Here is a 71,857-nt window from a genome sequence, read left to right on the forward strand (position 1 = left end):
CTTAAGTAATACAGTAACAGAGAAAAAAAACCCAGCCCTCACCTGTTTTTATTAATAGTTTTGCTGGTTGTTTTAGTTTTAATAGTAATGGATTTTGGTTTTTTAAAATTATTAATTTCTTTTAATAAAAAAGAAGGGATTTATTTATTTATTTATTTATTTATTTATTTATTTATTTATTTATTTATTTGTTTGTTTGCCGCCCAGTCCCAAGTTTTTCCTTATTTCCAGATTGCATTTCTTCTTGGTGAGGTTCCACCCATTGCTTCTTGCACTACCTTCAGGTGGCATGGAGAATAAATAGATGCCATCTGCTCTGTGGCAGCCCTTTAAGGATTGGGAAACTACTATTCTATTTCCCCTAGGTTTCCATTTGTTGAGCTAAACATACTCGTTCTCTTAGCCCTTGGTCATAGGATTTAGCCTCTAGGCCAGGAGTGTCCAACTCAATTTCATTGAGGGCCACATCAGGGCTGTGTTTGACCTCAGAGGGCCGGGGAAGGGCTTACCCATCGTGTGTGGCCATGGTGGCATGGCACGGGATTTGGGGGGGCAGTAGTTTTAAAATGGCAGGGGGGGCAGACACTTAGGCTGTAATAGGGAAGTGAACACAAGAACAAGGGGACACAATCTGAAGTTAGTTGGGGGAAAGATCAAAAGCAACATGAGAAAATATTATTTGACTGAAAGAGTAGTAGATCCTTGGAACAAACTTCCAGCAGACGTGGTTGGGAAATCCAGAGTAACTGAATTTAAACATGCCTGGGATAAACATATATCCATCCTAAGATAAAATACAAAAAATAGTATAAGGGCAGACTAGATGGATCATGAGGCCTTTTTCTGCCATCAGTCTTCTATGTATTTGCCAGATATTGAATCAACCATAATAATGGAAAGATTGCATGAGGAAGTCCTTAGGGAACTCAGGGCCTGATTGACGCTGTGTTGAGAATGTTTGCAAGGATCAAAAATGTATAAATGTTTGAAAACGTGCAAATTTGATTTCACAGAAATGCCCAGGTGGGGAGGCTCAGAGATTTGTTAATAACTGTACTTAGGTTTTTGTTAAAACAATTCATTCTCAGATATGGATTGGTGCAGAGAATTGATTCAAATGGGAAAATAATTTAAATTGAAACAAGGAATTAGGAGGACATTTGGGAATTTATTGGGACTTTCACAACCCTTGATATCTTGCCAGTTCTGGGAAAAATTGAAATGATGGACAACAAAATAAAACATTGATTAACTAAGATATACATGGAGACGTGAATAAAATGGATTAAAAGATAACCTATAGCTGAGTGGGGAATTAGAACTTCACAAAAACACTAGGGGTGGGCATCTAGGAGCAAAATAAAAATATAAGCATTAAATTTTTCATTTCAATTTTACTTTCATCGTGTTCAGAAAAGTTCAAATTAGTATTCCAGTGAAAAATGTTTTCAAAAAGGACCAAATATAAGTACCTAAAATAAACCTTTTTTGGTCTGGGTCGTATATGTACAAATGTGACTTTTTATGAACAGAACAGCCGGGTTTTAAGTATTTGCAGTTAATGTCTAAATCTTTTGAGTTTTACACATCCAGTCGCTTGACACTGCGAATACCTTTATTGAGTTTTTAAGGTATATCATATTGAAGTTGGAGGTTGGATTCTGATAAAGAGGTGGGAAATTGAGAAGCTGCAACCTGTTTGTGAAAGCCCGTGTCATTACTAATACCATTGCTGACTGAGGCTGGACCCATCACACCCATGTGAAGAGAAGCTATGCTCCCGATACGTGGATAAGCCAACCTGTCGGACCCTTGAAGCTGCGGATAACCAGGAAATAAAATGCTTGTTTGATAGAATAGAATAGAACAGGACAGAGCAGAACAGGCCAAGTGTGATTGGACACACAAGGAATTTGTCTTGGTGCAGATGCTCTCAACGTACATAAAAGAAAAAGATACATTTGTCAAGAGTCATGTGGTACAACACTAAATGATTGTCATGGGGTCAAAAAAGCAATGAAGACACAATCAATATTAATAAAAAAAATCTTAGCATACAAGCAACAAGTTACAGTCATAGAGTCCTAAGTGGGAGGAAAAGGATGATAGGAGTGATGAGAAAAACCCCCATCTCTTTATCCTCATAATAATCAGAGAGGATAAATAATAGCCAAGACAGGAGAAAATTTCTTAATATTCAGTCCACATAACATTCCCAAAGGGTTTTTTTTCAAGAGGCAAGTGGACTTTCTTCTTTCTCCAACTAGTGTCCATTCCAGAGCCAAAAGAGGTGACTCCAATTCTACCACACAATTATCCAGACCCTTTACGCTAGCAAGAGGCACCTTAAGAAGGTACAATGATGTCCGGCATTGACTATTGAAATGGAATTATGAGATGTTCCACCTGGCTTCAGAAGTGGCCGTGCACACCTGACCATATTGCAAATCTAAGCTCATTGGAAAATCTCAAGAATATCAGAAGAATATTCACATCTGCAGGAAAGAATTCAATTGCGATGATCATGAAATGTGGTGGAGATCTCTAGAAGGCCAGGACATGCTAAAATATTTGGTCAGCTTGTTGCAGTTCTGTACACAAATTGGGAAGCCGTTGCGAAAATACCACTGTAAGGACCTGCCCCAGTTGGTCCATCTGGAAAGCAAAACTCTTAACTCCATTGAATCAAAATAACTTTTACTTATAGAAAGTGGGTGTAGTAAAATAAGGTGGAATCTGAGTCCTGCACAAACAATAATAAATAATAATAATAACAACAACAGAGTTGGAAGGGACCTTTGAGGTCTTCTAGGCCACCCCCTGCTTAGGCAGGAAACCCTACACTACTTCAGACAAATGGTGATCCAACATCTGCTTAATAAATTCCAGCGTTGGGGCATTCACAACTTCTGGAGGCAAGCTGTTCCATTGACTGTCAGAAAGTTTCTCCTTAGTTCTAAGTTACTTCTCTCCTTGTTTAGTTTCCACCCATTGCTTCTTCTCATACCCTCAAGTACTTTGGAGAATAGGTTGACTCCTGTTTCTTTGTGGTAACACCTGAGATATTGGAATACTGCTATCATGTCTCCCCTGGTCCTTCTTTTCATTAAACTAGCCATGCCTTGTTCCTCCAACCGTTCTTCATATGTTTTAGACTCCAGTCCCCTAATCATCTTTGTACCTCTACTCTGCACTTTTTCTAAAGTTTCAACATCCTTTCTGCATTGTAGCGACCAAAATTGAATGCAGTATTCCAAGTGTGGTTTTACCAAGGCCTTATAAAATGGTATTAACACCTCACATGATCTTGATTCTATCACTCTGTTAATGTAAACTAGAACTGTGTTGGCTTCTTTGACAGCTGCTGCACACTGCTGCCTCATGTTTATTATTATTATTATTTATTATTATTCATTGGATTTGTATGCCACCCCTCTCCACAGACTCGGAGTTTAAATGATTGTCTACTAGGATTCCAAAATCCGTCTCACAGTTACTACTGTTGAGCTATGTATCACATATAATGTACTTGCGTGTTTTCTTTTTCTTGCCTAAATGTAGAACTTTACTTTTTTCGCCATTGAATTTCATTTTGTTTGATACCGTCTACTGTTCAGGTTTGTCAAAATCCTGCTGTATTTTGCACCTATCTTCTGGAGTGTTTGCTATTCCTGCCAGTTTGGTGTCATCTGAAAATTTGAAAATTCCCCATCTGTCCCCTCATCCCAGTCATTGATTAAGTTGTTGAAGAGGACTGGGCCTGAAACAGAGCTTTGGGGTACTCCACTGCATACATCCCTCCATGTAGATGTAGTTCCATTGAGCACTACACGTTGTATGCGGTTAGTTATCCAGTTTTGAATCCACCTGGAGGTGTTGCTTTCTATCCCACAGTTTTCTACTTTATTTAGTAATAGCTTGTAGTCTACTTTGTCAAAAGCCTTACTGAAGTCCAAGTAAACCACATCTATAGCATTGCCCTACTAATTTTGTCACGGTGATAAATAATAAGATTAGTCTGGCATGATCTGTTTTTGACAACCCACGTTTGGTTATTACTTTGTTTGCTTCTAAGTGTTTGTTGACCCGTTGCCTGATTATCTTTTCCAAAATCTTCTCTTCTATTGAGGTCAATACAAAGCACAAATCAAAACCTTCATTCACCCCCCACCCCGATCAGTCCAAAGGTTTGTGTTGATGACACAAAGATAGTGAAGGGAATATGGCAAGGTTGTATTCCTATTTTATGTTGAAGTTAGTATGTAAGGTGAACCCGTATTTCAAAGTGATCATGAGAAAGTTGGAAACTGAAGAATCAAAAATCAAAGTGAAGACTGAAGGAGGGAACATTAATAATTTTTGATATGCTGATGACACACATCTATAAGCATAGTTAAAACAGTGAACTCAACCCAAAACATTATTAAGTTTATTTTGATTAAAACAAGTAAAGGGGGAAATGTTTTGTTAGATATTATTATCCACGTCATTAATTTTCAGATTCATCATGGGGCCTCAACTGGGATTCTTGTGCCTCATTATATTTTCTCGACAATTAAGATTGGGCCTCAGCAAGATAATGTAGCACTTGGGGAAGAAGATACAAGCCAAGAGACCAGCCCCAGAGGCCAAAATAGAGAAGATCTCCACAGCCACCATGAACTTCCCTTTGGTGCTCAGGTAGGTGGGGAGGAAAGTGATCCAAACACTGCAAAAGACCAGCATGCTGAAAGTAATGAACTTGGCTTCATTAAAACTGTCAGGCAATTTCCTAGCCAGAAAGGCCACAGTGAAACTGAGAAGGGCCAGAAAACCCAGGTAAGCAAGGACAGAGTAAAACATAGAAGCTGAGCCTTCATTACATTCCAAGATGGCTTCTTCTACTAGTGAGCGGAAGTCGATGTTTGGATATGGAGGAGACGTTGCCAGCCAGGCAGCACAAAGGACCCCTTGGATCAGGGGACATGCTATGACAATGGAGTTTGTCAGTGGTTTTCCTAAGAGTTTCCTTGTTCTGTTTCCTGGTTTAGTAGCCATGAAAGCCAGAACCACCATGACAGTTTTTGCCAACACAGAGGAAACTGCAAGAGAAAAGAGAATGGCAAAGGCAGTTTGTCGTAACAGACAGATGAGTTTCCTAGGTTGACCAATGAAGAGGAAGGAGCAGAGGAAACAGAGAAGGAGGGAGACGAGGAGGATGTAGGTAAGATCTCGGTTGTTGGCTTTGACAATGGGTGTGTCACTATACTTAAGGAAAATCGCCAGGACTGAAGATGTGATCAGAGAAAGTAAAAGTACTATACAAGCTAGAGTGTATCCCATAGTCTCTTGATAGGAAAGGAATTGGATCTTCTTGGCAATGCAGTGGTCCTTGTCCTTGTTAGGATATTGGTCTTCTGAGCATGGATCACAGTGGGCTGCATCTGAAATCAAGGATGTTTGTTTATTGGTTACAGTGGCATTACCTACCAAAAGCCTGTGTAAACAAGGGTTTATGAACTCTACTGATCAGATTATGGAGGCTGACGCCAGATTCCCAGATTCACTGGACATTATTTTGGATGGTTTAAACAAGGAAATTTAAGGAAAGAGCTACTAAAATAATTTCAGCATAATCAATTGTCCCACTAGAGGCAAGAATACTGTAGACCAAGGTCTCAAACTTGTGTCCCGCATGCCAATTGCGGCCCTCGGGACAATAGTTTGCAGACCCCACCTCAGTATTATTATTATTATTATTATTATTATTATTATTATTATTATTATTATTTAGATTTGTATGTCGCCCCTCTCCACGGACTCGGGGCGGCTCACAAGGCATAAACAAATCGTAACAAATCCAAATAAATTTAAATATTTAAAAAAGTTTTAAAAGAACCCCAATATACTAACAAGCACACACACAAACATACCATACATAAATTATACATGCCCGGGGGAGATGTTTCAGTTCCCCCATGCCTGACGACAGAGGTGGGTTTTAAGAACTTTACGGAAGGCAGGGAGAGTAGGGGCAGTTGGGAGTTGGTTCCAGAGAGTCAGGGCCACCACAAAGAAGGCTCTTCCCCTGGGGCCCGCCAACCGACATTGTTTAGTTGACGGGACCTAGAGAAGGCCCACTCTGTGGGACCTAATCGGTCGCTGGGATTCGTACGGCAGGAGGCGGTCTCGGAGGTATTCTGGTCCAATGCCATGAAGGGTTTTAAAGGTCATAACCAACACTTTGAATTGTGACTGGAAATTGATCGGCAACCAATGCAGACTGCGGAGTGATGGCAAAACATGGGCATACCTAGGTAAGCCCATGACTGCTCTCGCAGCTGCATTCTGCACGATCTGAAGTTTCCGAACTCTTTTCAAAGGTAGCCCCATGTAGAGAGCATTACAGTAGTCGAACCTCGAGGTGATGAGGGCATGAGTGACTGTGAGCAATGAGTCCCGGTCCAGATAGGGCCGCAACTGGTGCACCAGGCGAACCTGGGCAAATGCCCCCCTCGCCACAGCTGAAAGATGGTTCTCTAATGTGAGCTGTGGATCGAGGAGGACGCCCAAGTTGCGGACCCTCTCCGAGGGGGTCAATAATCCCCCCCCCAGGGTAATGGATGGACAGATGGAATTGTCCTTGGGAGGCAAGACCCACAGCCACCCCGTCTTATCCGGGTTGAGTTTGAATCTGTTGACACCCATCCAGGCCCCAACAGCCTCCTGGCACCGGCACATCACTTCCGCTGCTTCGTTGACTGGACATGGGGTGGAGATGTAAAGCTGGGTATCATCAGCGTACTGATGATACCTCACCCCATGCCCTCGGATGATCTCACCCAGCGGTTTCATGTAGATATTAAATAGCAGGGGGTAGAGGACCGACCTCTGAGGCACCCCACAAGGGAGAGACCTCGGAGTTGACCTCTGACCCCCCCACTAACACCGACTGCGACCGGCCAGAGAGGTAGAAGGAGAACCACAGTGCCCCCCACTCCCAACCTCTCCAGCTGGTGCAGAAGGATACCATGGTCGATGGTATCGAAAGCCGCTGAGAGGTCAAGGAGCACCAGGACAGAGGATAAACCCCTGTCCTGGGCCCACCAGAGATCATCCATCAACGCGACCAAAGCAGTTTCCGTGCTGTAACCAGGTCTGAAACCCGACTGCTGGGGACCTAAATAATCGGCTTCTTCCAAGGACCGTTGGAGCTGGAGCACCACCACCTTCTCAACAACCTTCCCCATAAAGGGAAGGTTGGAGACTGGGCAATAGTTCTTAAGTATTGCTGGGTCCAGGGAGGGCTTCTTGAGGAGGGGGCGCACAAGCGCTTCTTTATAGAGAGTGGGAAAAACTCCCCTCCCCAAGGAAACATTGGTAATCTCCTGGACACAGCTCTGTGTCACCTCCCTGCTGGCCGAGACCAACCAGGAGGGACACGGATCCAGTAAGCAGGTGGCGGAACTCACAGATCGAATGGCCTTGTCCACTTCATCAGGTTCCCCCATTGCATTAAATATTCCCCCATTGCATTAAAATTTGTTTTTCTGAAATCCAATACTTTGGTTCCATTATAGGATTGCTCACAATGAGTTTTTACATCAAACCACAAACATAGATGGTCACTGCAACCTAAATTTTCTCCCACCTTGACATCTGAAACCCAATTCCCATTCGTAAAAACTAAATCTAGAATATTCTCCCCTCTAGTTGGTGTCTTAACCAGCTGTGCCAGTGCTGCTCCTGTAAAGGCCTCTACTATATTCTTACTTTTGCATGTAAGGGCACTGGGGATATTCCAGTCAACATCAGGCATGTTGAAATCACCCATTACCACAATATCTCCCTTTACTGCCATTTGGGTAATTTCATCCACCATCTTGTTGTCATATTCCTCAGATTGCCCTGGAGGCCTATAGATCACCCCAATTCTAATGACAGAACCTTCTTTATTTTGCATGCAAATTCAGAGAGTCCCTAGATCTTGACATGTATTTTGAATTAGTGTTGTTTTTAGACTTTGCAGCAAATGCCTGGAGTCTGAAAATGTGATGTCTTTTGTTGTGAAATACATCTACCAAATCAGATCCAGGGGCTTAATGCACAGAAGGTTTCGTGCTTTTTTAGAGGAAATGGAGTCAGAATAAGGGGATGTTCTCTACTTCACCGAGGTACGTTGGCTCACCAGGGGAAAAATATTGAAGAGATTTTTTGAGTTAAGAGCAGAAGTGAAAGTCATCATGGAGAAAGATGGGGTGGCTGTTTCTATGCTAAGTGAGCCAAAATGGCTTATGGACTTAGATTTTTTTGTTGATATCACACATGAGCTTAATATACTGAACATGAAGTTACAAGGCCAGGGGCAACTTGTCAGTGCTGCCTATGACAATGTGATAGCATTCTCTACAAAACGTATGTTATGGAAAGCCCAGATTTCTCAGAGAAACCTTTGCCATTTCCCAGCATGCAAGGCACTCATGGATGCAGGCACACCATTCAGTGGTGCGGAGTATGTGGATGCCATTTTGAAGCTACAGACATATAGACACTTGATAACATTGGGATGTTTTTGTAAGAGCTTTTCTTGTGGAAAACCTGATGTGACTCTACCTCCAGTGCCCCCTGGGTAAATTGAGTTTGAGACCCCTGCTGTAGACCATTGCTGCACAACACTAAAAGATGCACCTAGGTCCTTTCCACAACAGCTGTGGGACACGCTGATCGTTGCATGATTCACCTTGTACCTGCTTAGAGGCAAAGATTTAAAAGCACAAAACCAACAATTAAATCAGTTAAGACTTGGACTGAGGAAGCAAAGTTAGGGGGACCTTTGCATATATTTGCCTACTACACCAATTGTGACCCTACTTGCATCAGGAGGCTCTTTCCAGGGTCACTCCTGCCCTTTTCACCTCACAGATTACTGCAATGCTCTCTACATGGGGCTACCCCCAAAGAGCATTCAGAGACTACATCTGGTCCAAGGTCACCTTTTCTTCTGCATCAGCTGAAGAAAAGAGGAAGTTGGGGAAATCCCTGCACTCGGACTGGTTCTCGTGATAAACTTGTGGGTGGAGGGATGTAGGATGAACCTTAACCTGGGTGGGGTATTGGGAAGACTTTAGTATTGGATTGAAGATGGAGTGACCAACATGGCTATGTTAATCAATCAATCCTTGAGTGAGAGAATTGGACTGGAACTTGATTTATTTCTTAGATGCTATTTGAGGCGCTGACACATAGATAAATATCTCGAAACACAACCCTCAGTTCTTTAGGAAAAGACTTGAATTTGATTTTTCCAATTGGATTTGGCAATGGGAGCAGAAAAATTAGTAGGGAAACCAAAAATTGTGCCCTAAAACTACTTTGCAGTAATTTGTATGGGATGGGAAAGATGGGATGGGAAGCATGACTTCTGGAATAAAGACCGTTTAGATCCATAAAGTGAAACGTTTTTTTTGAAAACTATGAACACTTTGAAACATATCAATCTTACCAAAAGTAATAACAACTAATATTTGATCTTATGAATAACTTCCTTAATCTGGGATTATCAACATTTCAAGTGTGATCTACCTGTCTGATTCGAAATGGTGCCTTCTGGACAAAGGGCACATTGGTAGCAGCAAACCTGCTCACCCTCTGGAACTCTTCTCCTCTCTCCTGTATGGCACCTCTTCAGGCCACATCTGGCAAAGGGCACTTTCTAAAAAGGAAAAGACAAATGCTTGATATGGGACAAGATAGCAAGGAGGTGGAAGCAGGGAAAAGTAGAACTGCTGCATTCAGTTTTTGCATCTATCATTATGCAAAGGGGAAAAATAGTCCAGCAGCTTAAGACCAGAGCCATAAAAGACAGAATAGGAATGCAAGATAAAATTTGGCAGTAAGTGGTAAAAAAAACAGCTACCTAGCCTAGACAGGTTCAATCCATCCATCCATCCATCCATCCATCCATCCATCCATCCATCAGAATAGAACTGGAAGGGACCATGAAGGTCTTCTGTTTAAGCAGGAGACCCTATACCAGTGATGGCAAACCTATGACATGGGTGCCACAGGTGGGACACGGAGGCATATTTGCTGGCATGTGAGCTGTTGCCCTAGCTCACCTCCAATGTGCATGTGTGCTGGCCAGCTGATCTTTGGTTTGCACAGACACTCTGGGAGGGCATTTTTGGCTTCCTGAGAGCTTCTGGGGGGGATGGGGGAGGTCGTTTTTACCACCCCTGGCTCTAGGGAAGCCTTTGGAGCCTGGGGTGGGTGAGACATGAGCCTTCTGGACCCACCAGAAGTTGGGAAACAGGCTGTTTCTGGCCTCCAAAGGGCTTTCAGGGGGTGGGGGAAGCTGCTGTTGCCCTCCCAAGGCATTGAATTAAGGATGTGGACACTCATACATACGCCGAGGAAAAAATGGTTCGCCATCACTGCTCTATATTATTTCAGATAAAGTAGATGGCTTTGTGGTCTTTTCATTTAAACCTCAAGTAGTGCAGCACCAACAACCTCTGAAGGTCATTCAAATCGTAAGGACTATATAGGTGGGTATGGGATAACTTACCACAGCCATCTTGCTGCAGCCAACTCACCACAGCCAACTCACCAAGGTTAACTTCATGCAGGACAGCTCACTAACCATGGGACAACTCACTGCCGGACAATTTAACAATTCTATTTAATTATTTTAAATAAATAAGATATATTTTAATTTTTGCCATTTAGCAAGGTATGTGACAACATAGACCATAGCCTGTTTCTTGGTAAGATAGAAAAATGTGGGATAGACAGCATCACTATGAGATACAGTCGTACCTCTACTTATGAACGCCTTTACCTATGAACTTTTCGAGATACAAACCAGTTGCGGCCCTATTTGGACAGGGAGTCATTGCTCACAGTCGCTCATGCCCTTATCACCTCGAGGTTCGATTACTGCAATGCTATCTACATGGGGCTACCATTGAAAGGTGTTCAGAAACTTCAGATCGTGCAGAATGCGGCCGCGAGAGCTATCGTGGGGCTTCCCAGATTTGCCCATGTTTCTGCAACATTCCGTGGCCTGCACTGGCTGCCAATCAGTTTCCGGTCACAATTCAAAGTGTTGGTAATGACCTTTAAAGCTTTTCATGGCATTGGACCAGAATACCTCCGGAACCGCCTTCTACCACAAGAATCCCAGCGGCTGATAAGGTCCCACAGAGTTGGCCTTCTCTGGGTCTTGTTGGCCAAACAATGTCATCTGGCGGGCCCCAGGGGAAGAGCCTTCTCTGTGGCGGCCCCAGCCCTCTGGAATCAACTCCCCCCGGAGATTAGAACGGCCCCCACCCTTCTTGTCTTTCACAAATTACTCAAGACCCACCTATATTGCCAGGCATGGGGGAACTGAGACACCTCCCCCAGGCTCTTATATTTCATGTTTGGTATGTATGTGTTGTATGGTTTTTTAATTGTTGGGGTTTTATGTTGTTGTGAGCCTCCCCGAGTCTTCGGAGACGGGCGGCATACAAATCTAATGAATTATTATTATTATTTTTATTACTACTACTACTACTACTACTACTACTACTACTACTACTATTATTATTATTATTATTATTATTATTATTATTATTATTATTATTATTATTATTACATCTGCATTAAGGGAAGTATGCAGTGGGTACCCCAAGGATCTGTCTTAGTTCCAATACTCTTCAGGATTTATATTTATTTATTTGTTTGTTTGTTTTTGTTTGTTTGATGGTTCATTTATTTATTTATTTATTTATTTGTCAAATTTTTATAGTCTCTACAAACAGGTATAAACATAACATAAGTAAAAATAATGATAAAAGAGGACAGTAGGGGAGGTACGGTAGGTACCAGGGTGTGCTTATGGATGCCCCTTAGAGACATCTTAGAAACGAGGAGACGTCGAATATAGACAATTTCAGGTTAACGTTTTTGGAGTTTGGGGAAGAAACCACAGAGTCAGGTAGTGCATTCCAGGCATTGATCACTCTATTGCTGAAGTCATATTTTCTGCAGTGGAATTTAGAGTGGTTTACATTTAGTTTGAATCTATAACGTGCTTGTGTATTGCTGTGGTTGAAGGTGAAGTAGTCATTAACAGGAGGGACATTTTGGTATATGATTTTATGAACTACATTTAGATCAGATTGGAGGCCACAGTTGTAAATTGTCTAATCCCAATATTTCAAGACTGGTGGAATAATGTATTTTGTTGCAAGGGGAGGAGTGAAGGACTCTTCTTGTGGATTATTTCTGGTCTCTCTCGATTGTATTAATGTCTGATATGCAATGTGGGTTCCTGACAGGTGAGCTGTGTTCCAGAATTGGTCTAACAAATGTTTTGAAAGCTCTGGTTAGCAGATCAATATTGCCAGAGAAGAAGCTATGTAAAATGAAATTAACAACTCTTAGTGCTTCTTTGCACTAAGTGTCTTTGGAGATGAGTACTCTAAGGTCTTTGACAGAGGGAGGATCAGCTACAAGTTCATTCCCTTCAAGGCCACTGAAGCTGACTACTAGATCTGTAGGTCAGCAGTTCAAATCTCATCACCAGCTCAAGGTTGACTCAGCCTTCCATCCTTCCAAGGTGGATAAAATGAGGACCCGGATTGTGGGGGCAATATGCTGGCTCTGTTAAAAGTGCTATTGCTAACATGTTGTAAGCTGCCTTGAGTCTAAGGAGAAGGGTGGTATGTATGTATGTATGTATGTATGTATGTATGTATGTATGTAGGTAGGTAGGTAGGTATGTATGTATGTATGTATGTATGTATAAATACATAAATAAATAAATAAATAAATAATATTGTAAAGGGTTGAGTATATGGTTTTGGTTGTACATTCATCTAAGGTCCAGTTTATTGTTGTAGGTTTAGGCCACAAAAGAAATAAAAGAGGATGTGGGTAGGAGGTTTCCTATGTTAGTTGTGAGGTTAGCTTATTTGCATGTGTGATATCGTAATCAGGGGCTCTATAACATAATAGGAAGCAAAGTGTGGTATTTAAGGTCAGTTCACAGACAATGGTTTCTGGAAAATTAAGTTTGTGTTTAACTTACACCTTCTTTATTCAATGATTTTTTAAATAGAAGATTGCAATTCCACCTCCTCTAAGGATTTCATCAGATCAGTAAACATACACCCCTTCACGCAGGGTGGAGCTGGGGGGAACGGGATAGAAATAGGCATATTAGAAAATAGGGTCAAGATCACCAAGCCTCTTGGCAGCTTGAAGACTGGGTCCCATCCACAAAATGCAATTCAGTGATAAGTAAAGTAAGATCTTAAGCTTAAGGAAGAAACATTGAATGGAAAGATATAGAAGGGTTTGCACATGTTTCAACTGTAGCAATTTTCAGATGGATCTAGGTGTCTGATTGGACAATCACTTAAGTATGAGCTAGCAGTGAGTTGTTGCTGCCAAAAAGGACCATGCTGTTCTAGGTTTCACCTATAGATGGATAGTATCAACATCACATCACATCACATCACATCACAACGAAGCAGTGGAAGTGATGTGCCGGTGCCTGGAGGCTCTTGGGGCCTGGATGAGTGTCAACAAACTCAAACTCAACCCAGACAAGACGGAGTGGCTGTGGGTCTTGCCTCCCAAGGACAATTCCATCTGTCCGTCCATTACCCTGGGAGGGGGGGACTACTGATCCCCTCAGAGAGGCTTCGCAACTTGGGCGTCCTCCTCGATCCACAGCTGACATTAGAGCACCATCTTTCAGCTGTGGCGAGGAGGGCGTTTGCCCAGGTTCGCCTGGTGCACCAGTTGCAGCCCTATTTGGACAGGGAGTCATTGCTCACAGTCACTCATGCCCTCATCACCTTGAGGTTCGATTACTGCAACACTCTCTACATGGGGCTACCTCTGAAAAGTGTTCAGAAACTTCAGATCGTGCAGAATGCAGCCGCAAGAGCCGTCGTTGGGCTTCCAAGATTCGCCCACGTTTCTTCAACACTCCGTGGCTTGCATTGGCTACCGATCAGTTTCTGGTCACAATTCAAAGTGTTGGTCATGACCTTTAAAGCCCTACATGGCATTGGACCAGATTACCTGCGGAACCGCCTACTACCGCACGAATCCCAGCGACCGATAAGGTCCCACAGAGTTGGCCTTCTCCGGGTCCCGTCAACTAAACAATGTTGTTTGGCGTGCCCCAGGGGAAGAGCCTTCTCTGTGGCGGCCCTGGCCCTCTGGAACCAACTCCCCCCGGAGATTAGAACTGCCCCCACCCTCCCTGTCTTTCGTAAACTACTCAAGAGTCACTTATGCTGCCAGCCATGGGGGAGTTGAGATATTTCTTCCCCCTAGGCCATTATAAGTTATACATGGTATGTTTGTGTGTATGTTTGGTTTTATAATAAGGGTTTTTAGTTGTTTTATTAATTGGATTGTTACATGCTGTTTTTTATCATTGTTGTTAGCCGCCCCGAGTCTATGGAGAGGGGCGGAATACAAATCCAATATATAAACAAACAAACAAACAAACAAACAAATAAATGTTAGTACCACTTTGTCCCGCACTAGTGAAATCCCATTTTTAAATGTTGCATCCTATGATGGTCTATCTAATACAATAAAGGTGTTGAGATTATAGAAAGACTGCGGAAAAGAGCAAGAAAGATGATTAATGGGCTTGAGGTGAAAGCATACAATGAAGAGTTATGAGAACAGGGTGTGTCTGGTCTGAGAAAGAGGAGGACTGGGGGTGACATGATAGTTGTCTTCCAATATTTGAGGGGCTCACACAGAGAACAGGGGGAATCAACCTATTGTCCAAAGAATCTGAGGATAGGACAAGAACTGATGGATGGAACCATTTCAATGAGCATTCCACCTAGCTTGAAGGAGAAATTTCCTGACATTGAAAACAATGAATCAATGGGACTGATTGTCTTCAGAAATTATGGGTGCTCCATCAGGGTTAATGAGGACCAGAATCTGGGGAATTCAGGTCAGAGCCACTCCTGGCCCACAAAGGGAAGCTGGAGATTGGAACTGGAACCTTAATATACAAAGGAATGCTTGTGTCATTGAGCTACAAATGTTCTATAACAAAACTCAAGAGAGTCCAACTGAATGGGAATAGTTCCTTGAAATCACTGTACTGCAATGGTATCCTGGATTTCAAGCAATTTTTCCCAACCCCAAACATTGGTGGATCTGCCACGACTCAGACTTTTAATGTGTTACATGGAAATGAGGCTTTTCATAAAATGGCTGCCCTGTGTCCTGATTCAACAGATCCATTTTCCAGTTAGAAGGAAGTTTGGTGTTCTCAGGAGAGAACAAACCTCTGCCTACATTTAGGACATTTCCTTCCAGCTCACCTTGGAGGCCCAGACGATTGCATCAGAGTTAATGGTGAAATCCTGGCCTGGGGGAGCTCTGGGATCTATTTTGCCAACTTTCATGGGGACTAAAGACCGATTAGGGAAGAGAAGCCAGTTGATAAGATCATAACGAGGAGATCCCAGTCCATTTCCCGAGAAGAAGACTTCTTCTCCAGCACTGTTGTTGAAGTGGACATTCCTCAAATAGGGAAGAATCTGAAAGAAAAGAGGCGTCCAGGAATGGGAAAAGTTCACTGAGAACCACAAATGTCACATCATGGCTTCTCTCATTCTGAGATGGACACCAACCGCCCTTCCTCAATGGAGACCTAAGCAATTAGAAGTAACACCAAATATTTGTCCCCTTTCCAAACACTACAAAAGATTTTCCTTCTCATTGAAGATTTGTAGTATGGCATTTCAACTCCATTTATAATAGAATTACAGTTACCTATCTACAAATACTTAAAACCACATCCCAAAGATTCTTGTTCCTGAGATATTTGGCTGTATATGTTTTTAAAAGTTTACTTTGGCCCAACCTGTACACAACAATTGAATTTTTGAGTGGTTAAATAACTGACATCAGAATAATGAACAATTCTGCTGACTTTCCTCTAGCTGTTTCTTAAAGAGAAAATAATGCAGGTCTGGTCAAACAGACGGAGGTGCCTTCCCAGGGTTGTCTCTTCATTATCCAGAGAGGTCCAATGTTTAGCCTTTGAGGCAGAATGTTTTGAGGGACACATTAGGACCAGTTTGATTCTGACTTTTTGTGCTGAAAGTGAGATAGGGTGCTATCACACACAAGCAGATTAATTGGCAAATTGAACAAGATGGGATCACTCAGGATGCTGAGCCATAGAACCATAGACAAGGTTAAAAAGTATATTTTTAGATGTTGAGTTCAAACTACAACCCATCAAAAACAGCACCACCAAAAAATATTTTAGGAACCCAAGTTAAAATAGGGAAGAAAATGGCAAGGGGAAACCCGTCCACCCTAGATGAATTCAAATCACCAGGACATCCCAAGGTTCTGAAGGAACTGGCAGATAAGATCTCAGAACCACTGAACTATATCCTTCAAAGGTCCTGCAGCACCGGGGAATTGCCAGAGGACTGGAAAAGAGCTAATGTAGTTCCCATCTCCCTATAATGATCACTCTTTGAAACTCCGTTAACCAATGAAATCCTTTTAGGATACATACATTGATACATAGAAACATAGAAACATAGAAGACTGACGGCAGAAAAAGACCTCATGGTCCATCAAATCTGCCCTTATACTATTTCCTGTATTTTATCTTAGGATGGATATATGTTTCTCCCAGGCATGTTTAAATTCAGTTACTGTGGATTTACCAACCACATCTGCTGGAAGTTTGTTGCAAGGATCTACTACTCTTTCAGTAAAATAATATTTTCTCACGTTGCTTTTGAGCTTTCCCCCAACTAACTTCAGATTGTGTCCCCTTGCTCTTGTGTTCACTTTCCTATGTGAAAAGTCCTTCCTCTGTAGAATACATGGACAAGAGATTTTTTTTGAACTTCTCTTTCCCTTTCCCCTCCTCTACCTCTTTTTGAATAAAACGTTATACTTTATTCATGTTAATGTTTTTTAAATAATTGATGATTTACAGCATAATTGAATAGAACCTCCTGTGATGAAGCACCCATAATTTCTGGAGGCAAGTTGTTCCAGTGGTCAATTGTCTGCACTGATAGGAAGCTTCTCTCTTTGATTAGTTTCCATATACTTAATTTGTTCTGAGACAGAAAGCTTCATCTCTAATGATCGTGGACCAGTGACTGAGATTACCTGCCATATCTGGTTATACGATCTCTTCTTTCCAATCCTCCACATGGCTGGTTGGGTTCCTGATCCATGCATTCCATGTAGTGCATGTGCCACAGCATAAACGGCATTGTAGATGTTGTAACTTTCACCTGTCATGCTTGTTTCAAAAGTGAAAGCTGGGATATTCTGGAAATTTTCCTTGCCTGTACAAGGCTTCTTTCTTTTTGGGAGGATTTTCCCTTTTTTAGGGATATTGCAGTTAAACATCCGTTCCCACCATAGCGGGAGAAAGGCATTCCCTTGTGGGTTCAAAGGGTCTAAAGAACGGAGGAAATGTCTGAATCCTGAGACATCCCCAGTGTGGTCCCTAAATTGCAATGCCCTATTCAAGACCTTCATCGCTTTGAGAGAATTTCCTATTGCGATAAATTTCCATTGTGAAGTTAGGATCCAAACAATCTGAAGTGGCTTAAAATGTTTTTCATAAATATGCAGCATCGGCAACAAAAGTGCAATAGTAGCAGGGTTTCCAAACAGTATAATCACTTCAACCTCTACCCAATTTTCCACAGAAGAAAACATTTGCTCTTTTAATTTGTTTTGATCATCCGATACCAGCATTTCAGAGAAGGCCAGGCAGATCTCCTTCTCCTTGAGCATCGGCATCAGAGTTGAGATAAAATATTCTCCGCTCTCACTCTCGGAGGCCAGAAGCCCAACCCAGTTCCACTGGAAATGCAGGAATAGCTGGACTAAACCCACACACTGAGCAAATTCCTTGGGATTAATCCTGAAGAAGGAAGGATAAACTCTTCTGTCCTCCTGAGGGAGGTCAAAGCCAACACCTAGCTGGAGAAAGTGAGAATCTTCATTCAAGGAATAAGCAAAGTTTTTATTCAGGCTGACTCACAGGCTTCCTCTTCCTCCTTTTTAGGAAGAGCCATCGGTTACTTATTTAGCTTGCTTGTTACATGACAGAAGGGAGGAAATCATCAATCCGATACAGGAATGAAATGTACTGAAAAGGTAGCTACACTTTTATGGAGAATAAATTATAACAAGATTGCTTTACAGTATTTCAGCATTTTCTCATTGTCTCTTTGGGGTAATATAAAATGTATCCTCACACATAGAAAATAAAAATAAATTCAACTACAGGAGATGCTGTCTAAATCACATACTTCCAAGCTGTTCCCACCGGCAATATCTTTAGTTTCTGTGTGTGCTTCCATTGCTTGCCTACTCCATACTGTATCCAAAGGAGCCCACTTACCTGTGGGACCTTGAAGATACTGAAGATGGAGGCCATCTGTCTTGAGGATTTGGGGTTGTCCCCTCCCATGACAGAGAGCAAGGTATCCTGCCTGTCACATTTGTAACCTGGAACCATTTGGCCTCGAGTGGACAGCAGGGAGAGGATGAAGAAGAAAAACTTCTTTTGATTCTGGCTATTTTCATAGATGTTGTAACCAAATGTGATGTTGGGGAGGAGAGACAGATCCTTGTTGACTTCTGTAACTGCAAACATCAAAGCCAGGAAATACTGGTAATTCTTGTATATGGGTCTAGTAGTGAGAGAACATAGAACATAGAATAACAGAGCTGGAAGGGTCTTGAAGATCTTCTATCCAATCCCCTGACCAACCAGGAGACCCTGAATCATTTCAGAGAAGAGGATGTCCAGTCTCTTTTTCAAAGCCTCCAGTGATGGGCATGAACATTAAAAGGAAACTAGTGTCTGCTAGTGGAGTTTGCCTTGCTGTATTTTTGGTTTTGTTTGCAAGAGCAAATCCCAAATTTCATTGAAGTTTTAAAATCAAAATGCCTTGATTAAACATCTATGGCTTCAGAGAAACAAGAAAAAAATTCTCTCCATATCTCTGACCATTTTATATCCTTGTATCATCTCTCTCTCTCTTTCACTTTGCCTTAGTGTCCTTTATCCTGCAATATTACTCCTCTTCCACCCTATTCATTGTGGAGCAGCTTTTATTATTATTATTATTATTATTATTATTATTATTATTATTATTATTATTATTATTAATACTCACAAACAAACAAGACAAACACAACATATAACATTTAATGGAGCTACAATCGCTCTGCTTAAAATAGAAGTCATCATTGTATAAAAAGAAGAAAGATCTTATTGTTGTTTAACATCATCTAAAAATATGTAAAAAATATCTATTATAACTCACTACATAAAGGCACATCTAAAAATATATAAGAATATATATAGGAATTCTTAATTTGTAGATTAATTCAAACAGAAATAAAGAAGATAAGAGAAAAAGAGATTACATTTATGTTATAGGTAATCACAATCTAATAATTTTTTTTCTATTAATTTTAAGATTTGTTTAAAAATAATGTAACAGCAAATTTATATCTTTTTCTTTTTATCCCACCAAGTATATACCTTCTGCCAAATATCGTAAAATTCTGAATCTTCTTGGTTGTTTAACTGCCTTGTCATCATATCAAGCTCAGCACATTCTAAAACTTTCTTAGGTATTTATGCTTCTTTTGGAATCTCCGTTTCTTTCCATTTTTGAGCAAAAACTATCCTGGTGGCTACTAATAAATGAACTATTAAGTAATATATATCTTTTTCATATTTGTTATTTGATATACCTAATAAAAAATATTCTGGTGTTTTCTTAATTTCTTGCTGTGTTATTTCTCTTAACCATTTTTCTATTAAATTCCAGTATTCTTTTGCTTTTGAACATGTCCACCTAGTATGATAATAAGTACCTATTTCCGTTTTGCATTTCCAACAATTAGGTGACTTAGTTTGAAACATTTTTGAGGTTCTATTTGGTGGCAAATGCCAACTATAAAACATCTTAATTTGGTTTTCTTTAAAAGAGGTTGACTTTGTTATTTTCAAGTTATATGTCCATACCCTTTCCCAAGTATTTAAATCTATCCCTTTATTAAAGTTTCTGCACCAGCTAATCATATTGTCTTTTAATATCCAATCTATATTTTTACAGTTAATTAAAAATTTATAGAAACATAGAAGACTGACGGCAGAAAAAGACCTCATGGTTCATCTAGTCTGCCCTTATACTATTTCCTGTATTTGATCTGACAATGGATATATGTTTATCCCAGGCATGTTTAAATTCAGTTACTGTGGATTTACCAACCACGTCTGCTGGAAGTTTGTTGAAGGATCTACTAGTCTTTCAGTAAAATAATATTTTCTCACGTTGCTTTTGATCTTTCCCACAAGTAACTTCAGATTGGGTCCCCTTGTTCTTGTGTTCACTTTCCTATTAAAAACACTTCCCTCCTGAACCTTATTTAACCCTTTAACATATTTAAATGTTTTAATCATGTCCCCCCTTTCCCTTCTGTCCTCCAGATTCTACAGATTGAGTTCATGAAGTCTTTCCTGATAAGTTTGATGCTTAAGACCTTCCACCATTCTTGTAGCCTGTCTTTGGACCCATTCAATTTTGTCAATATCTTTTTGTAGGTGATATTGACAAAATTGAATGGGTCCAAAGACGGGCTACAAGAATGGTGGAAGGTTTTAAGCATAAAATGTATCAGGAAAGACTTGAGGTTTTCCCAATCAATTTTCCTTGGTTTGTTGTTAATAGTTTACCTAAAATATTGTTATCTTTTCTAAGTATATACAGTGGTCCCCCGATTATCGCGAGGGTTCCGTTCCAGGACCCCTCGCAATGATCGGTTTTTCGCGAAGTAGCAGTGCGGAAGTAAAAACACCATCTGCGCATGCGCAGATGGTGTTTTTACTTCCGCCGCAGCAGCGAGGAGCCGAAGATTGGGGTTTCCCCGCCGCCCATGCAAACTCCTCGCTGCTGCCGCGCCTGCCGCTTGTCCGCCCGCCGCTTGTCCGCCGCCTGCCTGCCCGCGCGCCCACCCTTCGCCCGCCCACGCCGTTCGCTTCGCGCCGCTTCCCAGCTGAGTCCTGAAGCGAACTTCCGCGTTTGGCTTCAGGACTCAGCTGGGAAGCGGCGCTGGGGTTTCCCCGCCGCCCACGCAAACTCCTCGCTGATGCCCGCCGCTCGCCCTCCCGCCAGCAAGAGGGGGAAGACCCAGGGAAGCCGCCCAGCAGCTGATCTGCCCGGTGCCATCTACGCATGCGTGGCCATAGAAAAAAGGGCGTGCATGCGCAGATGGTGTTTTTACTTCCGGGTTGAAAAATCGCTATATAGCGTTTCGCAATGCTCGAGATCGCGAAACGCGGGGGACCACTGTATATATATTTATCTTTGTGGAACCCAGAGTTAATATGTGCCTATTGCCACCAGTCTATATCGATACCTACCTCCAATATTCAATGCAATAGCTACCTACCTCCAATATATAATGGAGCAGCTTTTTTAGGACAAGTAACCATTACTCAGCAGAAAACACTTAGGGATTTGGTGGGATAGAAGTAGAACACCACTTTATGAGCAATGCTCTTTCCATAACTGAGCTTTTTTTTTCTTTTACAACACTACACTATGGAGAAGGGCTCAGCTTGTATTTGAGATTTCCATCATGACTTTCTAAACAACACTAGCAACACCATCAGTCTCTAAAGTGTTCTCCCTCCCCACTTTTTATGGTTCATAATAATCCTTATGTAACCTATTTCTAGAGTTTTCCTCTTTAATAAGCAAAGAATAAACATCTGAACATGACTAGAAGAAGCATTTCTGAAAAGTGGCTCTGAATCTAAAACAATAAATGCAATCATCTACATCTTTCCTTTCCAGGTGAGACTTACAAAAGATTAGTAGGAAGTCTGTCCGGATTGAATCGAAAGTTTGGAACTCTAGATGCAATAAGAGCTACAAGGTGAAAATTCCCACCAATTATGAGATCGCCAGGTCTGTAATGTTCCCATTTATCCTGAATCTGTAAAGAGTCTGTGAACATACATATAGATCGCGTTTCCTTAGCAGTAATTGTAGGTAGGACGCTGAAGAGCAGCAGCAGGTAAGGAAGCCCAGACATGGTCACTTTCCCTTCTGGATGAGAAATCAAGGATTTGTGCAGAAGCTTGTAGGTAGCAAGTGGATTCCTTAGCAGAACAGAAATTGGTCACGCCACATGGAAGATCTCAGAGAAAATTGATCTGGTTCACTTATCTGATTCCCATTTATCTCATTCGGAAATGAGATCAACAGTCAATTGATAAACCATTATATCTGTTATGCTTTCTTTTACCTCTGTTTGGGTTTTGACACAAAGAGTTGAGTCTCACCAAATCTCAGAGTTAGCTCTTTGGAAAACATGTGCAGGTACCCCTCCCCCCATCCCCACCACTGGGAGAACTCAGAACATATTTTTTTTAAAGCAGGTTTTACCTTGGAAGATTTCTCTGGGTTGAAATTCACAGGGAATACAATGAGAATTACTGTTCCTCCGATAATTGCATAGGAAAGTAATTGTCCTATCCACTGAGCAATAGATGTTGTTAACACATTTTTGTGCCTCTTCTTGCTAATCCACTGAGCAGATGGATTTGGGAGTTGAGGCTTTGATCTACATGGAATTGAACACCTGGGCACAAGATGGAGTTTGGCCTGTGACATAGCATGGAAGCAGTACAGAGCATACAGAGCGGGCAGAAAAGTATAGTGTCTGATAACAAACAAACAAACAAACAAACAAATAAATAAATAAATAAATGAATGAATAAATGAAAAATAAATAAACAAATAAGAAAAAAAAATCTTAATATTCAGTCCACATAACATTCCCAAAGAGGTTTTTTTCAAGAGGCAAGTGGACTATCAGAAGACTATTCACATCTGCAGGACAGACTTCAATTGTGATGATCATGACATGTGGTGGAGATCCCTAGAAGGCCAGGATGTGCTAAAATATTTGGTCAACTTGGTGCAATTCTGTACACAAATTGGGAAGACGCTTTGTGAATACCACTGTAAGGATCTGTCCCAGTTGGTCCATCTGGAAAGCAAAATTCTTAACTCTGTTGAATCAAAATAACTTTTACTTATAGAAAGTGGGTGTAGTAAAATAAGATGGAATCTGAAAGTCCTGCACAAACAATAATAATAAATATTAATAATAACAACAACAGAGTTGGGAGGGACCTTTGAGGTCTTCTAGTCCATCCCCCTGCTTAGGCAGGAAACCCTACACTAATTCAGACAAATGGTGTGACAACATCTGCTTAATAACTTCCAGTGTTGGGTCATTCACAACTTCTAGAGGCAAGCTGTTCCACTGATCAGCCGTTCTGACTGTCAGGAAGTTTCTTCTTGGTTCTAACTTACTTCTCTCCTTGTTTAGTTTCCACCTATTGCTTCTTCTTCTACCCTCAAGTACTTTGGAGAAATGCACGACCAGCAGCTTAAAACTGCCGGCTGAAATTGCCTCGGAGCAGGGCGACACTGCGGGCGGCTCTATAGAGCCCCGTACTTCTGGGTTGCTGAAAACCCCGAAGTTCGGCTTTTGGCAGCGCGCCAGGTCAGCGCGCCGCCTGCTGGTCGCTGGGGGAGGTCCTAGATTGCCCTATTTATGGGCGATCCGAAGAGGACCTCCTCTTTGCTTTATGGCTTTTGAAGCGAACAGAGGTTTTTCTGTTCGCTTCGAAGACTGGGACACGTGGCGGGGCCTATCAGGTCTCGCCCAGGTTTAATTTCGCTGAACCAGAGGCTGGCTGGCCTCTGATTCATTTTTTACTTAATTTAATTTTGTTAATTAATTTTATTTTGATAAGCACGTTGGGGAGTAGGCTTCGCTTGCTCCCCTTTGTAGTGGGGAGGGGGCCTTAAGCCACCACCCCTGGGACACCCCGCTGTGACTTTTCATTTTTAATTAATTTAATTAATTTGCTGAATTAATTTAATTTAATTGTTTAATTAATTAATTTTAATTAGGCACCGTGGGGAGTAGTATTGGCTTACTCCCCATTGTAGGGGGGAGGGAGCGTTAAGCGCCCCCCCCCCGGACTTTTAATTGATTAAATTAATTTGTTTTATTAATTTAATTTAATTACCTATTTAATTTATTTATTTAATTAGGTTGTGGGGAGTAGGCTTGGCTTACTCCCCACTGTAAGGGGGAAGGAGCATTAAGCCCACCCCGGGCTTTTTAATTTTAATTGATTAAATTAATTAAATTAATTTGTTTAATCAATTTAATTTTATTATTTCTTTAATTAATTTATTTAATTAGGCGCTGTGGGGAGTAGGCTTGGCTTACTCCCCATTGTAAGAGGGAGGGAGCATTAGCCCCCCCCCGGACTTTTAAATTTAAGTGATTAAATTAATTTGTTAATTAATTTAATTATCTATTTGATTAATTTATTTAATTAGGCTGTGGGGAGTAGGCTTGGCTTACTTCCCATTGTAAGGGGGAGGGAGCATTAAGCCCCCCCAGGCTTTTCTATTTTAATTGATTAAATTAATTTGTTTAATCAATTTAATTTTATTATTTATTTAATTGATTTATTTAATTGGACGCTGTGGGGAGTGGGCTTGGCTTACTCCCCATTGTAAGGGGGAGGGAGCATTAGACCCCCCTGCCCCTCCCAACTTCAGGGCTGGGACAGGGTGGGCTAGTAGGGGCAACCACCGAGGGTGAGGGCCTTTATACCCCCCCTCCATTACCCCCCCTTTCTCCCACTTTGGGTGGTGGTTTTTTCAGGAAGGGCAGTGAAGGTGGTGGGCCACCTAAGGCTATTTCCCTTAAGGGGATAGGACCTTGGGGGTATGTTTAAATAGTCAGGCTGCAAGCAGCCTTTAGGGTTTTCACTGTGGGGGTTTTTATTTAGTGAGCTTTTTCATTGAATTTAGCTCATTTTCGCCCTTTGTTAGGGCCCCCAAGACCCCCACCCGGGAGGCTGGGGGTGATTTGGGCCTACTTTTTCAGGCCAATTAGCTCCATTTTGATTCCAAATTTTGGGGTTTTTTCTTCTTTTAGGGACCTGCTGTAGGATGGCCCCCAAGAGGCGGGCCTCCACCCAAGGACCCCTGGGTTCTCACCCTAGCAGGGCACGGGCTCCTTCGGTGCGGGCTAGGGAGGCCAGAGCGGCATCTCCTACCCCCGGGCGCAGGCCCCTCCTGAACACCGGGCCACGGTAGGCATATCTGCCCAGTCATTTTTTGCTTTGTTGGATCATCTAGATCAAATGTACGCGCGCTGGGAAGCCGCCTTTGGAACACGCAGCGGATCAGGACCCTCAGCTTCGCTGGGAGTCCCCTCGGGCCCCGAAGGATCCCAAGATCCGGCTCCGGACCAGAGTGGCCTAGCAGCATAGGATCACGGTTCAACCGCTGCGGCCCTTGGGCCCCCATTGGATGGCAGGGGTGAGTCAGTTACCAACACACCCACACCGGGGCTACAGGGGTTAGCCACCAGTTTGGGCCCCTCTTTGGGGTACAACAACCCTGCGGTGTGCCCACAATTTTGGGGAGCCTCCGCCCAACCGGCTCTGGTCCCGGCTGGGGTGTCACAGGTGAACACGGTGCCAATGGTAGGGGGGAGTGAGGGTACTGGCTTCCCCGCTCAGAGGCTTCAGCCAATGCCCGGATCTTCATTGCCATTTATACCATTAGCGAGCACATCAGGTAGTGCAGGGACCCAGGCAGCTCCCGCAGCGGCAGGTGGGTCTCTAACTGTACAGGGAAAGGCCACCCTAGCTGCCGCTTTCACAGCGGCGGGGACAGCTCGCACCTGCGTAGCTACCTCAACTGACCCCCTAGCGGCGGCAGTGGGGGTGATCCCCTGTGGCCTCCCTTCTACTCCCTTGGGATATCATTTGCACCCCTCCATTAGGGAGAAAATCTGGCGAGGGGAATACATTGATCTGTATACCCTGCTTAATAGGGAGGTCCCCAAAAAGGAAAGGGATGAGGAGGCCCGAACTGATCGGGCCAAAAAAGTTAAGGTTCCGCGATGCTTCAGGTCCTGGCTTTATGCCTTCTTAACTAGTGCCACCATAGTTATGCAGAAGGAACCAAGCAGGGCCACGGCATTGCTCAAATACATTGACCTCATCGCTATGGCGCATTTTGAGGTTGAGGGAGATGCCTGGCAGAGGTACGACGAGTCGTTCAGGATGAGGGTGGCTTTTGATAACACCCTGCCTTGGGACCGGGAGGTTCCTGACCTCTGGTTTCAAGCTCAGAAAAGCGGTACTGGACAGAGGACCGACAGCGGTCATTTGATGGAAGAGGAGGAGCCGGCCGCCCCCCGCACAGGTGTGGAGCAGGGTGTTCAACCCACCCAAATTTGTTTTGAGTTTAGCGCCAAGGGCTCACGCCAAGCCGCCCCGAGTTTTCGGAGAGGGGCGGCATACAAATCCAAATAATAAATAAATAAATAAATGTGCACGCTCCTCCTGCAAATTCTGACATGCTTGTGGCAGATGTGGTGGTCCCCACGCCACACATACATGTACACGCCCCAATAGGAACAGGAGCAACGGGACAGGGATAAGCAAGCCTTCCCTGCGACTGAGGGACCCCAGCCCAGCCAAGCTTGACCGCTTGGACAGTCTCCTGGGGGATATCGACCGCCCAAGAGTGCGGCCGCTATCCTTCAGGGCATTTGGAGGGTATTAGGATTCATTACCAGGGTCCAAGCAAGACTTCTTCTCACGGGTTTAGGTCAGTAACTGGGGATGAGGACCTAGTTGGGGCTAAATTAGGAGGCTGATGAAGGAAGGGGCCAAGCCCCCCCCCTCTTCCCTCCTCCCCCCATACCAACTTGAGGGTATTCCCCCCTGGGTGTAGTACCCAAGATAGCGCAGGGGAATATGCCATGCCTTTATGGCAACATGCAAGGGCTTGGGATCGCCACACCATCTGTCCGGCTCAATGCAGGGACTAGGGAAGAATTGCAAGTTGGCAGACAGTACTGGCCCACTTTAACAGGGTCCCCTTTAGGGCAATATTTGCTTTTCCAAGCAGACTTGCATTTGCACTCTGAGGGGCCCCCTGGGCTTCAGAGTGATACTGGGAGATAGGTGGTGCCTTATGGCCGGCTGCCTGGGCAGCGGCCGGTAGTCACAGGGAACTTACATCCGAGAATTCTTTCCGCTGTAGCAGCAATGGGACATGCAGGATAGGTGAGGTTCGGGCCACCCCTAATAGGGATGTTAGTTTGCGCGCGCTCCAAGGGAGCGACGTGCATTACCAGGGGATAGGTCTCCGTCTGCCTACGCCAGTCCAAAGGGACCAGATGGTTGCGCTATGGAGATCGCATTAGCACCAACAACAAACAAGCCAATGTACCCGGGGCAGCGTTTTTGCCTTCCGCGCAGTCATGGTGGAGGCCAGGGAAACCTGGACGGCACTTCCAGGGCCTACGAGCTGATAGGTTCAGATCCCTAAGTAGGCACCCGTCCATCCCGTATAAGCGCCGCCTATGCGGCCGCAGTAGTGGTGGGTAGACCACCACATCATGACCAGTGGCCGCTGGAGGTCCACGGCCATTTTGTATATAGGCCCCCTCAATAGGGTCCCCGTTAGCGGCTGGTTTTTAATTGTTGCTTGTTTTTTCAGCCGTTTCTGGTTCCCGGCTCGGGTTGGCTCTGTGGCCAGTTGTTTTGGGCTGGAAGGTAACTGGAAGTCTCCCGTTGGATCGCAGCTTTCCCTGGGCCTGAGGACAGATGTCGTTGGTTGGGCCACAGGTGCTGCATTGGGAAAGGCTTCTCCCCCTGTTTGTTGGCCTGTGCCATTCTGAGAGAACCCCCCGGGTCGTTGGTGAACCACCTCGGGGGCAATGCCTCAGTGTTTTCTGAGTGGCTTGGCAGGAGCACCCAAACCTGCGACGACCTGGGCCATCGCTGCTGTGTTTTTCAGACACACGCGTCGTGTGGTCTGTTTTTTCCCCAGACTGGCTGGCAGAACTCTGTATCAAAGGGTTGAGGGTCAACCGAACCATGGGGAAGGTGTTAGGGAGTTGGGGGAAGCATAGTGGAACATCCCCTGATTAAATTTTGAAAGCCCCGGCTCTACCAGGCCGACGGAGTTCACCTCTCAGATGAGGGGAACGCCATTCTCCTGTTGGACCTGCAGAGGTGCCTCCAGGAATTGTTTTAGGAGGCTGGGTGGGGGTCGGGGGGCCAAGATTGAGATCTGACCCCCCTCCGTGGCAGGTTTGGGGCGGAAATGGGCAATTAGAAGCAACTGCGCATGCTCTTTTGGGCATCCTTGAAAGGGTGATGGACCGCCTCTCTCCAGGAACTAGAGGTTGGAACATCGTCGGGGATTGGAGAGAGGATGTCCATGGGAATCACCGGATCCAATCTCCCTCGCAGATTGGAGGGTGAACTCCTCCCACACGACGAAGGGGCATGGCTTGGATCCAGGTGAAGGTGGCTACCTTCACCTGGTTCAGCAAGGAGTTTTTGCCCAATGTTGCCAAGGAAGTTTATGGTAGAAATTTCCGCCTCGTTAGTTTTGGCCTCTGCAGGTCCTTAGTTATTTGAATTTAAATATTTAAATTTACGTATTTAAAGTTACATTATTTAAATTTATGTTAATTTAATAAAATGACCCTTATTTAATCCACAATATGTCTCAGCATCTTTACTCCGCTTCTGGGGCAATAGATTGACTCCTGTTTCTTTGTGGTAACACCTGAGATATTGGAATACTGCTATCATGTCTCCCCTGGTCCTTCTTTTCATTCAACTAGCCATGCCTTGTTCCTCCAACTGTTCTTCATATATTTTAGCCTCCCATCCCCTAATCATCTTTGTCACTCTTCTCTGCACTTTTTCTAAAGTTTCAACATCCTTTTTGCATTGTGGCGACCAAAAGTGAATGCAGTATTCCAAGTGTGGCCTTACCAAGGCCTTATAAAATGGTATTAACACCTCACAAGATCTTGATTCTATCTCTCTGTTAATGTAAACTAGAACTGTGATGGCTTCTTTGGCAGCTGCTGCACACTGCTGGTTCATGTTTAAATAATTGTCCATTAGGACTCCAAGATCCCTCTCACAGTTACTACTGGTGAGCAATGTACCACATATACTGTACCTGCCTGTTTTCTTTTTCTTGCCTAAATGTAGAACCTTGCTTTTTTCGCCATTGAATTTCATTTTGTTTGATACCGCCTACTGTTCAGGTTTGTCAAGGTCCTGCTGTATTTTGCACTTATCTTCTGGAGTGTTTGCTATTCCTGCCAGTTTGGTGTCATCTGAAAATTTGGAAATTTCCCATCTATCCCCTCATCCCATTCATTGATGAAGATGTTGAAGAGTCCTGGGCCTAAAACAGAGTCTTGGGGTAACCCACTGCATACATCCCTCCATGAAGATATAGTTCCATTGAGCACTATATGTTGAGTGCAGTTAGGTCATCCGTTTTGAATCCATCTGGAGGTGTTGCTGTCTATCCTACAGTTTTCTACTTTATTTAGTAGTAGCTTATGGTCTACTTTGTCAAAAGCCTTACTAAAGTCCAAGTAAACCACATTGACAGCATACACATACTCCACTAATTTTCTTCATTTTGTCAAAAATTGCTATAAGATTATTCGGGTATGATCTGTTTCTGAGAAACCCATGTTGGCTTTTGGTTATTACTTTGTTTGCTTCTAGGTGCTTTTTGATTATCTTTTCCAAAATCTTCTCTCCTACTGAGGTCAATACAAAGCATAAATCAAAACCTTCATCCCCCCCCCACCCGATCAGTCCAAAGGTTTGTGTTGATGACACAAAGACAGAGAAGGGAATATGGCAAGACTATTCCTATTTTATGTTGAAGTGAATATGTAAGGTGAACCTGTATTTCAAAGTAATCATGAGAAAGTTGGAAACTGAAGAATCAAAAATCAGAGTAAACACTGAAGGAAGGAACATTAATAATTTTTGATATGCTGATGACAAACCTCTAAAAGCATAGTTAAAAACACTGACAGTGAACTCAACCCAAAACATTATTAAGTTTATTTTGATTAAAACATGTAAAGGGGAAAATGTTTCATTAGATATTATTATCCACATCTTTGATATCCAAGTTAATTTTCAGATAGATCATGGGGCCTCAACTGGGGACAACAGGCATTAATGAAAAATGAAAGTGGGTGATTATTGATTATTAACAGGAATCTTGTGATTAATCACATCACCTGATTTCCAAATAAAAAGGGAAAAAGTTCCTCACTGATTCTTCTATTTTTAAAACCATCACACCAAATACAAAAAAGTCCCAAATTCACTCCTTGCATGTCAGAGATTCTTTTGCCTCATTATATTTTCTCGACAATTAAGATTGGGCCTCAGTAAGATAATGTAGCACTTGGGGAAGAAGATACAAGCCAAGAGACCAGCCCCAGAGGCCAAAATAGAGAAGATCTCCACAGCCACCATAAACTTCCCTTTGGTGCTCAGGTAGGTGGGGAGGAAAGTGATCCAAACACTGCAAAAGACCAACATGCTGAAAGTAATGAACTTGGCTTCATTAAAACTGTCAGGCAATTTCCTAGCCAGAAAGGCCACAGTGAAACTGAGAAGGGCCAGGAAACCCAGGTAGGCAAGGACAGAATAAAACATAGAAGCTGAGCCTTCATTACATTCCAAGATGGCTTCTTCTACTAGTGAGCGGAAGTCCAAGTTTGGAAATGGAGGAGACGTTGCCAGCCAGATGATACAAAGGACTCCTTGGATCAGGGGACATGCTATGACAATAGAGTTTGTCAGTGGTTTTCCTAAGAGTTTCCTTGTTCTGTTTCCTGGTTTAGTAGCCATGAAAGCCAGAACCACCATGACAGTTTTTGCCAACACAGAGGAAACCGCAAGAGATAAGAAAATGGCAAAGGCAGTTTGTCGTAACAGACAGATGAGTTTCCCAGGTTGACCAATGAAGAGGAAGGAGCAGAGGAAACAGAGAAGGAGGGAGACGAGGAGGATGTAGGTAAGATCTCGGTTGTTGGCTTTGACAATGGGTGTGTCACGATACTTAAGGAAAATCGCCAGGACTGAAGATGTGATCAGAGAAAGTAAAAGTACTATACAAGCTAAAGTGTATCCCAGAGTCTCTTGATAGGAAAGGAAGTGGATCTTCTTGGCAATGCAGTGGTCCTTGTCCTTGTTGGGATATCGGTCTTCTGAGCATGGATCACAGTAGGCTGCATCTGAAACCAAGGATGTTTATTTAATGATTACAGTGGCATTACCTACCACAAGCCTGCGTAAACAAGGCTTTATGAACTCTACTGATCAGATTATGGAGGCTGTAGCCAAATACCCAGATTCACTGGACATTATTTTGGAAGGTTTGAACAAGACAAACTTAAGGAAAGAGCTACTAAAATAATTTCAGCATAATCAATTGTCCCACTAGAGCAGAGGTCCCCAACCGCCGGTCCGCGGACCGGGACCGGGCCGTTGGAGCTTTTCAGCCGGTCCGCGGCGCCAGGGCCCCCTCGGCCTTTCCGCATCACCAGCGGCGCTCCCCCCGCCAGCCAGCCAAGCCCCGCGCCCGCCGGAACCGGCTCCTCGCTCTCCGCCCGCCGCGTTTGCAGGAGGTGGGGAGGGTTGGGCGGCCCGCCAAGGCCAGGAGGGACGCCGCTGCCCCCCCCTCCTTCCCTCTCTCCGCCCGCCGCTGCGCCTCCTTGACAACGAGAGGAAATGCCGGCAAAGGCTTTCCTCAGCGGAGGCCGGCGAAGGTGATATTGAATGTCGGGGGAGAACGGGTATTTGCACGCGCTCCCTATCTCCCTGCTAGCCCACTCGGAATATTCAAAATAAGAAAAACCTTTGCCGGCGAAGGCTTTTCTTATTTTGAATATTCCGAGTGGGCTAGCAGGGGGATAGGGAGCGCTTGCAGCCGCCCGTTCTCCCCCGACATTCAATATCACCTTCGCCGGCCCCGCCTCTCCTCCAAACCCCCTTGCTGAGAGCCCGGGGCGAAAGTGCTCTCGCAAAGGTGAGGCGGGCAGGGCGTGCGCGCGTCATCGCTGAGAAGAATGGAGAGAGAACGAGAGTGAGTGAGAGCAACAGACAGCAAGATAGAGAGAAAGTGAGAAAGAGAGAGTGAGAAAGGGGGGGGAGAGAAAGAGATAGCAAGAGAGAGAACAAGAGAGAGAAAGAGCGTGAGAAAGAAAACAAGAAAGAGTGAGAGAGAGAGAAAGCAAAAGAGACAGAAAGAAAACAAGAGAGAGAAAGTGAGAAGAAGAGAGAGAAAGAGGGGGAGAGAGAGAGAAAGAGAGAGGGGGGAGAGAGAGAAAGAGAGGGAGAGGGAGAAAGAGAGAGGGAGAGGGGGGAGAGATAGCAAGAGAGGGAGAGAGGGAAAGGGGGAGAGAGGGGGAGAGAAAGAGAGAGGGAGAGAGAGAGGAGATAAAGGAAGAGGAGAGAGAGAAAGGAAGAGAAAGAAAGAAAGAGGGATAGAAAGAGAGAGAGAGTGAGAGATGCTCAGTGAGCCTTTCTTTGAAGTTGCCTTTCTTTCTTTCTCTTTCTTGCTTTCTTTCTTGCTCTTTTTCTTTCTCTCTTTTACCTTCCCTTCCTCTATTTCTTCTTTTCTTTCTCCTTCCTACCTTCTTCCCTTACTCTCCCCTTTCATAAGTTTCCTTGCTTCCTTCCTCTGTTCCTGTCCCTTCCCCCTTTCTTTCTTTCTTTCTTTCTTTCTTTCCTTCCTTTCCTCCCTCCATTTCTTGCTTTCCTTTTCCTTCCTCCCTTCCTTCCTCCCTCATTCCCTTCTTTCACTCCTTCCTCTCTTACTCTCCCCTTTCACACCTTTCCTTGCTTCCTTTGCACCCTTCTTTTGTTCCTGTCCCTTCCCTCTTTCCTTCCTTCCTTCCCACCCTCCGTCCATTCATTCACCCATTCCTCTCTTGATCGCCCCTTTTACGGCGCCGCTGACAGCTAGCTCCCCCCCCCCCACCGGGCCATGGAAAACTGGTCTAGCTTAAAGCCGGTCCCTGGTGCAAAAAAGGTTGGGGACCTCTGCACTAGAGGCAAAAATACTGTAGGCCATTGCTACACAACACTAAAAGTTGCTTATAGGTCCTTACCAGGAGCAGCTGTTGGAGCCATTGATCATTGCATGATTCACCTTGTACCTGCTTTGAGGCAAACACTTAAAAGCACAAAACCAACAATGAAATCAGTGAAGACTTGGCCTGAGTAGGCAAAGTTAATGCTCCAGTCATGTTTGACTACACTGATTGGAATATTTTTGAAGATACCTCTGCAGAGCTGGATGAACTCCCAGATATTGTAGCATCATTTGTCAGCTTCTGTAAAGACCTATGTGTACTGACTTAGAGCTTGCGAATATACAGCAAAAACAGACCTTGATTCAGAGCTAAACCTAAGCAGTTACATTGCTTCAAACCGGAAGCCTACAGAAAAGATGATAAAATGCTGTACAATCAGGTCAAAAATGTATTAACAACGGAGATCAAAAGAAGCTACTCTGAAAAAGTAAAGAATCAGTTCTCAGTAAACATGTGGTAACTCTAAAAAACATCACCGGGGGTTGGCATGCATTTATATGGTATGACAAATTAAAAACACATTCATATTTTAAAAATAATATTATTAGAAAAGCATTGATAGAAGTATGGAATGAAATAAAGAAAAATCATTTTTTAGTAATGCCAGAATGGGTTTCACCCATTGAAGCTATCACACATCCGAATCTTAAAGAAAAAGGTAAGATTTGGAAATATAGAGATTTGCTAGATAATCAATTAAAATTAAAAACAAAACAAGAGTTACAAGATTTAGGTATTGACTTAGATTTGTGGCAATACATGGAGATCAGTTCTAGACATCAAATGGACGTAAAGATTTATATTTTTAAAAAAGAAAATAATGTATTAAGTAAATTATTACTTCAAAATCAAACAAAGATAATTGGAAATGTGTATAAATATTTATTAAATTATAGAACGATAGGTTGGATATTGAAAGATAACATGATCAGTTGGTGCAAAAATTTTGGCAAAGAGATAAATTTAGATACACGGGAAAAGATATGGGTGTATAACTGGAAAATAACAAAATCAATTTCTTTTAAAGAAAACCAAATTAAGATGTTTTATAGATGGCACCTTCCACCATATAGAATTTCTAAAATGTTTCCGTCTGTGTCACCTATTTGTTGGAAATGTAAAAAAGAAATTGGCACATAGTATCATATATGGTGGACATGTCCTGAGACTAAAATATTCTGGAATAAAGTGGAGAATTGGATAAATGAAATAACAAAGGAAAAGATTAAAAAATCTCTGGTGATCACAGAAAAGGTAGGGCAAGTCCTTTTTAATAGACAGAAGCCAGGAAAAGCAGTAGCGAAGTCTTTGCTGACCATTTGACCTCCATCTTCATTCAAATATTCAACAAATCACTAGAGATATGCCTTGTTCCTGCTTGCTTCAAATGTTCCACTATCATCTGAACACACTTGTAAGTGAATCGCAACCTTCCTAACAGACAGGAAGCAGTAAGTGAAGCCTGGCAAAATCACATCAGATACCTATACAATTAGCACAGCCCCCCTCACCAAGGCTGTGTTCCCTCACCACTTCTCTTCTCTGTGTATACCAATGACTGCAACTCAAATGATCCATCTGTTAAACTACTGAAGTTTGCAGATGATATAACAGTGATTAGTTTCATTCAAGACAACGACGAAACCACATACAGATGGGAGGTTGAACAACTAGCCTCATGGTGCGACCAGAACAATTTGAAACTGAACACACTCAAAACTGTAGAAATGGAGGTTGACTTTAGGAGAAATCCTCCCATTCTACCACCTGTTACAATTCTAGACAACAGGAGATTAGCAATAAAGATCTTCAAATTTCTAGGTGCTATGATATTTCAAGACCTAAAACGGTCACCTAGCATCAAAAATGCCATCAAAAAAACACAACAAAGAATGTTCTTTCTGCACTGACTCAGCAAGCTCAAACTGTCCAAGAAGCTGCTGATACAGTTCTACAGAGGAATTACTGAGTCTGTCAACTGCACCTCTATCACTGTTTGGTTCGGTTCTGCAACCCAATTTTAGGCAGAGGCCAAGGTGGCATTTTAAGTTTGCTTTGGAAAGAAAATCGCTCTGTCCAGTCACTGGGAATTAATATACCTCTCAGTTTGAAAAAGATTCAACTGGGTTTCTCCCCCCCTCCCTTGCCTGCACCTTATAGTGGAACCACAAGATGTCAGATATACCTGTCAGCAATAAACCTTTTTGAAAATGTACATTATCTATTGGTTATCTCTTGATCAACCTCCCTTCTTTATACTTCACCTCTGCTATTTGTTTATTTGTTTGTTTATACATACAGAACATAGTTTGATGGCTATGAATAAATTATAACTGCCTTGAAGTGGCCCTGGGTTTGGCCTAGAGGCAAAAAAGGAGCTGTGATGTTCCTTCAATATACCAGGGTGATCCAACAGAAAGAACATATAGCCCCTCCCTGGTACAAAGCTGAAGGGATCAGATCTGGCAGCCTAGAGGTTAATTCTCTGCCTTACAAGGCAGAAGCTGCTGGATCAAATCCCAGTAAGGGTATGGCTAGCTGATATATATATTGGATACTGTAGCCTAGAGGTTAATTCTCTGCCTTACAATACAAGGATCCCCCACTTTTGACCAAAGATGAGACCAGACTCTGTGTGCATCGTTCAAACTTTTCAACATTACAAGGCAAAGGTTACAGGTTCAAGCCCCATTGAGGGTATGGCTAGCTGATGAGGCCAAAATAAGGCTGAAATAGATCTATCCTAGTCTCCCTTAATTTTCAAATTCAGCAAAAACATGTGACATATTTATTTATTTATTCATTTATTTATTTACATTACTATGCCACCCTTCTCAACTGACTCAGGGTTACAACAGTATGAATACAGGTACAAAGCATGTGAGAAATCTAAGACAAAAATACTACAAATCCTAAAACATTGTTATCCTAAAAAACACAATCATCCAGATTCATTCAATTGAATTTAACCATTCATAACACTGGCCGGAGTTGGTTCTTAACAAACGCCTGCTAACAAAGATGGGTCTTCAGGGACTTGCAAAAGGCCAGGAGGATGGGACTGGTATGGATCAATGGAGGGAGTTGGTTTGAAAGGGCCAGATCCACCACAGAGAAGACTCTTCCCCTAGGCCTCGCCAGACAACATTGCCTGATCGACATGACCTGACCAGTCACTGGGATACACGAGACTTTCTTTGCAAGGAAAAGTTAGAAGACATTGATAGACAAAAATCCTCTTTCTTATATAGGTCGATCCATTTCCTGGGAGTTAAATAGGCTGACAGAAAAAGCATAGATAAATATCTTGAAGCACAAGCCTCAGTTCTTTAGAAAAGGACTTGAATTTGGTTTTTCCCATTGGATTTGGCAATGGGAGCAAAAAAGCTAGTAGGGAAATGGAAAATTGTGCCCTAAAACTACACTGCAGTGATTTATAAGGAACAGGGAAGGTGGGATGGGAAGAGGGACCTCTGGGAGAAAGACAGCTTAGATCCATAAACTGAAAGGTTCTTTTGAAAACTATGAACACTTTGAAGCATATCAATCTTACCAAAAATAATAACAATAAATATTTTGATTTTATGAATAGCTTCCTTAATCCAGGACTATCAACTTTTCCAGTTTGATCTACCTGTCTGATTAGAAATGGTCCCTTCTGGACAAAGAGCACATTGGTAGCAGCAAACCTGTTCGCCCTCTGGGACTCTTCTCCTCTCTCCTGCATGACACCTCTTCAGGCCACATCTGGCAAAGGGCACTTTCTAAAAAGGAAAAGACAAATGTTTGGTATGGGACAAGATAGCAAGAAGGTGACAGCAAGAAAAAGCAGAAGTGCTGCATTCATTGTTTGCATCTATCCTTATACAAATGGGGAAAAATAGTCCAGCAGGTCAAGGTCAGTAAAAGACAGAATAGGAATGCAAGATAAAATTTGCCAGAAAGTTGTAAAAGAACCCCTATCCATCTAGACATGTTCAGTCCGTCCGTCCATCCATCCATCCATCCATCCATCCATCCATCCATCCATCCCTTAATCAGAATAGAGCTGCAAGGGACCATGGAGGTCTTCTAGTCCAACCCCTTGTTTAAGCAGGAGACCTTATACCATTTCAGATACAGTAGGTGGCTGTCTGGTCTTTTCATAAAAACCTCCAGGAGCGCAGCACCCACAACTTCTGAAGGGCATTCAAATCACCAGGACTAGATAGGTGGGTATCAGACAATTTGCCACAGTCAACGTGCTGTAGCCAACTCACCACAGCCAACTCACCAAGGTTAACTTACAAAGCTTCCAAAGGATCTCAGCGGACATTTGAAAACCATCAGAATTGACAAAATCTCCCTCTATCAATTGCAAAAGGCCGCTTTAGAATAGAATAGAATAGAATTTTATTGGCCAAGTATGATTGGACACACAAGGAATTTGTCTTGGTGCATATGCTCTCAGCATACATAAAATAAAATATACATTTGTCAAGAATAATGTGGTACGACACTTAATGATTGTCATAGGGGTCAAATAAGCAATGAAGAAGCAATATTAATAAAAATCTTATAATATAAGCCACAAGTTACAGTCATACAGTCAACATGGGAGGAAATGGGTGATAGGAATGATGAGAAAAACTAGTAGAATAGAAGTGCAGATTTAGTAGAAAGTTTGACAGTGTTGAAGGAATTATTTGTTTAGTAGAGTGATGGTGTTCGGAAAAAACTGTTCTTGTGTCTAGTTGTCTTGGTGTGCAGTGCTCTGTAGCGACGTTTTGAGGGTAGGAGTTGAAACAGTTTGTGTCCAGGATGTGAGGGGTCAGTAAATATTTTCCCCGCCCTCAATGGAAGGCAGGTTGGCAGCAATTGCTTTTTTTGCAGTTCTGATTGTCCTCTGAAGTCTGTGTCGGTCCTGTTGGGTTGCAGCACCAAACCAGACAGTTATAGAGGTGCAGATGACAGACTTAATGATTCCTCTGTAGAACTGTACCAGCAGTTTACTGGGATCAGTAAACATAATTCGCCACTACATCACAAGACAAAGGTTGCAGGTTCAAGTCCCAGTGAGGGTATGGCTAGCTGATGAGCCCAAAATAAGGCCAAAATAGATCTATCCTAGTCTTCCTTAATTTTCAAATTCAGCAAAAAAAATGTGACATATATGTTGTAAAAGAACATTTAAGAGATGAGTCTTCAGGGAGGGGATCTCTATAGATGTAGCACCTTTAGGGAGGTAAAGGTTGAGGTTAAAGAGAAAGAGATTCCTACTACTATTAACATTTTGCTGAAGAGAAAAAGTAGTAGAGGAAGGGGGAACCCTAAGTTTAAGTTTGGCAGTGTGTTATAAGAAATGACTCAATGTTAATTGCTGGAAATGTTGCTGGAAATGCTTTGGAGTTTATATATTGACAACTCAAAGGGGAGAATATTAGGTCTAGGTACATAACTGGTTGGGTTTGGCAATATATAAATAAACTATCAATGTATATTTCAATGAGTTATAACTCTATAGCTTTAAGAATTAGCGTTGCAGTTAGCCATAAGAGGGAGCCAGAAGATTACGCTACTATTTCTGGTTTGGTTTCTATATGACCATGCTGTTGAACCAGTGAAGGGCTACCAAACCTTTTACTACCACACTGTGGGTGTGGCTTATGCAGGACGTCCTGCATTTTCTTTCAACATCTTTGCACCATTTCAGTGCAAATTTGGTGCTCTGGGGTGAAGCTCAATTTTTGCTACCCCACTGCATTCCTCCCCCGTTCAGGCAGTAGCCCATCCCTGTGTTGAACTGTGTTCAAACAATGATTTAATACATTTGTAAGTAAGGCTTATAGTCAGGGGTGGGCCACCATTCTCGGAACTACTAGATTGGGCTGGCAGCACCATTCCATGTGCAGAAGCCGAATCTCGTGTGAGGATGTGTGCATGTGAGATTTCTGGGTTTTCCCGCTTCTGCGCATATGCAGAAAGAAAAAGACCTGGAAATAGGAGAAAATAAGCAAAGTGACTACACCTCCCGCTTACCCCTCTCGCCGCCATTTTCCCCTCTCAATGCCACTTCCCCCGCTCCCTGCCGCTTTACCACCCACTCTCCGACAATTCCCCTTTCTCACCACTGCTCCCCCCTCTTGCCACCACTTCCCCCTCTCTCTGTTGATTCCCCCACTCACTGCCCGCTCTGCCACCCACTTGGCCCTTACCTTGCTCCGGTGCATGACTTCCTGCAGAAGGTGTGCCAGGGCGTGGGGAGCAGGCTGGGTGGCCCCAAGCTCTGGCTGAACGGTCTCTCTGTGCTCTCCTGTGCTTCAGGCATCTCTCTCCTGTGGCGCAGGAGATTAGAGAGCAGGCCATGCTGCCAGAGCTCAGGCAGGCTGCTTTTGCCGCTGGCCCCAGCTGCCACTCTGAGTGCCTGCCGGGCGTTCTCCCGGCAGCAAAAATTGCCAGTTTCTTTGCTTCTGCACATGCATTCCCACTCTTCTGTCCCATGGCCCATCCCTTCTTATAGTATTATACAGTGATACCTCTACCTAAGAATGCCTCTACTTACAAACTTTTCTAGATAATGGTTCATCCCCCCCCATCTTCACAAATCGCAGCTCAAACTCTCTCAACGACCTAACCCAAGTAGACTTCACTATAGACTGTGTTAAGCAATCCAAGACCTTAAACCTTCTCTATCAGTCGGACCAGATGGTCTTTGCGCATACTTCCTTAAAAAACTTTCAGCTTTAGCCGAACCACTAAGCATCATCTTTCAAAATTCCTTCAGGACCAGCACACTCCCCAAGCTATGGTCAAAAGCAGTAGTCATCCCCATCTTCAAAAAAGGAGACCCTTCTCTCGTTGACAACTAGAGACCAATTTCACTATGCTGCATCTCAAGTAAAGTCATGGAATCAATTATAAATCAATCAATCACCCTTTACTTAGAATCTAATAACCTACTCTCTAACAAACAATTTGGATTAAGAAATAAATTATCCTGCAACCTTCAACTATTTCACTGCAAAAACATATGGACTACCCACCTAGGTCAAGGAAAATCCATTGATGCAATTTATATTGACTTTTGCAAAGCCTTCGATTCAGTGGTCCATGAAAAACTACTCATAAAACTCAAATCCTATGGCATCTCTGGATTCCTCCACAGCTGGATTACTGCATTCCTGTCAAACAGGCAACAAGTTGTCAAAATTGGAAGCACCATTTCCACCCCTGTCCCGGTTAAAAGTGGCGTTCCCCAAGGCAGCGTACTAGCACCTACTCTATTCTCTACATCAACGACCTATGCGATCATATCACAAGCAACTGTGTTCTTTTCGCCGACGGTGTAAAACTTTTCAACACCATGGACAACACATCTACTCTCCAAAAAGACCTCGACTTTGTCTCACATTGATCTAGCACATGGCAACTTCAAATATCAACCAGCAAATGTTCTACCCTCCACATCGGCAAAAAGAATCTGAACCTCATATATAAACTGAATAAACAAAATCTCACAGCCAACCCCCACTCAGTAAAAGACCTTGGAATACTAATATCAAATGATCTAAGTGCTAAAGCCCACTGCAACAATATCACCAAAAAGGCTTCTAGAGTTGTTAACCTGATCCTACGCAGCTTCTGCTTTGGCAATCTCATGCTACTCACCAGAGCCTACAAAAGTTTTGCCAGAACCATCCTTGAATACAGTTCATCTGTCTGGAACCCATACCACATCTCGGACATCAACACCCTTGAAAATGTCCAAAGATACTTCACCAGAAGAGCCCTTCACTCCTCCACTCGAAACAGAATACCCTACGAAAGCAGACTATCAATCCTAGGTCTAGAAAACTTAGAACTACGTCGCCTAAAACACGATCTAAGTATTGTCCACAAGATCATATGCTGCAACGTTCTACCTGTCAATGACTATTTCAGCTTCAATCGCAACAACACAAGAGCGCACAACAGATTCAAACTTAATATTAACCGCTCCAAACTTGACTGTAAAAAATATGACTTCAGCAACTGAGTTGTCGAAATGTGGAACTCATTACCTGACTCAGTAGTGTCAACCCCTAACCCCCAACATTTTCCCCTTAGACTATCCACGATTGACCTCTCCAGGTTCCTTAGAGGTCAGTAAGGGGCGTGCATACGTGCACCAGTGTGCCTTCCGTCCCCTGTCCAATTGTCTCTCCTTATCTCATTTATCTTTTCTTCATTTCAAATATGTTCACCTATACTTTTATATCTTTTCTTCTATTCTTTTCTTTACTTATATTATTACATATCTTTCTCTTCAATGTGTATTATGTATTGGACAAAATAAATAAATAAATAAAATAAATAAATAAAAACCAGGTGTTCAAGATTTTTTTGCCTCTTCTCAAGAACCATTTTCTAGTTACAAACCCGATCCTGGGAAGAAACAGGGCCTCCACCCTCCCTGTGATTTTCCCAGTTGCACATTTTATTTGCTTTTACATTGATTCCTATGGGAAAAATTGCTTCTTCTTACAAACTTTTCTATTTAAGAACTTGGTCACAGAACGAATTAAGTTCACAAGTAGAGGTACCACTGTGTATGTAATAATAATAATAATAATAATAATAATAATAATAATAATAATAATAATAAATAACAACAACAACAACAACAACAACAACAACAGTATTGAGATAGCCTTATGGGAAATCCGGATCATGATACCATGGTCTTTCGAGACCGAAGGATGACAATGCAATTGTGAATATTGACTGATGTAATTGTGCATGACTAGGATTGTTCTTGACTAAGCTATTTGCCAAAGTAAATAATATTTATACACTCAATGCATCTGGTTATCTGAATTACTACTTGTATCTCTGGGCTATCAGCTGAATATCTGCCACCTCTGCATTTCCTCGGTGCATCCTTGGTATCTCATGCTCACTCCTTAAGAAAGATTATATGAAGTGTTAGTACCACTCTACCCTGCACTGGTGAGACCACATTTAAAATGCTGCATACAGTTATGGTCTCCCTGATATAATAACGTTGAGGTTATAGAAAGAGTGCGTAGAAGAGCAACAAAGATTATTAGTGGGATGGAGGTGAAAGCATACATTGAACATTTGTGGGAACAGGGTGTGTCTGGTGTGAGAAAGAGAAAAACTAGGGGTGACATGATAGTTGTCTTCCAGTATTTGAGGGGCTCTCACAGAGAATGGGGAGGGGGGAATGAACCTATTCTCCAAAGAATCTGAGGATAGGACAAGAACTAATGGATGGAACCTTTTCAATGAGCATTCAAACTAGAATGAAGGAAAATATTCCTGACATTGAAAACAACGAATCAATGGAACTGTTTGTCTTCAGAAGTTATGGGTGCTCCATCTCGTTTTAAAAAGGTGATTAGACCCCCAGGTTTGTTTGTTATATGGTCTTCCAGAATGAGGACCAGATCCTGGGGAATTCAGGCTCGTGACACGCCTGGCCCACAAAGGGAAGCTGATGCAAGGGGATGCTTGTGTCATTGAGCTACAACTTTTCTATAACAAAACTCAAAAGGGTTCAACTGAATGGGAAGGGTTCCTTGAAATCACTGTACTCTAATGGTATCCTGGATTTCAAGCAGTTTTTCCCAACCCCAAACATTGGTGGATCTGACATGAATCAGACGTTCAATGTTTTGCATGAAATCCGCTTTTTCATAAATGGCTGCCCTGTTATCTGATTCAATAGACCCATTTTCCAGTTAGAAGGAAGTATTTATTTATTTATTTTTATTTATTATTTGGATTTGTATGCCGCCCCCCTCCGAAGACTCGGGGCCTAGGTGTTTTCATGAGAGAACAAACCATTCCATACATTTAGGACATTTCCTTCCAACTCACCTTTGAGGCCCAGACGATTGCATCAGAGTTAATGGTGAAATCCTGGCCTGGGGGAGCTCTGGGATCTATTTGTCCAACTTTCATGGGGACTAAAGACTGATTAGGGAACATAAGCCAGTTGATAAGGTCATATCGAGGATGTCCCAGTCCATTTCCCGAGAAGGAGACTTCTTCTCCAGCACTGTTGTTGAAGTGAACATTCCTCAAATAGGGAAGAATCTGAAAGAAAAGAGACGTCCAGGAATGGGAAATGTTCACTGAGAACCACAAATGTGACATCAGAGCTTCTCTCTTTCTGAGATGGACACCAAAGGCCCTTCCTCAATGGAGACCTGAACAATCAGAAGTAACACCAAATATTTGTCCCCTTTCCAAACACTACAACAGATTTTCCTTATCATTGAAGATTTGTAGTATGGCATTTCAATTCCAGTTATAACAGAATTACAGAGTTACCTATGTACTAATACTTTATTTTTTTCTCCAAAACTTTATTAATTTTCAATAAAAAGACATACAAACTTACAAACATTTAAACACATAATAAGGGTTACAATTACCCCTCTTTTCTTGAAGTCATTTTTTAATACAGAAAAAAGGATAAAATCTTAAATCTTTAAGTCAAACTAATATTCTAATTGAAAAGAAGAATTTTGTTTACATATTCTAATAAACATAGAGTTAAATTGATAAAAAAGAAAAACCAACAACAATAGCAACAACAAAAAATATCAATAACATTTGATTATATTCATACAGTTTTCATAACCTTATTTTCAACTTTATTTTTATCTATCCATGTATAAACTTTATCCCAAATAATATAAAAATCAGATTCTTCTTGATCATTCAGCCTTCTTGTCATCATATCCATCTCTGCACAATCCAAATATTTTTTAACTACATCCTCTTTTTTGGGGACATCTTCCCCCTTCCAATTTTGTGCATAAACTATCCTGGCCGCTGTTAAGATATGTACAACCAGACAGACAATATCTTTTTTATATTTCTGTTTAGCTATACCCAAGAGATAAAATTCAGGGGATTTTTCTATTTCATGTAATGTAATCTCTTTTATCATTTTTTCTATCATTCTCCAATATGTCCGAACTTTATTATAGGTCCACCATTGATGATAGCAGGAGCCTATTTCATTTTTACATTTCCGACAATTTGGGGAGGTATTTGGGTACATCTTAGCAATTCTATTCGGTGGGAGGTGCCATCTGTAAAATATCTTAATTTGATTTTCTTTTAAGGAGACAGAATTTGTCATCTTCCAATTTGTTATCCAAACTTTCTCCCACGTCTCTAGATCAAACTCTTTGCCAAAGTTTTTACACCAAGTTCTCATATTATCTTTAAGAGTCAAATCTATATTTTTATGTTCAATCATATTTTTATATGCTTTCCCTATTAATTTCTTTGAGTTTGTGGTCAATAAACTACTCAAAAGGTTTTTACTCTTGTTAAATATATATATTTTGCTATCTTTTTGAAACTTTGACTGTATCTGTATATATTGCCACCAATCTATTTTAAACCCTTCTTCTTGCAATTTATCTCTTGTTTTTAAATTTATTTGTTCATCAAGTAATTGTTTATACTTTGGTATCTTCCTATCCAATATCAAATTAGGATGGGATATTGCCTCTAGAGTTACCTATGTACTAATACTTTAAAGCCACATTCCAAAGTTTATTGGTCCTGGGATAGTTGGCTGTATTTATTTTTAAAGGTTTGCTTTGGCCCAACCTGTACAATACAATTGAATTTTTTGAGTGGTTAAATAACTGACATCAGAATAATGAACAATTCTGCTGACTTTCTCTAGCTGAATGTCAAAGAGAAAATAATGCAGGTCTGGTCAAGCAGATGGCCTTCCCACCCTTTGTCTCATCAGTGTGTAGACAGGTCCAATGTTTAGCCTTTGAGGAAGAATGTTTTGAGCAACTCATTAGGACCAGTTTGATTCCTACTATGTGTGCTGATGTTGAGGTAGCAGGTTGTTAAACGGAACATCACTTAGGATGCTAAGCCATAGAACCATAAACTAAGGTTAGAAAGTATCTTTTTAGAAGTTGAGTTCAAACTACATTCTGAGGGAAACTGAGATGGTTCTGCAAATAGGCCCACTGATCTGCTGAAGGACCATTCATAAACCCACCCAGATTGTAATCTCACTCTTGGCTGACAGTCCTCCCTAGAATGATCACTCTTTGAAACTTAGTCAACCAATGAAATCATTTTAGGACCTTATTGATAAGTCCTTCCTCTGTAGAATATATGGACAAGAGCTTTTTTTAAATTTCTTCTCTTTTCCCTCCTCTACCCCTTTTCAACAAAACATTATACTTCATTCATATTATTGTTTTTAACAGATTGATTATTTAAAGTATAATAGAATAGAGCTGGGAGGGACTTTGGGGGTCTTCTAGCCTCCAGTGATGAACGACCCATGATTTCTGGAGGCAAGCTGTTCCGGTGGTTCATGGTCTGAACTGTTAGGAAGTTTGACTAGTTTCCAAATATTTAATTTGTTCTGAGATGGGAGGCTCATTCTCTAAAGATCTGTAGAACAGCCAAAGATCCCTATGTCTTCTCTTCTATTATTTCTTCGATATATTTTACTACGAGTATATCCTCTATAACCTTCATTGTGTATTGGACAAAATAAATAAATAAAATAAAAATAAATAAATACCTGCCATGCCTGGTTATTCGATATCTTCTTTCTAAACCTCCACATGGATGGTTGGGATCCTGATCCATGCATTTCATGTAGTGCATGTGCCACAGCATAAACAGCCTTGTAGATGTTGTAACTTTCACCTGTCATGCTTGTTTCAAAAATGAAAGGTGAGATATTCTGGAAATTCTCCTTGCCTGTACAAGGCTTCTCCCCTTTTGGGAGGATTTTCCCTTCTTTAGGGATACTGCAGTCAAAGACCCGTTCCCACCACAGTGGGAGAAACACATTCCCTTGTGGGTTCAAAGGATCTAAAGAATGGAGAAAATGTCTGAATTCTGAGACATCCCCAGTGTTTTCCCTAAATTGCAATGCCCTATGCAAGATCTTCATCGCTTTGAGAGAATCTCCCGTTACGAGAAATTTCCAATGAGATGTTAGAATCCAAACATTCTGAAATAGCTTCTTAAAACGATCTTGCCACATATATAATATTAGCAACAAATGTGCAATAGTAGCAGAGTTTCCGAACAGAATAATCACTTCAACTTTCAACCACTTTTTGAAAGAAAAAACAACTTTGTTCATTAATTTTTTTTGATCATTCGGTACCAGCATTTCAGCGAAGGCCAGGCAGATCTCCTTCTCCTTGAGCATCGGCATCAGAGTTGAGATAAAATATTCTCCGCTCTCACTTTCCGAGGCCAGAAGCCCAACCCAGTTCCACTGGAAATGCAGGAATAGCTGGACTAAACCCACACACTGCGCAAATTCCTTGGGATTAATCCTGAAGAAGGAAGGATAAACTCTTCTGTCTTCCTGAGGGAGCTCAAAGCCAACACCCAGCTGGAGAAAGCAAGAATCTTCATTCAAGGACTAAATAAAGTTTTTTGTGACTTTAGATACCTCACCAGTCAGGCTGACTCATGTTCAGTGACAGGCATCCTCTTCCTCCCTTTTTAGGAAGAGCCACCAGTTCCATATTTAGCTTGGTTGTTACATGAGAGAAGGGAAGAAACCATCAACTCATTACAGGAATGAACTGTACTGAAAAGGTAGCTACACTTTTATGGAGAATAAATTATGAAGGGATTGCTTTACAATATTTCAGCATTACTTCATTGTCTCTTTGGGGTTGTATAAAATATATCCTCACACATAAAAATAAAAATGAATTTAACTACAGGAGAGGCTGTCTAAGTCACATACTCCCAATGCATTCCCTGCCCCAATATCTCTAGTTTCTCTGTGTGCTTCTGTTGCTTGTCAACTCCATGCACCATCCAAAGGAGACCCCTTACCTGTGGGACTTTGAAGAGACTGAAGATGGAGGCCATCTGCCTTGAGGATTTGGGGTTGTCCCCTCCCATGACAGAGAGCAAGGTATCCTTTCTGTCACATTTGTAACCTGGAATCATTTTGTGATGGGTGGACAGCAGGGAGAGAGTGAAGAAGAAAAACCTCTTCTGAATCTGGCTATTTTCAAAGATGTGATAGCCAAATGTGATGTTGGGGAGAAGAGTCAGATCCATGTTGACTTTCATCACTGCAAACATCAAAGTCAGGAAATGCTGGTAATTCTTGAGTATGGGTCTAGTAGTGAGAGAACATAGAACACAGAATAACAGAGCTGGAAGGGATCTGAAGATCTTCTAATCCAATCCTCTGGTCAAGCAGGAGACCCTGAATCATTTCAGACTGTCCATTCTCTTCTTCAAAGCCTCCGGTGATGGGGCATGAACACAAGAGCATGCAACAGATTCAAAGTTAATATTAACTGCTCCAAATTTGATTGTAACAAATATGACTTCAGCAATCAAGTTGTCGAAGCGTGGAACTCATTACCTGACTCAGTAGTGTCAACCCCTAACCCCCAACATTTCTCCCTTAGACTATCCACGATTGACCTCTCCAGGTTCCTAAGAGGTCAGTAAGGCATGTGCCTAAGTGCACCAGTGTGCCTTCCGTCGCCTGTCCAATTGTCTCTCCTCATCTCATTTATCTTTTCTTCCTTTCATATATCTTCTCCTATATTTTTATATCTTTTCTTCTATCCTTTTCTTTATATATATTACTGCATATCTATTCTCTTCAATGTGTATTGTGTATTGGACAAAATAAATAAATAAAATTAAATAAAATTAAATAAAATTTTAAAAAAGAAACCACTGTCTGCTTTTGGAGTTTCCCTTGCCATAATTTTGTACAAGAGCAAATCCCAAGTTTCATTGAAGATTTTTAATGAACATGTCTTGATTAAACATAGTAGAATAATCTTTCTCTCCATATCTCTGACCATTTTATACCCTTGTATCATCTCTCTCTTTTTTCACTTTGCCTTAGTGACTTTTATCATTCAGTATTACTCCTCTTCCACCCTACTCATTGTGGTTCCCCCTTGGAGCAGCTGTTTTAGGAAGGTAACAATTACTGAGCAGAAGACACTTGGAAATTGGGAGTGGGATAGAATACCAATTTATGAGCAATGCTCTTCCAAAACTGAGAGGGTTTTTTTGTTTTGTTTTACAACATCATATTCTGGAGAAGGACTGAGCTTTTATTTGAGTTTTCCACCATGACTTTCTAAAAACAATGGAAGACACCATGAATCTTTAAAATGTTCTCTCTCTCTAATTTTTTATGGTTGATAATCATCCTGATGTAACATTTCTTGAGTTTTCCTCTTTACTGAGGAAAGGACAAACATACATGACTACAAGAAGTATTTCTGAAAAGGGGCCCTGAATCCAAAACAATGAATGCAATTATCTACATCTTTCCTCTCCAGGTGCGACTTACAAAACTCGAGTAGGAAGACTGTGTGGGTTCTTTTGAAAGTTTGGAACTCTGGAAGCAATAAGAGCTGCCAGGTGAAAATTCCCACCAATCATGAGATCGCCAGGCCTGTAATGTTCCCATTCATCCTGAATCTGTAAAGAGTCTGTTAACATACATATAGATTGAATTTTCTTAGCAGTAATTGGAGGCAGGAGGCTGAAGAGCAGCAGCAGGTAAGGAAGCCCAGACATTGTCACCAAATCAAGGTTTGTGCAGAAGCTTGTAGATAGCAAATGGATTCCTTAACAGAACAGAAATTGGCCGCAACGTATGGGAGATATCAGGGAAAATTGATCTGGTTCATTTATCTGATTCCCATCTATCTCATTCCAAAATGAGGTCAACAATCAACTGATAAACTGCCATTATATCAATCATGCTTTCTCTTACCGGTGTTTGGGCTTTGACACAAAGAGCAAATCTTACCAAATCTCAGAGTTTGCTTTTTGGAAGTCCTATTCAGGTACCCCACCACTGGGAAAACTCAGAACGTATTTTTTAAAACAGGTTTCACCTTGGAAGATTTCTGTAGGTTGAAATCCACAGGGAATACAATGAGAATTACTGCTCTTCTGATAATTGCATAGAAAAGCAATTGTCCTACCCACTGAGCCATAGATGTTGTTAACACATCTTTGTGCCTCTTCTTGCTAATCCACAGAGCAGATGGATTTGGGAGTTGAGGCTTTGATCTACATGGAATTAAACACCTGGACACAATATGGAGTTTTTCCTGTGACATAGCATGAAAGCATAAGAGTCCTCCACTCCTCTACTCACAACAGAACATCTTAGGCCACTAGATTTGAAATTTTGGGCTTAGAAAACTTAGAAGTCCGCTACTTTCGGTATGACCTAAGCGTAGTTCACAAAATTATCTGCTAAAATGTCCTACCTGTCAATACCTACTTCAGCTTCAACCACAATGGCTTGCCGGCCGACTCACCACAGGTGGGGTTTTGCGCCAGGCCCGGGGGAATGCGGCTCCCAGTATAGCTGCCATTTTAGCCAGGATCTCGTGAGATTTCACAAGATCCCGGCCATGCTTGCAATGGTGCCGGCTAATGATGCTGCCAGGGGCGGGCCAGCCCAGCCCTATAAAAAGGGTTGCGCTGGGTTCGGGACCACATTTTTGCCCCTGCAGCCAATCCGCGAACACCCATCGGTGTTTACTGAAGAGGAGCCACATGGCAAGGCCTTGCAGGGTGGAGAGCAATTTGTGGCCTTTAGGCCATTCTATTTATCTTCGGGCCTTCCCCTTCCAGCCAAAGGATCTCAGCGGGCATTTGAAAACCATTGGAATTGACAAAATCTCCATCTGTCAATTGCAAAAGGCCGCTTTATTGGGATTGGCAAACATAATTCTCTTCTAAATCATGCAGTCCTAGGTAGCAGTAGTACTACTACTACTAGTAGTAGTAGTAGTAATAATAAAAATAATAACAATAATAACAATAATAATAATAATAAATAGTTTGACATCATCTTCAAAGAGAACACAATTGCTAGTGATGCAATCGCAAAGATCGTTTATGTACAGTTTGAATAGTGTAGGTACTAAAACACTATCTTGTGGGACACCACTGTTAACAGGAGCAGGAAGAGAAGTGGCACTTCCTATTTAGACCACTTGTTGTCTGTTAGATAGGAATGCTGTTAACCAATTGTGTAATAGTCCAGAGATGCCATAGGATTTGAGTTTCAGAAGAAGTTTGTCATGGACAACTGAGTCAAAGGCTTTGCAAAAGTCGATATAGATTGCATCATTTTTTTTTCCTGAAACCAAATTGTTTATTGGAGTCAGTCAGAGGGGCAGCAATAACAGATCTGAACAATCTTGGTGCAGTTGGTACATTTTATTTTTCTTTCCTAAATGTAGAACCTTACTTTCTTCACCATTGAAGTTCATTTTGTTAGATAGTGCCCATTGTTTAAGTTTGTCAAGATCCTTCTGTATTTTGCACCTATCTTCTGGAGTGTTGGCTATTCCTGCCAGTTTGGTGTCATCTGCAAATTTGAAAAGTTCCCCATCTAACCCTTCATCCAAGTCATTGATGATGATGTTGAAGAGCATTGGGCCTAAAAAAGACGGTACTCTACTTCATACATCCATTGAGCACTACACTTTGAGTGTGGCTAGTTAGCCAGTTTTGAATCCATCTGGTCGTGTTGCTGTCATTCCCACATTTTTCTGCTTTATTTAGTAGTAGGTTAGGGTCTACTTTGTCAAAAGCCTTACTGAAGTCCACGTAAACCACATTGACAGCCGACCAATGGCTTTTGGTTATTACTTTGTTTGCTTCTATGTTTTCATTGACTCGTTGCTTCCAATTTCCCCTCTATTTTTTTTCAGTGTGGGCGGAAAAGTATAGTGTCTGAGCGGCAGTCCCTTTGGGACTGGGTGGCATAGAAGTATAAATAAATAATAAATAAATAAACAAACAAACAATCAAATAAATAATAATAAAATCTTTTTATTAAAAGAAATTAATAATAAAACAAAACCAAAATCTATTACTATTATTACTATCTTCTCCTCTTTTTCCATCCCTGTCTCCTCCCCCCTTGTGTGTGTGTGTGTGTGTGTGTGAACTTTTGAACCATTTCCAATAACAGGTGAGCTATTGGAAATGGTTCAAGAGTTCACACACACACACACACACACGGCTGGGGTTTTCTTTCTTTGTTATTGTTTGGGTGTTTTTTACCATATGCTTTAAATCAAAAGTCATTTCTCTCTATTTCTCATTCTTTCTCCCCCTCTTGCTCTCTCTCTCTTTTTCTCACTTTCTCTGTCCCTCTCTTTCTATCTCTCTCCCCCTCTTTCTCTCTCTTTCTCTGTTTTCTTTCTCTCTCTATTGCTTTCTTTCTCTCTCTCTTTCTATCTCTCTTGCTTTCTTTCTCTTCTCTCTCTTGCTATCTCTCTCTCCCCCCTCTTTCTCTCTCTCTCTCTCTCTCACTTCTCCCGCAGCGGTGGCTGCAGCTTCTCCTCCTCCTCCACTTCTGCGCTCCCAGCCAGGGGGCTTCGAGAGAGGGTTTTCTCCGTGCTCTTCAGGAATCCCTCTCCCTCTCTCTCTTTCAGTGAGGGGGCTGCGAGAGCGCTTTCTCCGACTTCTTGGGGAACGCCTGCCCTGCCTCTACTGCAACCCCCTTGCTGAAAGCTCGGGAGGAAAGCACTCCCAGCAAAGGGGCTGTGAGAGGGGTGGGGCGGGCATTCCCGAAGTTCGCAGAGAAAACTCTCTCTCGCAGTCCCCTGGCTGGGAGCACAGGAGGTGGAGAAGGAGGAGAGGGGTGAATCAGGTGGGTGGGGGGCAGGGCCGAGAGGCCAGGGGCGCGAGGGGGCCAAGGGCACAGTGGGGAGGCAGGGGTGGCCGCGGCTCCCTTTCCTTTTACTGCCGGCGCCTCCCTGCCTCCCCCCCACGGGCTGGCAGGGGGATGGGGAGCACACGCCCGTGGAAAAGGGTGCATGCGGGGGTAATTGGGGGTGCGCGCCTGCTCACGGGCGCAGCTTACGGGGAACGGTGGTTGCTTCATTAACTTTTCTAAGATTTTCTCAGATATTAAGGTCAATGCAAAGCACAAAGCAATTCCTTCACTATCACTCGCAGATCAGTCTAAAGACAGCCAGTGTTGATGACATGAAGACAGAGAAGAGAATATGGCAAGGTTGTATTCCTATTTCATGTTGAAGTGAGTATGTAAGATGAACATGTATGTCAAAATAATAATGAAGAAGTTGGAAACTGAAGAATCGAAAATTAAAGTAAAGACTGAAGAAAGGAACATTAATAATTTTTGATATGCTGACGACACACATCTACAAGCATAGTTAAAAACACTGACAGTGAACTCAACCCAAAACAATATTAAGTTTATTTTGATTAAAACAAGTAAAGGGGGAAATGTTTCATTAGATGTTATTATCCACATCTTGATATCAAAGTTAATTTTCAGTTTGGTCACAGGGCCTCAACTGGGGACAACTGAATGATGAAAAATGAAAGTGGGTGATTATTGATTGTTAACAGGAATCTTGTGATTAATCACATGGCTTGATTTCCAAAAAAAGGGGGGAAAGTTCCTCACTGATTCTTCTATTTTTGAAACCATCACACCAAATATCAAAATTACCCAAACTCACTCCCTGCATGTCAGAGATTCTTGTGCCTCATTATATTTTCTCGACAATTAAGATTGGGCCTCAGTAAGATAATGTAGCACTTGGGGAAGAAGATACAAGCCAAGAGACCAGCCCCAGAGGCCAAAATAGAGAAGATCTCCACAGCCACCATAAACTTCCCTTTGGTGCTCAGGTAGGTGGGGAGGAAAGTGATCCAAACACTGCAAAAGACCAGCATGCTGAAAGTAATGAACTTGGCTTCATTAAAACTGTCAGGCAATTTCCTAGCCAGAAAGGCCACAGTGAAACTGAGAAGGGCCAGGAAACCCAGGTAGGCAAGGACAGAGTAAAACATAGAAGCTGAGCCTTCATTACATTCCAGGATGGCTTCTTCTACAAATGAGCGGAAGTCCATGTTTGGAAATGGAGGAGACGTTGACAGCCAGGTGGCACAAAGGACTCCTTGGATCAGGGGACATGCTATGACAATGGAGTTTGTCAGTGGTTTTCCTAAGAGTTTCCTTGTTCTGTTTCCTGGTTTAGTAGCCATGAAAGCCAGAACCACCATGGCAGTTTTTGCCAACACAGAGGAAACTGCAAGAGAAAAGAGAATGGCAAAGGCAGTTTGTCGTAACAGACAGATGAGTTTCCCAGGTTGACCAATGAAGAGGAAGGAGCAGAGGAAACAGAGGAGGAGAGAGACGAGGAGGATGTAGGTAAGATCTCGATTGTTGTCTTTGACAATGGGTGTGTCACGATACTTAAGGAAAATTGCCAGGACTGAAGATGTGATCAATGAAAATAAAAGTACTATAGAAGCTAAAGTGTATCCCAGAGTCTCTTGATAGGAAAGGAAGTGGATCTTCTTGGCAATGCAGTGGTCCTTGTCCTTGTTGGGGTATCGGTCTTCTGAGCATGGATCACAGTGGGCTGCATCTGAAACCAAGGATGTTTGTTTAATGATTACAGTGGCATTACCTACCACAAGCCTGCGTAAACAAGGTTTTATGAACTCTACTGATCAGATTATGGAGGCTGTAGCCAAATATCCAGATTCACTGGACATTATTTTGGAAGGTTTAAAAAAGGCAAACTTAAGGAAAGAGCTACTAAAATAATTTCAGCATGATCAATTGCCCCACTAGACTCAACAATACTTTGGACCATTGCTACACAACACTGAAAGATGCTTATAGGTCTTTATCAGTAGCAGCTGTGGGACACACTGCTCATTGCATGATTCACCTTGTACCTGCTTAGAGGCAAAGACTTAAAAGCACAAAACCAACAATGAAATCAGTGAAGACTTGGACTGAATAGCCAAAGTTAATGCTCCAGTCTTGTTTGACTGTACTCAACTGGACTTAGCAACGGGAGCAGAAAAGCTAGTAGGTTGGCAGAAAATTGGACCCTAAAACTACTTTGCAATAATTTGTAAGGGACAGGGAAGGTGGGATGGGAAGTTTCCTCTGGGAGAAAGACAGCGTAGATCCATAAGCTGAACGGTTCTTTTGAAAACTATGAACATTTTGAAACATATCAATCTTACAACAAATAATAACAAATATTTTGATTTTATGAATAGCTGGTTTTATGAATAGCTGGGATTATCAACATTTCAAGTGTGTTCTACCTGTCTGATTAGAAATTGTCCCTTCTGGACAAAGGGCACATTGATAGCAGCAAACCTGCTCCCCTTCTGGAACTCTTCTCCTCTCTCCTGCATGGCACCTCTTTAGGCCACATCTGGCAAAGGGCACCTTCTAAAACGGAAAAGACAAATGCTTGATGTGGGACAAGATGGCAGGGAGGTGACAGCAGGCAAAAGTAGATCTGCTGCATTCATTCTTTGCATTTATCCTTATACAAAGGGGAAAAATAGTCCAGGATGTTAAGACCAGAGTCATAAAAGACAGAACAGGGATGCAAGATAAAATTTGCCCAAAAGTGGTAAAAAAACACCTACCCAGTCAATCAATCAATCAGAATAGAGCTGGAAGGGTCCATGGAGGTCTTCTAGTCCAACCCATTGTTTAAGCAGGAGACCCTATGCTATTTCAGATGCAGTAGGTGACTGTCGTCTTTTCATAAAAACTCCCATTAGTGCAGCACCTACAACTTCTGATGGGCATTCAAATCAGCAGGCGTAGATAGGACCAGGACCGTTTGAATCATCAGGACTAGATAGGTGGGTATGGGACAACTTGCCACAGCCAACTCACCACAGCCAACTCACCAAGGTTAACTTCATGCAGGACAGCTCACTCACCATGGGATAATTCAGTACAGGACAATTTACCCATTCCATTTATATTATTTCAAATAAATAAGATTTATTTTATTTTTTTCCATTGATCAAGGTATGTGACAACATAAACCATAGCCTGTTTCTTGGTAAAATAGAAAAATGTTGGATAGACAGTATTACTTTGAGATAGATTCATATCTGTCTGACCAACCAAACCTGCATGGAGAGAAATATGCAGTGGGTAGTGATGCAACCCAAAGATATTGGTCTGTAATTTTCAATGATACTTGAATCTCCTTTTTTGAAGAGAAGGATTACTGTGGCTAGTGACCAGAGGTTGGGTAAGGAGCTAGTCCTGAAGGATTTTTAAAAAATTATGCTTAGAGCTTCAGCTAAGGTTATGGACATAGTATGCACATAGTCCATCAGGTCCAATAGACAAAGATGGTTTTAGGTTGTGCAATGCCTTTTTGATGTTATCTTCTGTAAAATTGATTTATATTAGATCATTGAAGTTGTTTGTGGTATGACTAGGAAATATTGGGCATGGCCATTGCTGCTTACAAAGACTGAGCTCAGGAATGTGTTAAAAAGGGTTGGCTTTAACAGTTTCATCATTATAGTCTTTACCATTTGATCCTTAAAGAGGTGGAATGGATGTTGAAACTTTGAAATTGTTGTTTACAAAGTTGTAGAAGGCATATGTGGATTTTGTACTTAGGATGTTTTCTTCCTGATTGATGTGATAATTGGAACATTCAGTATTTATTTGGTGACACAAATTTTTGTAGCACTTTTAAAGTTTGCAATGTAGCCTGTTTTATTTTTTCACCAAAGAGACCTTTTTTTGGATTGGAGCTTCCTTATTTTTATGGGTAATTTATTTTCCTTGGGTTTGGTGATTATTAGTAGTGTAAATAATTTAATGACTCTTTGGATTTTGAGCAAAAATATATTGTAGTAGTCTTTGGTAGTATTACAGCCAGAGAATAGTGTATGCCAATTAAGAGATGAGAGGTCACTGTCTATGATATCATAATTGGCTTTTTTAAAGTTGTAATTGGTTATCCCATCATTATAGTAATTTCTGTAAGGACATACATTGAGAAAAAGGTCAATGATGCTATGGTCACCATTGGAAAATGGTTCTTTTATTTGAAGTCCATAAATTGAGTGTAAACTCTTACAGAAGATGAGATAAAGACAGTGGTTGAGTCTAGTATTGTCTGTAATTAGTTGATCTAGCCCTAGACTAGTAATATTGTTGTAAAGGGTTGAGTATATGGTTTTAGTTGTACATTCATTTAAGGTCCAGTTTATCATTGTAGGTTTAGGTCACCAAGAAATATAAGAGGATGTGGGTAGGAGGCTTCCTACATTAGTTGTGAGGTTAGCTTATTTGCATGTGTGATATCATAATCAGGAACTCTATAACATAATAGGAAGCAAAATGTGGTATTTAAGGTCAGTTTGCAGACAATGATTTCTGGAAGATTAAGTTTGTGTTTAACTTACACCTTCTTTATTCAGTGACTTTTTAATAGAAGATTGCAATTCTACCTCCTCTATGGATTTTATCAGATCAGTAAACACGATAGTCTCTTACTGTGAGAATGGAGTCAGGGAGGGATGCGTTTAGCCATGTTTCACAGGTAAATATAATGTTGAATTTAGCAGTTTTTAGTAAGAGGAGGAGTTCAGGTATTTTGTTGAATTCATTAGTTTGCATTTATGATTAGCAGTGGTTGATTTTGAAGAAGTAAGGGGCATGAATTCCTAATTTTGGTTTGTGGGGGGTTGGTTTTGGTTGAAGGCGGGTTGGAAGTTAGGATGGTTTGGGGTGATCGTGATTTGAAGGTTGAAACATCTTCATAAATGATTTTCATGAGAGGATAGAATGGGCATTGGTACTCACCTGATACGCATAGGGTGGAGCTGGGGGTGGGAATAGGCACATTAGAAAATAGGGTCAAGATCACCAAGCATCTTGGCAGCTTGAAGAATGGGTCCCATCCAATAAAATGCATTTCAGTGGTAAGCAAAGTAAGATCTTTAGCTTAAGCAAGAAAAAAATGAATGCAAAGATATAGAAGTTAAAAGTGGTGTTCCTCAAGGCAGTGTACTAGGACCTACTCTATTTATTCTCTACATCAACGACCTATGCGATCATATCACAAGCAACTGTGTTCTTTTCGCCGACGATGTAAAACTTTTCAACACCACGGACAACACATCTACTCTCCAAAAAGACCTCGATTTTGTCTCACATTGGTCTAGCACATGGCAACTTCAAATATCAACCAGCAAATGTTCTACTCTCCACATCGACAAAAAGAATCCGAACCTCATATATAAACTGAATAACCAAAATCTCACAGCCAACCCCCACTCAGTAAAAGACCTTGGAATACTAATATCAAATGATCTAAGTGCCAAAGCCCACTGCAACAATATCACCAAAAAGGCTTCTAGAGTTGTTAACCTGATCCTATGTAGCTTCTGTCTGGCAATCTCACGCTACTCACCGGGGCCTACAAAACTTTTGCCAGACCCATCCTTGAATACAGTTCATCTGTCTAGAACCCATACCACATCTCGGACATCAACACCCTTGAAAATGTGCAAAGATATTTTACCAGAAGAGCCCTTCACTCCTCCACTCGAAACAGAATACCCTACAAAAATAGACTAACAATCCTGGGTCTAGAAAGCTTAGAACTACGTCGCCTAAAACACGATCTAAGTATTGCCCACAAGATGATATGCTGCAACGTTCTACCTGTCAATGAATATTTCAGCTTCAATCGCAACAACACAAGAGCATGCAACAGATTCAAACTTAATATTAACCGCTCCAAACTTGACTGCAAAAATATGACTTTAGCAATCGAGTTGTCGAAGCATGGAACTCATTACCTGACTCAGTAGTGTCAATCCCTAACCCCAAATATTTTTCCCTTAGACTCTCCACGATTGACCTCTCCAGGTTCCTTAGAGGTCAGTAAGGGGCGTGCATAAGTGCACCAGTGTGCCTTCCGTCCCCTGTGCAATTGTCTCTCCTTATCTCATTTATCTTTTCTTCCTTTCAAATATGTTCACCTATACTTTTATATCTTTTCTTCTATTATTTTCTTTAGAAACATAGAAACATAGAAGTCTGACGGCAGAAAAAGACCTCATGGTCCATCTAGTCTGCCCTTATACTATTTTCTGTATTTTATCTTAGGATGGATATATGTTTATCCCAGGCATGTTTAAATTCAGTTACTGTGGATTTATCTACCACGTCTTCAGGAAGTTTGTTTACTTATATTATTACATATCTTTCTCTTCAATGTGTATTATGTATTGGACAAAATAAACAGATAGATAGATAGATAGATAGATAGATAGATAGATAGATAGATAGATAGATAGATAGATAGATAGATAGATACATACATATATGCATAAATAAATAAATACATAAATAAATAAATAAATAAATAAATAGTGTTTGCACCTGGTTGAACTGCAGCAACTTTTAGATGGATCTAGGTGTCTGATTGGACAATCATTTAATATGAGCCAGCAATGTGTTGCTGCTGCCAAAAAAGACCTTGCTGTTCTAGGTTTCATCTACAGATGGATAGTATCAAGATCACATGAAGTGTTAGTACCACTCTGCCCTGCACTGGTGAGACCCCATTTGAAAATGCTGCATCCAATTATGGTCTCTCTAACACAATAAAGTTGTTGAGATTATAGAAAGAGTGTGGAAAAGAGCAGCAAAGATGATTAGTGGGCTGGAGGTGAAAGCATACAATGAACAGGTGTGGGAACAGGGTGTGTTTGGTCTGAGAAAGAGGTGGACTAGTGGTGACATAATTGTCTTCCAATATTTGAGGGGCTCACACAGAGAATAATAATAATAATAATAATAATAATAATAATAATAATAATAATAATAATAATAATAATAATAATAATAATGCCAACTCTGTGGGACTTTATCAGTCGCTGGGATTCGTGCGGTAGCAGGCGGTTCCAGAGGTAGTCTGGTCCAAAGCCAGGTAGGGCTTTAAAGATCATGACCAACACTTTGAATTGTGACTGGAAACTGATCGGCAGCCAATGCAAGCCACGGAGTGTTGAGGAAACATGGGCGAATCTTGGAAGCCTCACAATGGCTCTCGTGGTTGCGTTCTGCACGATCTGAAGTTTCCGAACACTTTTCAAAGGTAGCCCCATGTAGAGAGTGTTGCAGTAATCGAACCTCGAGGTGATGAGGGCATGAGTGCCTGTGAACAGTTACTCCCTGTCCAAATAGGGTCGCAACTGGTGCACCAGGCGAACCTGGGCAAACGCCCTCCTCGCCACAGCCGAAAGATGATGTTCCAATGTCAGCTGTGGATCAAGGAGGATGCCCAAGTTGCGAACCCTCTCTGAGGAGGTCAGTAGTTCCCCCCCCCAGGGTAATGGACAGACAGATGGAATTGTCCTTGGGAGGCAAGACCCATAGCCACTCCGTCTTGTCTGGGTTGAGTTTGAGTTTGTTGACACCCATCCAGGCCCCAACAGCCTCCAGGCACCGGCACATCACTTCCACTGCTTCGTTGACTGGACATGGCAGGGATCAACCTAATCTCCAAAGCATCTGAAGGTAGGACAAAAACTAATGGATGGGACCTTTTCAATGAGCATTCCACCTCATCCTGTTGTATGGGAGGAGTTTGACCTGGTGAGGCCTGATGAAATGAACAAGGCCATGGGAGCTCTATGCCGCCCAATCCCAAAGCACTCAGGGTGGCTCACAACAAAATTACAATAACAATAACAATAAAAAGAAGCCAAGGGAAAAAAATGAACAATTTCTAAAATACTAATTAAAATTTAAAAAACAATTCAACAACACATGTACTAGTCATTCATACCAATTCATATACATGGACAAGATAGTGGTTGATTTAGGGTCCCCAGGCCTGCTGGCATAGCAAGGTCTTCATGGCCTTACGAAAAGCCATCAAGGTGGGGGCCATGTGGACCTCGGGGGAGAGTTGGTTCCATAAAGTTGGGGCAGCAACAGAGAAGGCCCTCTCCTGTGGCCCAGCCAGCCTACAATGTTTATCTGACAGGACCTGGAGGAGGCCAACCCTGTGTGCTCTAATTGGTCTCTGGGAGGTATGTGGCAGGAGACAGTCCTGCAAATAATCTGGCCCCGAGGCATATGGGGCTTTATAGGTGATAACCAACTCCTTGAATTTTGCCCGGAGACTAACTCTTTGTGGACTTCAGTTCAGCATTCAATACCATCGTACCGGACATTCTCTTAACCAAACTAAATCAGCTAGCGGTACCTGAACACACTTGTAAGTGGATCACAAGCTTCCTAACAGACAAGAAGCAGCAGGTGAAGCTAGGAAAAATCACATCAGATACATGTACAATTAGCACAGGTGCACCGCAAGGCTGTGTACTCTCACCACTTCTCTTCTCTCTATACACTAATGACTGCATCTCAAACGATCCATCTGTTAAACTACTGAAGTTTGCAGATGATACAATAGTGATCGGACTCATTCAAGACAATGATGAATCCGCATACAGACGGGAAGTTGAACAACTATCCTTGTGGTGTGACCAGAACAATCTAGAACTGAACACACTCAAAACCGTAGAAATGGTGGTAGACTTTAAGAGAAACCCTTCCACCCTTCCATATCTCACAATACTAGACAACACAGTATCAACAGTAGAGACCTTCAAATTTCTAGGTTCTATCATATCTCAAGACCTAAAATGGTCACCTAACATCAAAAACATCATCAAAAAAGCACAACAAAGAATGTTCTTTCTGCGCCAGCTCAGGAAGCTCAAACTGCCCAAGGAGCTGCTGATACACTTCTAGAGAGGAATCATTGACTCTGTCATCCGCACCTCTATAACCATCTGGTTTGGTGCTGCAACCCAACAAGACCGACACAGACTTCAGAGGATAATCAGAACTGCAGGAAAAACAATGGCTGCCAACCTGCCTTCCATTGAGGACCTGTATACTGCACGAGTCAAAAAGAGGGCGGGGAAAATATTTACTGACCCCTCACATCCTGGACACAAATTGTTTCAACTCCTACCCTCAAAACGTCGCTACAGAGCACTGCACACCAAGACAACTAGACACAAGAACAGTTTTTTTCCGAACGCCATCACTCTACTAAACAAATAATTTCCTCAACACTGTCAGACTTTCTACTAAATCTGCACTTCTATTCTACTAGTTTTTCTCATCATTCCTATCACTCATTTCCTCCCATGTTGACTGTACGACTGTAACTTGTTGCTTATATCCTAAGATTTTTATTAATATTGCTTCTTCATTGCTTATTTGACCCCTATGACAATCATTAAGTGTTGTACCACATGATTCTTGACAAATGTATATTTTATTTTATGTACGCTGAGAGCATATGCACCAAGACAAATTCCTTGTGTGTCCAATCACACTTGGCCAATAAAATCTATCTATCTATCTATCTATCTATCTATCTATCTATCTATCTATCTATCTATCTATCTATCTATCTATCTATCTATCTAATAGGATGCCAGTGGAGCTTGCAGTGTATATGTGTTATATGGGTTTTCCGAGGAACAACCATGACAACTTGTGTGGCTTCATTCTGGACTATTAGGAGTCTCCAAACACTTTTCAAGGGTAGCTCCATGTAGAGCGCATTGTAATAATCAAGATGGGAGGTGATGAAGACCTGAGCAACTGTGCATAGAGTCTCTTGCTCTAAATAGGGTCACAAAGGACCCCCTGGCCACAGCTGAAAGATGGTGTTTTGGGTTCAGTTGTGGATCTAGGAGGACACCCAAATTGCAAACCCTATCTGAGGGGGTTAAAGTTTCTCTCCCGAGGACAATGGTTGGACAGATCGAATAGCCCTTAGGAGGAAATGCCCACAGCCTCTTGGTCTTGTCTGGGTTGAACATGAGCCTCTTGACCCCCATCCAGACTCTCACAGCCTCTAGGTACCAGCACATCACATCCACCACTTCCCTGAATTAGCATGGGGTGTAGATGCATAACTGGGTATAATTAGCATACTGGTGATGCCTTACCCCATGCCGATGGATTATCTCACCTAGTGGCTTCATGTACATGTTAAATAGTTGGGGGGAGAGGACAGACCCTCATTGCACGCCATACAGGAGAGGCCGAGAGGTGGACCTCTGTCCGCCCACTAACACCAACTGCAAATGGCCAGAGAGATAGGAGGAGAACCACTATAGGATGGTGCCTCCCACTCCCAGTCCCTCCAGTCATCCCAGAAGGATACCATGGTTGATGGTATTGAAGGCTGCTGAGAGTTCGAGGAATATCCCTTTTCCAAGTCTCGCTAGAGCAACCAAAGTGACCATCCATCAGTGCGACCAAAGTGGTTTCTGTGCTGTGACTGGTCCTGAAGCCAGACTGAAAAGAGTCCAGATACTCAGCTTCTTCCAAGGACCACCAGAGCTGGAGAGCCACCACCTTCTCAACAACCTTACCCCAAAAGGGCAGGTTCGAGACCGGTCTATAGTTCTTCAATTTGGCTGGATCCAGAGATGGTTTCTTGAGGAGGGGTCGCACAACTGCCTCCTTTAATGGCTGTGGAAATTACCCCTCTCTCAAGGAAGCATTAATAAGCACCTGGATGCAATCGCGTGTCACCTCGCGACTGGCCAAAACCAGCCAGGAGGCGCACGAGTCCAGTAGGCAGGTGGAGGAACTCACAGCTCCCTCCACTTCCTCAAGGGATACCAGGTCAAACTCATCCCAAATGGTGGAACTAATACCTGACCTTGTCACCTTGTTCTGTATTGCCCAATTGGAGTCCAGATCATTCTGAATCAGAGCAACTTTATCTGCAAGAAACTGAACAAATTCCTCAGCTCTGCCCTGCAAGGGTTCCACCACCTTATATAGGAGAGAATAGGTCACCCTAAACTGGGCGTCTCGGAGAGAATCTGCAGATGCTATAAGGGTGGTAACGTACACAAACTTTGCCACCTCTATTGCAACGAGGTGAGTCTTAATGTAAGCTCTTATCCATGTTCGGTCGTACTCAGAGTTACTGGACTTCCATGCTTGCTCTAGGCGTGTCTTCTGGCGTTTTATCCCTCGGAGCTCCTTGGTGAACTAAGGAGATCTCCAGGGTCTACTTCCTCGGAGAGGCCGCAAAAGCACAATCTGGTCCACAGCCCCCAATGTGGCTTTATTCCATCCCGTCACCAGAGACTTGGTCGAACTATGGACAAACGACTCAGGAATATCCCCAAGCTTCCTCTGAAAACCTTCTGGGTCCATTAGGAATCTGGGGCAAAACCTCCTAATCAATTCTGCCTCCCTGCAGTGGGGGATTGGTCGGTCAAAGTCCAGCCTCTGCAGGAAGTGATCTGACCATGAGAAGGGGGTATTAAAACCAGATCATTCTTCCACTGCCCCGAGTGAAACACCAGGTTCAGTGTGTGTCCCCCTCTATGAGTTAGACCCTGGATTACTTGGATCAGGTCCATGGTTGTCATGGAAGCCATGAACTCCTGCACCACCTCTGAGGTTTTGCCAGGCAATGGCAGATTAAAGTCCCCCAGGACCGCAAGCCTGGGGAACTCAACCGTCAACCCAGCTACAGCCTTGAGTAGTGCAGGCAGGACTGTTGAAACATAGCTGGGAGGCAGGTATGTTAACAGTGAGCCCACCTGAACCCCTAAATCCAAACTCAAGAGGAGAGACTCACACTGAGCAATCTTAGTGTCTCACAGACGATGGCTGCCACTTCCCCACTGCTTCCCTGGTGTTGTGGTTGGTGCAAGACCAGAAACCCTTCTGGGCACATTTCCAAAAGAGGAACACCTCCTTCGGGTCCCAAACAGATTTCGGGTCCTTTCTGGCTCCATGCAAGGAGGCAATTATGTGCCCCCTCCTCAAGAAGCCTTTCCTGGACCCAGCTGTACTTAACAATTGTTGTCCAGTCTCCAACCTTCCCTTCATAGGGAAGGTTGTTGAGTAGTTAGTGTTACTCCAGCTCCAACAGGCATTCTCCTCAATTTGCAACTGAACTTAGAAGATGATTTTTCAGCTGTGGTGAGGGGGGCATTCCCACAGGTGTGCTTTGTGCACCAGTTGCAGTCCTATTTAGACAGGGAGTCACTTCTCACAATCACTCACGCCCTTATTACCTCAAGATTCACTTACTGCAATGCTCTCTACATGGGGCTACCTTTGAAGAACGTTCGGAGACTACAAATAGTGTAAAATGTAACCGTGCAAGCTATTGTGGGTTTTCCAAGAATTGCCCACATTTCACAATCACTCTGCGAGCTGCATTGGCTGCTGATTGGTCTCCGGATGCAATTCAAGGTGTTGGTTATGACCTATAAAGCCTTACATGGCTTAGGACCTGATTACCTACGTCTTCTGTCTCATGCATCCCAGTGACTAGTCAGGGCCCAAAGAGTTGGCCTTCTCCAGTTCCTGTCAGCCAAACAGTGTCATCCGGTGGGACCTACGGGAAGCACCTTCTCTGTGGCAGCTCGGGCCCTCTGCCCCAACTTTTGCTTCCACTTTCCGGAAGGCATTGAAAACAGGCCTGGGGCTGCTGAATTTTTTAACATCTACTTCAGCCTTTTAGTATGACTGTGGAGTGAGTAAGTAGGGCTGTATGTTTTTAAATTTGAGGTTTTTAGATTTTTAGATTGTTTAATATTGGACTTTTGCATTGTTTTTTGCACTTTTATATGTTGTGAGCCACCCTGAGTCCCTGGAGAAGGGTGGCATATAAGTAAAACAAATAGCTAGCTAGCTAGCTAGCTAGCTAGATAGACAGATAGAATGAATGAAGGAGAAATTCCCTGATATTGAAAACAATTAATCAATGAAACTGATTGTCTTCAGACATATGGGTGTTCCATCAGGTTTTTAAAACATGACTCCATCCCAAGTTGTCTGTTATAGCATCTTTTAGAATGAGGACCAGATCCTGGAGAATATAGGGCAGAGCCACTCTTGGCCCATAAAGGGAAGCTGGAGAGGGATCCTGGATTTCACATAATTTTTCACAACCCCAAACATTGGTGGATCTGTCATAAATCAGACTTTCAATGTGTTACATGGAAATAAGGCTTTTAATAAAATGGCTGCCCTGTTTCCTGATTAGGGCACGCACCTGACATGGTATTCCTTTCCGAGCAATTGAGTAATGGTCTGAGACTAAGGGGCTTAGAAGTATTGCCTTTGTCATGGTCAGACCATTTTCTACTACGGCTTGACTTCCTGGCTCCAATCCTCCCCCGCAGGGAGGCGGAACCAATGAAGATGTTCCGCCCCAGACGCCTGATGGACCCACAGGGCTTTCAAACAGCGCTTGGGGTTATTCCAGAGGCACTCGTCCACAGTTCGGCGGAGTCTCTCGCGGAGGCCTGGAACAGGGCTGCGGCGGGGGCTCTTGACCGGATTGCGCCTTTGCGACCTCTCCGTGGCGTTAGACCCCGTAGAGCCCCATGGTTCAACGAGGAGCTCCGGGAGTTGAAACACCAAAAGAGACGTCTAGAGAAGCGATGGAGGAAGAGTAGGTCTGAATCCGACCGAACACTTGTAAGAGCTTTTATTAAGACTTACAAAGTGGCGCTCAAGGCGGCAAGATGCGCGTACCATGCCGCCTTGATTGCATCAGCGGAATCCCGCCCGGCCGCTCTGTTTAGGGTGACCTGCTCCCTTCTTAACCAGGGGGGAGTTGGGGAGCCCTTGCAGAGTAGTGCCGAGGATTTTAACACGTTTTTCGCTGATAAAGTCGCTCGGATCCGGGCCAACCTCGACTCCAATTGTAAAACAGAGTCGACTGACAATGAGTCAGTCGAGGTGACTGGGGCACGTACTTGTCCACCTGTCTGGGAAGAGTTTGATCTGGTGACACCTGATGAAGTGGACAAGGCCATTGGAGCTGTGAGTTCCACCACCTGCTTACTGGATCCGTGTCCCTCCTGGTTGGTTTTGGCCAGCAGGGAGGTGACGCGGAGCTGGGCCCAGGAGATTACCAACGCTTCCTTGGGGAGGGGAGTTTTTCCATCACTCTATAAAGAAGCGCTTGTGCGCCCCCTCCTCAAGAAGCCCTCCCTGGACCCAGCTGTGCTCAACAACTACCGTCCAGTCTCCAACCTTCCCTTTATGGGGAAGGTTGTCGAGAAGGTGGTGGCGCTCCAGCTCCAGCGGTCCTTGGAAGAAGCCGATTATCTAGGTCCCCGGCAGTCGGGTTTCAGGCCCGGTTACAGCACGGAAACCGCTTTGGTCGCGTTGATGGATGATCTCTGGCGGGCCCGGGACAGGGGTTTATCCTCTGTCCTGGTGCTCCTTGACCTCTCAGTGGCTTTCGATACCATCGACCATGGTATCCTTCTGCGCCGGCTGGAGGGGTTGGGGGTGGGAGGCACTGTTCTTCAGTGGTTCTCCTTCTACCTCTCTGGCCGGTCGCAGTCGGTGTTAGTGGGGGGTCAGAGGTCGACTCCTAGGTTTCTCCCTTGTGGGGTGCCTCAGGGGTCGGTCCTCTCCCCCCTGCTATTTAACATCTACATGAAACCGCTGGGCGAGATCATCCAAGGACATGGGGTGAGGTATCATCAATATGCGGATGATACCCAGCTTTACATCTCCACCCCATGCCCAGTCAACGAAGCGGCGGAAGTGATGTGCCGGTGCCTGGAGGCTGTTGGGGCCTGGATGGGTGTCAACAGACTCAAACTCAACCCGGATAAGACGGAGTGGCTGTGGGTTTTGCCTCCCAAGGACAATCCCATCTGTCCGTCCATCACCCTGGGGGGGGAATTATTGACCCCCTCAGAGAGGGTCCGCAACTTGGGCGTCCTCCTCGATCCACAGCTCACATTAGAAAAACATCTCTCAGCTGTGGCGAGGGGGGCGTTTGCCCAGGTTCGCCTGGTGCACCAGTTGCGGCCCTATCTGGACCGGGACTCATTACTCACAGTCACTCATGCCCTCATCACCTCGAGGTTCGACTACTGTAATGCTCTCTACATGGGGCTACCTTTGAAAAGTGTTCGGAAACTTCAGATCGTGCAGAATGCAGCTGCGAGAGCAGTCATGGGCTTACCTAGGTATGCCCATGTTTCACCATCACTCCGCAGTCTGCATTGGCTGCCGATCAGTTTCCAGTCACAATTCAAAGTGTTGGTTATGACCTTTAAAGCCCTTCATGGCACTGGACCAGAATATCTCCGAGACCGCCTGCTGCCGCACGAATCCCAGCGACCGATTAGGTCCCACAGAGTGGGCCTTCTCCGGGTCCCGTCAACTAAACAATGTCGGTTGGCGGGCCCCAGGGGAAGAGCCTTCTCTGTGGCGGCACCGGCCCTCTGGAACCAACTCCCCCCGGAGATTAGGACTGCCCCTACTCTTCCTGCCTTCCGAAAACTCCTTAAAACCCACCTTTGCCGTCAGGCATGGGGGAACTGAAACATCTTCCCCTGGGCATGTTTAATTTATATATGGTATGCCTGAGTGTATGTCTGTTAGTATATGGGGTCTTTTTTAAATCGTTAAATATTTTAAAACTGTTTAGATTATTTATGATTTGTTTCCACATGTTGTGAGCCGCCCCGAGTCTTCGGAGAGGGGTGGCATACAAATCTAAGTAATAAAAATAAATAAATAAATAAATAAATAAATAAAATAAGCCAGTTGATAAGATCGTAACGAGGAAGTCCCAGTCCATTTCCTGAGAAGGAGACTTCTTCTCCAGCACTGTTGTTGGTGGACATTCCTCAAATAGGGAAGAATCTGAAAGAAAAGAGATGTCCAGGAATGGGAAATGTTCACTGAGAACCACAAATGTGACATCCTGGCTTCTCTCATTCTGAGATGGACACCAAAGGCCCTTCCTCAATGGAAACCTGAGCAATTAGAAGTAACACCAAATATTTGTCCCCTTCCCGAACACTACAAAAGATTTTCTTTATCATTGAAGATTACCTATGTACAAATACTTTAAAGCCACATTCAATGGTAAGACGGGCTACACCTTATCCGAGCTGGAAAGAACGTCCTTGGAAACCGACTAGCCCAACTTATCAGGAGGGCTTTAAACTAGATCTGAGAGGGGCGGGTGACCAAAGCAAGAAACTGAACAATGAACCCAACAAGAAAGGGATGCATATTAAGCCCACAAACATTCCTGAAGATAAAAAATGTCCACCCAGAATCAGACACAAACACCTAAAATGCCTGTACACTAATGCATGAAGTCTGGGGAACAAACAAGACGATCTAGAAGTGTTTATGTGTGTTTATGTTTATTAGATTTGTATGCCGCCTCTCTCCGTAGATTCAGGGCGGCTCACAACACAATAAAAAACAGTTTATAACAAATCTAATAAATTTACAATTTAAAATGTTTAAAAAAACCCATTATTAAACATGCATACACACAAGCATATCATATATAAACTGTATAGGCCCAGGGGAGATATTTCAGTTCCCCCATGCCTGACGACAAAGGTGGGTTTTAAGGAGTTTATGAAAGGCAAGGAGGGTAGGGGCAGTTCTAATCTCTGGGGGGAGCTGGTTCCAGAGAGTCGGAGTCACCACAGAGAAGGCTCTTCCCCTGGGGCCCGCCAACCAACATTGTTTAGTTGACGGGACCCGGAGAAGGCCCACTCTGTGGGACCTAATCGGTCGCTGGGATTCCTGCGGCAGGAGGCGGTCTCGGAGATAATCTGGTCCAATGCCATGAAGGGCTTTAAAGATCATAACCAACACTTTGAATTGTGACCGGAAATTGATTGGCAACCAATGCAGACTGCGGAGTGTTGGAGTAACATGGGCATACCTAGGGAAGCCCATGACTGCTCTCGCAGCTGCATTCTGCACGATCTGAAGTTTCCGAACACTTTTCAAAGGTAGCCCCATGTAGAGAGCATTACAGTAGTCGAACCTCGAGGTGATGAGGGCATGAGTGACTGTGAGCAGTGAGTCCCGGTCCAGATAGTGCCGCAACTGGTGCACCAGGCGAACCTGGGCAAATGCACAAGGTCCAATACGATCTAATTGGTATTACAGAAACATGGTGGGATGAATCACATGACTGGAACACACAGATAAAGGGCTACAATCTCTTCAAGAAAAACAGGTCAAACAAGAAAGGAGGTGGAGTTGCAATATACATAAAAGACCACTATACCGCCACTGAGCTATATCAATCCAAAGAAGACAACCCCTAGAAATCATATGGGTGAACATAAAAGAAAAAAAGGACAACATTACAATTGGAGTATACTACAGGCCACCAAACCAAACAGATACATTGGACAACCTCTTTAGAACCCAACTATCAGCAATATGCAACAAGCACAGCACAATAATAATGGGGGACTTTAACTACCCAGTCTGCGGAGAGGGGCGGCATACAAATCCAATAAATAAATAAATAAAATAAAATAAATTAACTGAAAAACAAATTTAGCAACAAGTGGAAAGTCTGACAGATTTATCACCAGCCTCGCCGATAACTTTCTAACTCAAAAAGTGGATACAGGAACCAGAGGGAACTAATACTAGACCAAATTTTAACAAACAGGGAAGAAATGATAGAGGGAATAGAAGGAGAAGGGACGCTAGGTGAGACTGACCATATCATCCTAAAATTCAACATTGTGCAATCACTAACTACAACACCCAACTCAATTACAGTCCCAGACTTCAGAAAAGCGGACTTTAACAAGCTAAGAGTGAACCTAAAGAATAAACCCTGGAAGGAACTTCTAAAGAGTAAATCCACACAGGAAGCCTGGGAAGCCCTAAAGAACACTATCATTGAGGCCCAAAACAATTCAATCCCCACAAAAAAGAAAAGCAGAAAAACTAAAATGAAACCAGCATGGCTAAACAAGGACCTCACAGACTACGTAAAAGAAAAGAAAGCCAAATACAATAAATGGAAAGAAGGACTCATAACAAAGATAGAATATCAGCAAACAGCCAGAACCTGCAAGCAAAACATAATAACAGCAAAAGCAAGGACAGCACCTCGCAACGAAAATTAACGACAATAAAAAAAAGCTTCTTCCACCACATAAACAACAAGAAAAAAATTAAGGAAACAGTCACCATACTAAAAAACAAAGATGGTAACAAAATCACCGACAACAGAGACAAAGCACAGCTACTCAATGCCTACTTTACATCAGTCTTCACACATAAAGGAACCACCAACTTACAACCTAACTACAACTAACAGCCCTGGAACCAAACTCAATGCAGACAAAACTACCATTAGGGACTACCTGTGGGAGCTCAACGAGTTCAAATCACTGGGACTTGACGGACTCCACCCCAGAGTCCTAAAAGAACTGGCAGACACCATAGCAGAACCTCTCCTCCTCGTCTACCAAAAATCTTGGGCCACTGGAGACCTACCAGATGACTGGAAACGAGTGGACGTAGTTCCCATCCACAAAAAAGGGAAAAAGACGGATCCAAGCAACTACAGACCTATTAGCCTGACTTCAATACCTGGAAAAATACTGGAGAAAATAACAAAAAAACAGCTTTGCCACTACCTGGAAACAAACAAGATAATATCCAACAACCAACACGGGTTTGTCAGAAACAAATCATGTCAAACCAATCTCATATCCTTTTTCAACACCATAACCAAATCAGTAGACCAGCGCAACACGGTGGACCTCATTTACTTAGACTTCAGCAAAACTTTCGACAAAGTCGACCACTATCTCCTAATCAACAAACTTAAAAAAAGCGGAGTAGACTACAACACTTGCAGATGGATTAATAGTTGGCTGACCAACCGCACCCAATGAGTTGTCCTCAACAGTTCCAAATCCACATGGAAGAACGTAGGCAGTGGGGTACCACATGGTTCTGTTCTGGGCCCTGTGCTTTTCAACATTTTTATCAACGACTTGGATGAGGGAATAGAAGAGCAACTGATCAAATCCGCAGACGACATGAAGCTGGTGGGGGTAGCCAATACCCTAGAAGACAGGCTCAAATTACAGAAAGACCTAGACAGACTAACACAGTGGGCCCATACCAACAAAATGATGTTTAACATCGACAAGAGCAAAGTCCTTCACCTAGGCAGAAAAAACCCTGGACACACATACAACCTGGGAGAAACCCCTCTTAGCAGTAATGACTGCGAAAGAGACCTCGGAGTCTTGGTGGATAATCAACTAAACATGAGCCAACAATGTGCAGCAGCAGCTAAAAAAGCCAACACAATCCTAAGCTGTATCAACAGGGGAATACACTCCAAGACCAGGGAAGTCTTAATACCACTCTACTACGCCCTGGTCCAACCACACCTGGAGTACTGTATTCAGTTCTGGTCACCACACTTCAAAAGAGACATTGAAACTCTGGAAAAGGTGCAAAAAAGAGCAACCAAGATGATTAAGGGACTGGAAACCAAGACTTACAAAGAGAGACTGAGGGAACTGGGCATGGATAGCCTAGAGAAAAGGAGGGCCAGAGCGGACATGATAGCAGTCTACAAGTATACGAGGGGATGTCACAGAGAGGAGGGGATCACTTTATTCTTCAGGGCACCAGAGGGTCGGACGAGGAACAACGGCTGGAAGCTGACCAAGGAGAGATTCAACATGGAGATAAGGAGGAACTTCCTGACGGTCAGAGCGATCAACCAATGGAACAACCTACCAGCGGACCTTGGGAACTCCAACACTCTGGACATTTTTAAGAGAAGATTGAACTGCCACTTGACTGGTGTACTATAGAGTTCCTGCTTGGGGAGGGGGTTGAACTTGATGGCCTTCATGGTCCCTTTCCACTCTAACAATAAATAAATAAATAAAAATCACCAGGACCAGATGGATTACACTCCATGATTTTCTAGTCTAGCCCCCAGCCTCCAGTGATGAAGCACCCATGATTTCTGGAGACAAGCCATTCCAGTGGTGAATTGTCTGCACTGTTAGAAAGCTCCTC

At 42.8% G+C, this 71,857-nt stretch overlaps 3 protein-coding genes across 3 annotated transcripts; all 3 read right to left on the reverse strand.

Moving 5' to 3' along the window:
* Positions 1-4,515: 4,515 nt before the first annotated feature.
* Positions 4,516-21,523, reverse strand: LOC139158181 (vomeronasal type-2 receptor 26-like). Its single transcript, XM_070735599.1, has 6 exons — positions 21,481-21,523; positions 18,413-18,657; positions 17,755-17,988; positions 15,336-15,554; positions 9,562-9,691; positions 4,516-5,423 (listed from the first exon to the last, which is right to left on the reverse strand). Exons 1-6 carry the CDS (start codon positions 21,521-21,523, stop codon positions 4,516-4,518), a joined length of 1,779 nt encoding a protein of 592 aa, XP_070591700.1.
* Positions 21,524-30,331: 8,808 nt separating this feature from the next.
* On the reverse strand, positions 30,332-50,561 carry LOC139158182 (vomeronasal type-2 receptor 26-like). Its single transcript, XM_070735600.1, has 7 exons — positions 50,452-50,561; positions 46,951-47,242; positions 46,262-46,375; positions 42,961-43,179; positions 39,294-39,314; positions 36,734-36,863; positions 30,332-31,236 (listed from the first exon to the last, which is right to left on the reverse strand). Exons 1-7 carry the CDS (start codon positions 50,559-50,561, stop codon positions 30,332-30,334), a joined length of 1,791 nt encoding a protein of 596 aa, XP_070591701.1.
* Positions 50,562-52,638: 2,077 nt separating this feature from the next.
* LOC139158183 (vomeronasal type-2 receptor 26-like) lies at positions 52,639-54,879 on the reverse strand. The gene is made up of 3 exons (XM_070735602.1): positions 54,844-54,879; positions 54,241-54,370; positions 52,639-53,543 (listed from the first exon to the last, which is right to left on the reverse strand). The coding sequence occupies exons 1-3, from the start codon at positions 54,877-54,879 to the stop codon at positions 52,639-52,641; spliced, it is 1,071 nt and encodes a 356-aa protein (XP_070591703.1).
* Positions 54,880-71,857: the final 16,978 nt, after the last annotated feature.

Source organism: Erythrolamprus reginae, chromosome 1, assembly GCF_031021105.1.
Source record: "Erythrolamprus reginae isolate rEryReg1 chromosome 1, rEryReg1.hap1, whole genome shotgun sequence".
Classification (NCBI taxonomy): domain Eukaryota; kingdom Metazoa; phylum Chordata; class Lepidosauria; order Squamata; family Dipsadidae; genus Erythrolamprus; species Erythrolamprus reginae.

What these genes read in the sequence shown, in the direction of transcription:
- LOC139158183 (XM_070735602.1), bottom strand. Translation starts at nt 54,879, where the DNA reads ATGGTGAGTGAGCTGTCCTGCATGAAGTTAACCTTG. An exon ending in CCTGCATGAAGTTAACCTTG is followed by an intron (nt 54,371 to 54,843) that starts GTGAGTTGGCTG and finishes TTTCCGTTTTAG; the next exon opens with AAGGTGCCCTTTGCCAGATG. An exon ending in GACAATTTCTAATCAGACAG is followed by an intron (nt 53,544 to 54,240) that starts GTAGAACACACT and finishes CCTTGGTTTCAG; the next exon opens with ATGCAGCCCACTGTGATCCA.
- LOC139158182 (XM_070735600.1), bottom strand. Translation starts at nt 50,561, where the DNA reads ATGCTCTTCAACATCATCATCAATGACTTGGATGAAGGGTTAGATGGG. An exon ending in GTCTCTTCAAAGTCCCACAG is followed by an intron (nt 46,376 to 46,950) that starts GTAAGGGGTCTC and finishes CTGCATTTCCAG; the next exon opens with TGGAACTGGGTTGGGCTTCT. An exon ending in AAGTCATGCACCGGAGCAAG is followed by an intron (nt 36,864 to 39,293) that starts GTAAGGGCCAAG and finishes TTTCCTTTTTAG; the next exon opens with AAAGTGCCCTTTGCCAGATG.
- LOC139158181 (XM_070735599.1), bottom strand. Translation starts at nt 21,523, where the DNA reads ATGGTTACTTGTCCTAAAAAAGCTGCTCCATTATATATTGGAG. An exon ending in TGCTCCATTATATATTGGAG is followed by an intron (nt 18,658 to 21,480) that starts GTAGGTAGCTAT and finishes TGATGTTTGCAG; the next exon opens with TTACAGAAGTCAACAAGGAT. An exon ending in CACCATTTCGAATCAGACAG is followed by an intron (nt 5,424 to 9,561) that starts GTAGATCACACT and finishes CCTTGATTTCAG; the next exon opens with ATGCAGCCCACTGTGATCCA.